Below are 72,089 nucleotides of genomic sequence, written 5' to 3' on the forward strand. Positions count from 1 at the left end.
TGGATTACCTCTCGGTCTCACACAACAAACCCTAACTACTCAAAATCGGCTAAAACAACCAAACCGGGAAACAATTGCTAACGTGTTCTAATGAAGGATCACCTCTCGGTCTCACCAACACTCGACCCTAATGGTAATGAATACTACACAACCAAGGATAGAGGAACAATTCAACTTAAACCAAAATAGATCAACTAGTCGCCCAAAACACCTAAACCTGACAAGAAACGAACTCGCTCTCGCGCAATCCTTATTCTAGCATGCAAAGGCAATGAGACAACCCTAACTTCCTATCACCTCTCAGTCTAAAGGAAGGTGTTTAACCGCTGTACTTAATCCAACTAATCATGTAACAAAACCCTACGGTGGTACCTACCGCAAACAAACCCTAAACACAAAGTCTAGAATCAAACAATGCACCGATCAATCAATACAAAACTAATCAATCAACACACGGGGTTTATGCAATGAATCACAAATTTTTCAGCCCTTAAACACAACCTATTTCATGTCTAAATCAAACTTTACAATCACAATTAAAGTCTATTAATCAAACAATCCATAAAACTCATCAAAACCTAACAATTATCATCATTCCTAGGTAGAACTAACAAGATTAGCCGAGCATAATTTTTGGACAGCAGCAAACACTTAATAAAACCATCATTAAACTCATACCAATCATCTTAACAAACATCCAATGATCAACACTAATCATAAACAATTCAATCTCTCAATCAAGTGCAAAACTAGTTAACAATTAAACAAGAGAATTAAAGTTGTTGAACAATGTTATGAAAAAAAGGATATTGGGTGTTCCGGGCTGCTGCTATTGTTGTTGTTGCTACTGTTATTGCTGTTGTTGTGCTGTTGTTGATTGTTGTGCTGCTGTTGATTGTTGTTGTGCTGCTGTTGTTGATTGTTGTGCTGCTGTTGATGCTCTTGTTGCTGCTAAATCCGATCAGCAGCTCTCTAGGCTGATTAGGGTTTTATTTTTTTTTATATAATATAATATAATACGGTCTTGGGCCTCCATGATGCATACGGGTCGGGCCTTGAGCTTTGTCTTGAACTTGTATGTGTAAAAGGCTCGTAAAAAGCTCGAAAAGTCCCGGTTTCTTCCTTTCTTTTACCCAAAACCTACAAGATTAATAAATGTATGTAAAACCTATCTAAAACGAGTAAAAACACATAAAATATAATATATTACGTAGATATAAGGTGCGGAAAATACGTGTGTTTTACAACACATCATACCATTTGAATGATGAATCAAAATCAAATAATCTCTAACAATCTCTCAACCATAATAGAGTTCCTTACCTATTTAAAGAAATTTTTCTTGAGAATCTCAAGGAGACAAGAAAAGAAGTAAGGCAGCGAGATAGGTGAAAGATTTGATGGTTAGAGTGAGAGAAGATTGTAGAAGATAAGAGAAGTTGTATTTTTCAAGATTAATGAGTGCCTTTATAGACTACCTGGTCACATCAGACCAGACCGAAAACAATGATTTGCCGAAAACATTTGGCTGAGAACTGTTCACTGAAGGCAGAGAACTCTCAAATCTGGCCGAGAACAAGAAGCAGCCGAGAACATCATCATCACAAGCAACTAGGACCAAAAATGATAGAGCCGAGAACTCAGAAATCATGTTTAACCGAGAACTCTAACCGAGAATGGTTACTCTTTTAAAAAAATATCTCAGCGCACTTTGAAAAGTATCCCGACATATGTGAAAAACGATCTCTTAAAAACTTTGTTTAGACATGAGTAAACACGAGGCAAAAATAAAATAAATGAAAGTAGATGAGAACAGAAAAATAAAATTAAAATAAACTAAAACAAAATTTACCTATCCAGTCTTTAGAAAATCAAAGTATATTGGGATCAAATTTCAGTTATTTAAAAACCACCTTGAAAAGATCCGAACATGAGATCATATTGATTAAGGTACTTTCATAATGATTCATTTTCAGCATTATTGTGACATAATGAGAAGGTTGATAGTAGGTAATTTTCATGAATTTCATTGTGATAGTAATATGATTAGATTCGATTAGGCATAAAACTTACATGGACATCACTTATGGACCTCTGATGCCCCTTATCAATTCTCAAGGCGTATTTGGCTTTCCCCAGATCACCCCAATTTGACTCCAACCCCTTAGTACTTGATCAAAGTATTTTTCTCTATACAAAATGATTTTAAGCTTTAAGGTTGAACGTTGGACTTACATGTCATCCGGACTTACAAGCCTTACATTCAAGGTGTTTAAGACTTATTTGAGTGCCCCACCCCTGTAATTCCCTGAGACCCCTTTAAGCTTTTAGAAAACAATTTAATGATAAAAAATAATTTTTTTTTTAAATATGAAATATAACCTTTTTGGCGATCAAGATACTAACGGGCTCGTGTATGACTGGGTAATTACTTTTCTGCCTATCATTCGGAGAGATGTGTCTAGGGACATGCAAATATTTTCAAATTAACTCTCCACAATAAGTTTAGCAGATTTAGTTTATATCACTTCAAACTTTTAATTATCATGAAAAGCTTCCACACACATCAATAAATAATCAAAAGCCTTTTTAGCCTAATAACTTCACACGTTAGGAACTCAAAATTAATTTATCTATCATTTCTCAAAGGTTGGATCAATTTTCATTTGAAAAACTTTAAGCAATCTGAAAAGCTTTTAGCTGAATAATAATATCACATCCTAGATGATATTCCAAAGACGATTTAAATCCAATCACCCTAGCTGCCTTCAGTTTTCAAGTAAATGGCTATCCTATGTGTCTACAGGTAGACAATAGGACCAAACACATAATAAAATGTGTCCATCAAACTTTAAGTGGCCGACATGATTTTCAGTGAAAGAACTTAAACCGATAGTTAAACCAAAAATTAACTTTTTATGTATGTTCAGTTGCCCCGGTCACTTTCAGTCCTAAGGTTAATGGCTATCCCGTGATTCAAGAATTGATGACAGAACCAAACATATGAAATATGTCCGTTGAACTTGAGTAACCAGCATGATTTTAAGCAAGAGAACAAAAGTTTTTGAATTTTTTATATTTTTTTTTAAACAAGCGCACACACACACACACGCACACTCTTTTTGTATTTTTCTTTTTCTCCCCCTAAATTTGTACAGAAATTATGACACAAAAAAAATTTATGTACACAATTTAAACCTCAAAAATACTCAGTCTTCAAAACGCAGCATCTTGAGAAACCCTACAAGCACATTGAATCTGGCTGTTCCGACCGGCTTCGTAAATAGGTCCGCCACATTATTATCAGTGTGGACCTATTCAAGATGAATTAGCTTCCAGTCGTAACAGTCACGGATAAAATGAATTTTAATGTCAATGTGCTTGGTTTTAGAATGCTGAACGGGATTCTTAACAATTGCAATGGCAGCATCATTATCACAAAAAATGGGAGTATCAAGAAATTCCAAACCGTAATCCAGCAGTTGATTTTGCATCCAGATAATCTGAGAGCAACAGGCTGATGCAGCAACATACTCCGTTTCGGCAGTCGAGGTGGACACCGTCTGTTGTTTCTTACACTGCCATGAAATGAGACGATCTCCTAAGAACTGGCATCCGGCAGATGTAGATTTCCTGTCAATATCATCTCCACCATAATTGCTATCAGCAAAAGCATAAAGATCAAGTTCTGATAGTTTGGGATACCAAAGACCTAACTTTGGATGTCCCTTTAGATATCTAAAAATACGTTTGACAGCAATCAAATGAGAGAGTTTAGGATTAGCCTGAAAACGAGCACACTGACAGACTGCAAAGATGATATCGGGTCGGCTGACGGTGAGATACATTAGAGACCCAGTCATTGATCGATAGTATGTTTGATCTACGGGACTCCCTTCCGGATCAGATGACAGCAAGGCCTTTCCGCCATGGGAGTGTTAGCACTCTTGGAGTCTTGAAATTCAAACTTTGTGAGCATATCTTCAACATACTTCCCTTGATGCAGTAAAATTCCTGCCGAGCTTTGGCGAACCTGTAATCCCAGAAATGTTGTCATTTCACCCAGCGAACTCATCTCAAAACGTTTCTTCATTACTTCTTCAAACTCCGCACACAACTCATCACTGGTGGATCCGAAGATAATGTCGTCTACATAGATCTGGACTAAGATCAAATCTTTTCCGACAGATTTGCGGAACAGAGTTTGATCAGTGGTTCCTCGCTTGTAGCCATGATCTAGAAGATGTGTTGTCAATGTAGCATACCATGCTCGAGGAGCCTGATAAAGCCCATACAATGCCTTGTCTAATTTGTAAACATGATTTGGCTTCTTTGAATCAATAAAACCCGGTGGCTGTTCCACATATATCTCTTCCTTGACCTCGCTATACAGAAATGCAGTCTTAACGTCCATTTGATACACTGTGAACCCCATAAATGAAGCGAAAGCCAGAAAAATTCTGATGGCTTCAAGTCTAGCCACCGGAGCATAAACCTCAGTGTAATCCAACCCTTCAACTTGACGAAAACCACGAACTACCAATCGAGCCTTGTTTCGAACAATAACCCCGGTGTCATCTTACTTGTTCCGGAACACCCATCTCGTATCAAGTGCTTTCTTCCCCTCCAGTAACTCAACCAATTTCCAAACTTTCAACTTGTCAAACTAATTTAACTCTTCATGCATAGCGTCTCCCCAACTGGGTTCCTGGAGGGCCATGTCTACTGTCTTTGGCTCTATCTGAGATATGAAACAGGAAAACAAACAACTGTTTATATTTCCAGTCTGACTTCTGGTGGACACGCCCATTTCAAGAGGACCTATGACCTTCTCAATTGGATAATCTTTCTGAATTCTTGAAGGAAGTAATTGATCGGAAACATCACTGGTAGAATTCAAGTTTGACAAAGTCACGTCAAATTCAGCAAGGGGGTTCTTCCATCCGGAGGTCACTGTACTATGTGAGTACGAAGTGCTGGCGACATATTCATTTGGAATGACATCGGGAAATAGTGTGCTCTCGAAAATCTGACGAATAGGACTCTCCCCCTCAACTGTCGCGATATCTTTAGGCGGACTTGGCGAACATTCATTTTTCGGAACTACTTTCGCTGAGAGACGGATGCGGGTTTGTCATCATTAACTGGTTCTGGGACATCATCATCCAGAAGTGGAGAGATGTGGGATACTGCATGTGAGTCATCTTTCTCAGCATCCACTGTAGTGCTACCTGAAGGTTCTGTGTTGATGACCGGAAACACATTGAACGGTTTGAAGAGTTCATTATAATCGAATAACCAGTCCGGACCAACACGAGCATCAGTCTCGTTTTCTTCCAACCAACGAACATCATAAGATTCTAGAATCTGTTTGGTAGACTTGTTGTAGACCCTGTAGGCAGTATGGCCTGCATAACCAACAAAGTAGCAATCATCAGCTTTGGCCCCAAATTTCAGAGTAGACTCGAGGTTTAGTAGAGTGCATGGGCAACCAAAAGCCTTGAAGTGCGCGACAGTAGGCTTATGTCCATAGACAATCTCATAAGGAGTCTTCATTTGTGAATTGTTGATTATCACCCGATTCTGAACATAACAGGGCGTGTTGATGGCTTCTGCCCAGAAGAACAAAGGCAGTTTAGAGTCACACAGCATGGTCCTTGCTGCCTCGATAAGAGTCCTGTTTCTCCTTTCACCACACCATTCTGTTGTGGAGTCCGAGCTGAACTGTACTGACGAAGCACTCCCTTCTCAGAACAAAAATGATTCAAGGATGCATTCTTGAATTCCGTACCATTGTCACAACGAATTCCTTTCATCTTCAAATTCGACTGATTTTCCATAAGCACCACGAATCTCTTGATCAACTCTGCAGTTTCACTCTTATTGGACAAGAAAAACACCCAAGTAAGACGTGAGTAATCATCAATGATAACCAAACAATAAGAACTGTGAGAGAGGCTTAAAACATGAACCGAACCAAAAAGATCCATATGCAATAGCTGAAGAACTGAGGAGATGGTGTTGATTAGTTTTGGCTTGTGAGATTTACGATGATGCTTGCCCAGAGCACAAGCCACACACTTTTCAATAGTAACAAAATCCTTAACGGGTAATCCACGTACCAAATCATTTTTAGCAACTCGGTTAAGATTTTTCATATTTGCATGACCAAGACGACGATGCCAAAGCATTGCATTATGCTCGGACACATTAGAGAACAAATAGGTTATTTCAGGAACGTTTTTGTTCATGTCGATCACGTAAGCATTATCCTTTCTCTGTGATCGAACAAGAATCCAGTCTTCTGGTATAATAATACCCGGTTTCAAAATCAAACACTCTTTTTTAGTAAAATGAGTTGTAAACCCTTTATCACAGATTTGTGACACACTCAATAAACTGTGCTTCAGTTCTGGGACAAAATTTACGTTTTCAAATTTTAGAACACCGTTACTTACAGTACCGTTCTGTGTGATTTTTCCCTTTTCTCCACCTGCAAAAGACACATACCCACCATTAAAAGTTTGAATGTCGTGTAACTGGGAAATGTCTCCTGTCATGTGCCTGGAACAGCCACTATCAACATACCAAGGTCTGATGATATTCCTCCATAGCTGCTCCTTCACAAAGTGCGGAATTTAGTTAGATTTTGGCACCCAGTCCATTGTGACACTGGGTACACCTGACTCATCTACACTAGTTACGGGCTGCCATGACATATCTTCTTAATTATATAATATGGAAGAATAAACCTTCTTTACCGGAGACTTAGGCATCCATTTATATGTACCATTGTAAGATTTACTGTTGTTTGTACGAATGGATGGTTTAGTCTCTGGTTTGCGTGTAGAGGGAACAAACGAATTTGTTCTCCTGACATGCCAAAGTTTAGAAATTGAGTTAATTTTTGAAGTAGAAACATGGTTTCCACCCCTTTTCCGAGACATGTTAGGCTTGGTCTGATGAGTACTAAACCTGCCAGATTTGTTTCGGTTCCAATCACCGTCAGAGGAATTAGCCGTATGATGCCTAAATCTTTGCCTATATGAATTTTGAGGCATATTGGGCATATTCCTCTAATAAAATCCATAATATGGAACATATGGACGATGTGGACAATTTCTGGCAATATGACCGGGAGTGCCACAGTTAAAATACGTTTGTCGCTTTATGTAAAAATGATTTTGGGCAACTCCTTGTCTGGACTGGTTGTGTGGACCAGTTTGTTTAAACTTGTGAGAACCATGTTTCACATTGTGAAACATATCACCTTGTTTGTCATTAGAGCATCCCTCTTTAACAAATTTTGGTGGTAAATACTTGTTGAATTTTTTGGGTTTTTCAATTTTATTTGAAACCACATTATCAGAATTTAAAGTTTCAACTGAATCAACCACACAAGAATCGTCGCTCTTTAAAACAGAGCCCACACAAACAGTCGGAATAACAGAATTCAAAGCAGGTAGTTTTAAAGTAACATCAGAATTAAAGTCTTTATTAAACGAAACACAAGCTTCTTCATCCTCATCAGTCCAATCCTCAACAATTACTTTCTCTGCACATGAAGTAAACACGTTAGTATCGTTCACTCCCGAGGTGGATGCACTCACATGATCAGATACGTCATGCTTATCATGTTTACCGTACTTCATGTCCTGTACCTTTTCTTCCTGTTCTTTGGTGACAGGAAGTTGGACATAGTTGTCATTGTAAGGTGGGGGTACCTTGTTGTACCCTAATCCCTCACCTTCCCTTTCCTTCCACCATAATTGATTATCAATCATTGAATTTATTACTTTACTAAAGCCCTCGAATTTTTTAAAATCAAGTTCAGCTCTTTCAAACTTAGCATTTAAGTTCAAAATTTCCAATTTGGAGGCTTCCAATTTAGCAGTTAATTCAACAATTTCCTGCTTGGCATCTAGGTAGTGACAACACTTTATACTGAATTCAGACTTAAGCTTAGAGAGATCCTTTTTATATGCTTCTATTTTATCTAAGAAGGATTTTTCATTTTTCTTAAGTTTAAAGTTTTCTGATTTTACTCTTTCCATGTCTCTGATCAAGTTATCATTATGAAGTTTATATAAGTTGATTTTATCAACACAATCTAGAGAACATGGTTGAAAGCTTACCTCAGATGAACTGGAGGGAGTGAACGCCATGAATGCGAATTGAAGTTCCTTGACTTGCTCCTCAGCAGCGTTTTCCTCTTCAATGTCTTCAACATTTGCAAAATTTGTGGTCTGATTTCCAATGTTGAGAGCAGCCATTTGATCCTCCCAAGAGAACTGTTGAGAAATCAATCCCCTTTCACCATTTCCCGAACTCTCACCAACATCTCCCCTAGAATTACTCACTGAAACCAGCGCCCTTTCTGTATTTCCTTCCTTCGCTGGGTTAGTACATTTACGAGCAAAATGACCCGGCTCGTGACAGTTATAACATCTCAGAGTTTTCTTGTTAAAGCCAACCTTCTGATTATTAGGCATGTTCCAATTGTTTCTACCAGTCCTCTTAGTGAATTTCTTGGCACGAAATACTGCCATGGCAATTTGCCAAGCAATATCCATTTCCTCAACATCATCAGGGTGAATCTGATCGAGTTCAGCAGCCACAACTGATTGAACCAAGTCTCCAGCTATAAATGCATTATAGCAGTTCATGAACCCTGCCATTAGTGCTATGTTCTCCTGAGTCTCTTTCGAAATGGAGGGAAACTGGCTTGAATTCTGACCTTGAGCAGTGCCAGCAGATGAAGGTTGTGCAGACTTGGTGAAGAAAACTAGAGCTTGTTGAGGCGGAGTAGAGGAAGACTGGCCTTGAGTGGACTTAAACATCTAAAAGTTTCCTTGGGTTGGAGGTTGCTGAGTGGCCTTGAACATAGAGAAACTATCTTGAGAAATAAGAGCATTGTTGGAAGCAACGTTGTAACCAGCTGCATTGTAAGAGTTCGCATGATTTATTGCACGTTGATGGTCGTCCATTTCACATGCCTTGATAGTAGCCATCATCTCAGAGATAGACATTCTGTTGAGATCTTTAGTCTTCTTGATAACCGCAACATTCACATCCCAGCTTTTGGGTAATGAGTTCACCAACTTGTTGTTTATTTCAGACGTTGCCAGATAAATGCTTGTGGATCTCATCTCAGTCACAAGAGCTATGAATCTTTGAAGTTGTGTCTCCAACGATTCTCCCAACACATGATTGAACATATTAAATTTCTGTCGCAACAAATCTTGGCGACTTCTCTTCATGTCTTCATTTCCTTCATACACCTCAATCAACGCCTCCCACAAATCCTTGGCAGATTGAAGTTCTTTAAAACTTAAAGCGATCTCAGGTGAGAGAGCCATAGTTAAGGTGATAGGGCCCTTTCATCCTCTTCAACTTTAGCAAAATCATCATCATACTGTGCAACAGGCTTCACAACAACCTCAGTTGAATTAAGGTAGAAATAAAATATTTTATTTGTTATGACCTTGTATAATATTAATTCCGATAAAATATAATATTATTTTTAATAAAATATAACTTTAATTATAATAAGAATTAATATTGATTATAATCGAATATAATATTCGTTACATTAAGATTTAGTATTATCGACAGTACAGTACGTACATGTATTCATACACCTTGTTCTAGGTAAGCACGTATGCATGTTACATATATATAAATACTTAATATTACCTTTTATACACATATGTTGCCAATTTTACCTATCAGTGTGTTCCGCGACTTCTCCCCGGATTCCCTCGTACAAGCAAGTCTGTTATTATGTTCCGAACCATAATAACTCACTTGCCCTTCGAATTCATCACGGCATCCATCAGTATATATAATATTAATTTATTATTTATTTTCCCAGAGTTAATCGAGCCTACGGTTATATTTTAGGTATCCTAAGGGATAACTTAATCCTTTATAACCAATGGCTCTGATACCAACTTCTGTCACACCCCGTTGAGCGATTTGCGGAAGCGTAAGACGGAAATGTAACAGACACCTCTGGTATCAACCACATTGTTTATAAAGAACAATACAAACTAGTTTACAATATTTTACATCGATCTAACTTTGTTTACAACTAGGTGATACAAACTAAATCCAGCTAATTAAGCGACTTTACTTCTTACTAGCACACTTGCATCACACCCAGCATTGATCGCAAGTCAAACACGTAGCACATTGACTTTCTAATCCAATCCAGTACCTGAAAAACATGTTAAAACGGGTCAACTACAAATAGTTGGTGAGTTTCAAGAGTTTCAAAAATCAATTGTGCGTACAACAATCACAGTTGTAAGTACGCAAGTATGTATATATGTACGTTCACAAGTACGTTTGTTTGTATGTTTATGATATAATTATGCTAAGCTACAGTGAAGCCTTGACTGTCTGTGTTGCGTGTATCCATTTCCCACGCTCAATCAACCACTGTGGCTCCCCTTCCGCCCACAAGATGCCCTGGTAACTATGTCTAACACTACATAGCATGTTTGTATAAGTATGGTCATGTGCAAACGGCGCTATGTGACACGGAAACCAGGCCGATTCCGTTTGGGTTTGTCAAACCAATAGTACTATTCACAAGCCACTGGCTCGAAGTTAATCACTGTGTTCATGGGGACTTTCGTGTGTTAGCACTTAGATAATTCCCATCATCAAACAGTACAGGGTATAAATAGATATGTATCAACATGTTTTTCACCCCAAAAGTTCGTAAAAGCAGTTTAAAAGTGGGGTCATGAAAACTCACTGTTTATTCAGTATTCAGTAGCACGTCGGTTCGAGGTTTGTTTGACTTGTAATCACGGTTTCCTATAATCAATATTATAATAATATTAATATTTTAATATTATTATAATCTCAATACTAAACTGGGCTGTATAACTAATCTGGGTATAGCTGGAACGCCCAGAAAGTGACATTAGGCTTAGGTTGTGACGTTGTTCAATGTCTAGTACTTAAAACCGAACTTGGCTCAGTTTCCCTGTTTTCCCAGCTGGCCAAGTTGTTCGTTTATGCGTTCAGAAAACACTTATTGGGAAATAATTTTGGGTAAATGTGTTGATCGATAAAATGATTAAGTTATAAAGAAAGATCATATATTGGGGTCCCGGATTAGCTACGGCGCCCGTTTCCGTTTATTCAGTTTGATTTGAGAAGAAACGCGCACAATCTATCCAAATTGTCCAGGTTTTTCATAAAAAGGTTCTTTTTTACTTAATTAATCCAAAAATATGATTTTTGTTCACTCTTGGTGTTTTGATATTCCCGCAGGTTCGTTAATCACGAACTTGCCGGTTTTTATTAAAATTAAATTTATTTAATCTTCAAATTAGCATAATTAATTAACCATTAATCATTAAATTATGAAAATTTAGCCACTTATCAAATAAAATATGTATATTTTTATAAAGATATTTCTGGAATTATTTACTGATTTATTAATTTATAAAAATTCATTTTATCAGCTATATTTCGCTTGAAAATCGTCCGTTTATCCCAAACGATTTTCAAAAATTCCAAAAAAATTCTTGAATACTCAAATTATGTCCCAAAACAACCTGTATCAATTCTAGAATGCAATAATCTTGTTCAATATTCTTTTCAGCCCAAATTCGGCTATAAAAACTCATACGAATGCACATGTACAAAACACCCTTAGATTTTCCAAATGATCCCAAATTTCATATGTGATTAAAATATGCGAAATATAAGTTCCCCACAAAATTTCATAATTTTTCAAGCATTTTAACTATTTTTCCCAAATAAGCATCCCAATTCGGTAATAAATTAGCCAACTATTCTCGGATGGTCGAAAAATTACCAAATTTGAACAGGGACTCAATGATATGGTCCCTGATGTCCCTGCAAAATTTCAAGACCTAAAAATATGCACATCATAACCGTAACCTAAACAGCCTGTAATCGAGCGATTCGGTATCAACTTTGCGGTTTTGGTTCGTTTTCGCCTTTCTAATCAAGTTTTTAAGTTCTCGTGCTTCTATACCAGCTAAATACAGGTCCTATATCACAAACCAAGCAAGTTTCATCAACACAACAGCCCCTTAACCTAGGGTTTCAGTTAGGGTATAAAACCGAACTTTTTAACCGTAAAAATGCCGTTTAAACCCTCTAATCCGTGTTTATGGCCAAAAAGGAGTATAATTCTGATTCCTAACCATGTGTATGATCAAAACATGTTTTTAGACTATTTTTAGGATTTTTACATGGTTAGGAATGATTTTTGGTAATCAAACTATGTTTATATGAAATTAAACATGTTTAAATAAAGCTTAAATGACCAAACTAAGTAAAATTACCTTAACTTCTTGTGGTGTTTTGTAAGAATAGCTTTGGAATCCAGAAATGCACAAAATTTCTGGTCACATAAATCAAGTGTGCTAGTATATAAAAAGAACATAAGACTTAGAGGGGGGGTTTCCTATTTGGCGGCCGGACTAAGGACCCCCCCCCCCCTTGGGACCCCCTTTTTTCTTATTTTTCTTGATTTACTTGCCCACACGAGACATACCGAGTCCAAATTTATTTTGGGTTCAGTTTTTGGCGCGAAAAATATATCGGGTACGACAAACAGCGTGAAAACGAGTGTTTTTCGGCTATTTTTTGTAAATTTATAAAAATATAGTATATGTTGGTAAAATTCGAAAACATTTTCACGGATCGCTTAAAACATTTCAAATAAGTGTTTGGTAAGTCTTTTTCGGCTTAACGGATGATACAATGCTTGGTTATAACTATCTTTCGCGTTTAAATCTATAGCGGGTCGTTAAACGAGCATGTTTTCGTTTAACTAGTTTAAATACAGGTCCTATATCACAAACCAAGCAAGTTTCATCAACACAACAGCCCCTTAACCTAGGGTTTCAGTTAGGGTATAAAACCGAACTTTTTAACCGTAAAAATGTCGTTTAAACCCTCAAATCCTTGTTTATGGCCAAAAAGGAGTATAATTCTGATTCCTAACCATGTGTATGATCAAAACATGTTTTTAGACTATTTTTAGGATTTTTGCATGGTTAGGAATGATTTTTGGTAATCAAACTATGTTTATATGAAATTAAACATGTTTAAATAAAGCTTAAATGACCAAACTAAGTAAAATTACCTTAGCTTCTTGTGGTGTTTTGTAAGAATAGCTTTGGAATCCAGAAATGCACGAAAGTTCTGGTCACATAAATCAAGTGTGCTAGTATATAAAAAGAACATAAGACTTACAGGGGGGGTTTCCTATTTGGCGGCCGGACTAAGGACCCCCCCCCCCCTTGGGACCCCCTTTTTTTCTTATTTTTCTTGATTTACTTGCCCACACGAGACATACCGAGTCCAAATTTATTTTGGGTTCAGTTTTTGGCGCGAAAAATATATCGGGTACGACAAACAGCGTGAAAACGAGTGTTTTTCGGCTATTTTTTGTAAATTTATAAAAATATAGTATATGTTTGTAAAATTCAAAAACATTTTCACGGATCGCTTAAAACATTTCAAATAAGTGTTTGGTAAGTCTTTTTCGGCTTAACGGATGATACAATGCTTGGTTATAACTATCTTTAGCGTTTAAATCTAATGCGGGTCGTTAAACGAGCATGTTTTCGTTTAACTAGTTTAAATACAGGTCCTATATCACAAACCAAGCAAGTTTCATCAACACAACAGCCCCTTAACCTAGGGTTTCAGTTAGGGTATAAAACCGAACTTTTTAACCGTAAAAATGTCGTTTAAACCCTCAAATCCGTGTTTATGGCCAAAAAGGAGTATAATTCTGATTCCTAACCATGTGTATGATCAAAACATGTTTTTAGACTATTTTTAGGATTTTTGCATGATTAAGAATGATTTTTGGTAATCAAACTATGTTTATATGAAATTAAACATCTTTAAATAAAGCTTAAATGACCAAACTAAGTAAAATTACCTTAGCTTCTTGTGGTGTTTTGTAAGAATAGCTTTGGAATCCAGAAATGCACGAATGTTCTGGTCACATAAATCAAGTGTGCTAGTATATAAAAAGAACATAAGACTTAGATGGGGGGTTTCCTATTTGGCGGCCGGACTAAGGACCCCCCCCCCCTGGGACCCCCTTTTTCTTATTTTTCTTGATTTACTTGCCCACATGAGACATACCGAGTCCAAATTTATTTTGGGTTCGATTTTTGGCGCGAAAAATATATCGGGTACGACAAACAGCGCGAAAACGAGTGTTTTTCAGCTATTTTTTTGTAAATTTATAAAAATATAGTATATGTTTGTAAAATTCGAAAACATTTTCACGGATCGCTTAAAACATTTCAAATAAGTGTTTGGTAAGTCTTTTTCGGCTTAACGGATGATACAATGCTTGGTTTATCTTTCACGTTTAAATCTAGCGGGTCGTTAAACGAGCATGTTTTCGTTTAACTAGTTTGCTATCGCACTAAGGCCATAATACTAGTATGTTGGCTTATATTCAACGTATATCGCTTATAGATGCCCCTCCGGGATATTCGGGTCATAACCAGACCCTTTCGGTTAATTGTTTGTTCGATACGCAATAAGCGGTTAATCGCTTATTCGGTTTGCGAGTACTGAGGTGTATCCGGTTTTTGTCACGAATGTCACAGCAGCATGGAGAAAAGATATAACATCATCAAGCTTGAAATTTGGAAAGTTCACTTTCTCCTTTGTAAACTTGCTAGCTGTATACCATTCACAGATAAAGAGGCAAGCAGTTTCTTGTTCAGCTCAAAGTCAGAAATCTGCATATCAGTGGTTTAGATTTCATTAATAATGGTCATAAATATCTTCAGCACTGACTTTAGTCTTTCACCTTCTTTAAACTTGAATCTGTCTAGCTGCTGCTTCAATCTGTCTTTCTTTATATCTCTCAGCTCAACATTTCCCTCAAACATCTCTATGACAGCATTATACATGTCTTTGGCATTTGTGTGATGATTCACACTTGTCAATATTTCCCATGAGAGGCCTAATTTCAGCATTGACAGTGCCTTGTCATCTCTTCTCTTCATTTGTCTCTCAACAGCCTGATTTTTTCCAGTTGCTTCAGAAGGAACATAGGGTCCATCTCTGATAGAAATCTAAAGTTTTGTGTCATTGTAGTTCACAGCGGCTTCAAACAGCACTTTCCATTTAATGTAATTTTCTTGACCGAGTAACCTTGGAATCTTGTTTGTAGGCACTTCTTGGTCATCCATCTTCTCAGATCTGGACTTTGACAAACGAAAACTCTGTAAAGCTTCAACCTTTATCTCAAAACCTTCAGTCCTATGGCCTTCAGCGAGCTACCAAAGCTTTAATACCACTTGTCAAGAACGGACCTGGTGCAAACCTTAGTAGGTTAACAAGAACACACAGATCTAATAAACCCAAAGGCCTCCTGAATATCCCGGCGGAATTAGTATATTCAAGGGATGGGAGTGAAGGTATGAGATATAAACGAAACAACAATAGATAATCAGTAATAGCAATAAACAAAGACAAAGATTCATTGCATTAAATATATCATTAATGTTACAGTAAAAGGAATGTCTAGGGTTTCGTGAAGGCGGTGGCGGCGGTACGAGGAGACAAAGGGAATATTCGTTAGAATGTTTGTGCTCACGTATTTTGTGCGTTATCCACGCGTGTAATAAATGGAAACTTAGGACACTATTTATAAGCCCTGACATTCCTTCTAGAATACCCTAATCATTACATAATGAGTGACAAAATAAATACAAGTGTAAGACAAGTCGTCGAGTATGATCTATCTTGTTCGAGCAGACTTGATATGCACAGTATGCTCGATGCAATTCTTCGAGCATACTTTACTTAGAATAATTTCAAAGTGAAAATATTCTCTTCCAGAACGCTCCAATCTTCTTGACCAATCCTTGCTTTGCTCGAATGAGTCCCTCGAGCAAGCATGTTCTTCTTGATATCTTCAATCCTGTCTTGGAGACTTATTTGAACAATCTTCAGCATGCTTGGATGCAAAGCTTGCTCGGGACTGAACTATGCTCGAAGTCCATACTTAGAACATTTTATATCTTCTTTATTGTATCCACGCTCAACCCACCAACGTGCTCGAATCACTTGGTTTAACCTGGATAAATCAAGTTGTTTGCTCGATTGGCAATCCATACTCGATGAAGACCACTCTTGCTTGAGGAAGTGTAGCTTGCTCGAAGCGTTCAACACTTAGAAGATTTCTCTTAATTAAGTCTTATATCCATGCTCGAGGTAGTAAAACCATGCTCGATGGTCCAAGCTTGCTCGTAGTCCATACTTAGCCGATTCTTGAGGAGGTTGAGATGATTCCAACTTCCTTTGCAAATATCAAACTCAACAAGATTCACATTATAAGATTCATTCTCTGAATCATCACCAGATCCAATATCGGTTGACTCATCTGAAATACTATCAATTGGGGATGCAGGTTTATCAATTGGTGGTGAAGGTGAAGTTTGAACAATTAGTGGTGATGAAGTGTTGACTACTGGTGGTGGAGGTGGAGTTTTGAAAATTGGTGGAGGTGGACAATTGGTAGTTAAGTTTTGAAAAATTGGTGTTGAAGTCTTAACTGGGAAGACCTGCTTTCTTGTTGTATTATTGAATGCCTACGAGGACTCAAGGTAGTTGATAGAGAAGTGGCTGCAATAACTGGGATAGCAAGAGCTTGAGGGTTAGTGGGTTGGGCTTCCATGTTAATGGGCTTGGCTTGAGGATTATTGAGCTCCGATGACTTTGGGTTACTGGTCTTGCCTGCCTTTGGTTTGGTTAACTTTTGGGTTTGAACATATATGATCAAATGTTCTGATGCACCTACCAATGAAGCCATCTCATGCACTACACTATCACTATCCAACAATTTCACACGTCCATCACCGGGTATCATGGCATACAGCCACAAATCTTCCTTCTTTTCATACAGACCATAATCCATTGCATAACCAAGTATCTCAAAAAAGGATAGCTTATCAACATCTAACTCTAATGAAGTAGTTTTACATTACCAACATACCTTAGCTTCGGAGGTTCGACCTCAAATTTCCCACCCGTCTTGAAGTCGATGATAATATTATCACCCATTAGAGATCAATGTTGCTAGAGTTTGTAGTGAAACAAACGAAAATGAAGAAATTGGGGCTTAATTGAGGTAAGAGTGAAGGCGGGCGGTCAATCGATTAAGGAGAGAATGAGGGTGACTGATCAATTGATTATGGGGAGTGATGAAATTAGGGCTTGATATATTGCATAGTCCATGTCATTATCTAGGTGGTTTAAGAAAAAAAATTTTTATAATTAATAGACCCGTCAGCTGGTTACGAGACAACTAAGCCGTCATGTCACAAAAAATAACGGATGGTTAACTGCCCGTTAATTTTTCAACCACATGCGTAGTTGAGATTATATTTTGCCATTTCGATAGTTGGGACTTATATTTACCAATCGAGCATAGTTTGGATTATATGAGGCCAAAAATGCACGTCTGACTTTGATCAACGAATTAGAAAAAGGAACTAGTTCACATTTACCATTGACGTGATTGCAAAGGTTAATTAGGACGAAAACAGAATTGAATAAAATTAAAGTTTTGCCATCATGCGTTTTTTAAAATCAAGGGTTTAAATTGACTTGTACGTAATGTACGATAAATAATGTACTTTCTCAATACAAAATATTAAGACAGAGATTATGGGTTGGTAATTTTATTTGTATTGTGTAGTTACAAGTGGATACGTAATCATAGTTTCGCATAATGTCTAAATACGTTAATCAGTGGGATAAAAATAATATAAAAGCACATCGCACGTAAAAGTTTTTAGGAATTGACATTTGAATATTGTTATACTTATTGTAGTTGTTGGTGATCATTTTATATTTACTTTTGTAAAGAGGTTATGCTTGTGAAAGTTTTATTTAGTATAGGATATAATTGTAATTTCTTATATTTTAAGTTGGAGTTGGAACCGAATGCATTAAAATATAGTTAAATATGAATTTACAGATTTTAATTTTAACTTGTTTACTTAAATGTGAGTCCATTCTAGCAAATTCAAAATCAAGTTTAGGAGAATAAATATTTTGATTTGGATCTTTTGTTGTGTTCTTACCTACAAATTTAAGATTGGGTGTTTAAATTGTTGTAAATGCAATTTAAAAATAAAATGTTGTTGCATAAGAAAAAAGAGAGAAAAAGAAGGAAAGAAAGAAAAGTAACAATAAGACTTTTTAAGTAAATCTAGGGTAACATTGAACCAAAAAGCCGAAATGAAGTTGTATCAAATGGTAAAGGATAAGAAGTCAGTAATGTAAAGAAAATAAAATAGCAACTAAGTTTACATTTTTTGAACGAAACAAACCAATAAGTATAAAGAACTGATCATAGTTGGCATATCCACTTCTAGATACCCTGCCAAAGATTAGTTTGAGGTGTAATATTTAACTCACTACGTTTTAGTTATTCTTTTTAGTTTACTTATAGCAGGAAAATTTTATTTGAGACATTACTCTTCTTTAACATTTTTTTTTTCATTTTAAAGTCTTCTTTTAAAATATCACATCAAAAACTATAAAGTTTCTTTTTTCTTTTTATCTTGTGTTTTTCTCTCTTTTTATATTTATTTTCTTAATCATAATAATACCATTTAATATTTGATGTACTAAAACAAATAATGACATAACATGTTTATAATAATAATTAAAGGTTTTGTATACTTTTATATTAACATGCCTTCAGTCCGGAAAAAAATGTCATTTGAATATTGTTAGGTTAGATACATGAGAGTAATGTCTCATGAGAAAAGAGCGAACTTGTTGATCAAATACTATATTTTTAAATCCTTTTTATGTATTAATAAAAAATTTGATTTGTTTAAAAAATAATAAAAGGTAACCTGTCTCTAAAACTTAGTTAAAAAAAAACACTCTAAAAAAATTAAAACACTTCTATAAAATACAAACGTTTTTTCTTTTAAAATGAGAAAAAAAAAAGTTGGTTTTACCTATAAGGTTTTTTTTTTTTTTTTTTGGTTATTTTTAAAAATTTTAAAAACTGTTTTATAATATAAAAGAAAGAAACATAAAATAAATTCTTTAAAAAGTGGAAACTTTATAAAAAAATAATAATTATAATAAAACATCACAAAATGACAAAAAAAAAATAAAAATGTTTATATTGTATTAATGTAAAATTTGAGGGAGATTGTAAGCTTAGTAAAAAATAAATGAGAGATGGTACATTTAACAGCACCCTAGTTTTATTGGGGTTGTATTAGAATCTTTATTTAATTGTTAAAAAACATCAGTTTTATTAGATTTATCTTTGAATTTTATTTAATTTGCATCAAATTCTTTATTTTAGTTTTATATTATTTTAATTTTAATTATTTTTGTTTTTCGTCTATGTTTGATCAAACCCAAATGGTTCAGGATATTTAATATTATAGAGTTGATGAATAGTGGGTCTCTTTAGGGAATAGCTGAGAAGAAAACATGAGAGCATTCTCATTCCACTCTCTTATCTTCAAATCAAAAATTACACCAAAATTTACTTTAGTTTCTCTTTTCATTTCAATTAAATAATACCTTTTATACCTTTTATCATTACCTTTTCTCTTTCCTTCACTCACAACCACTTTCAAAATATATTAAAAAATTATAGGGAATGAATAATAACTTTTCAAATATACAGAAAAATCACTACTTTTTATAAAATATAAAAACCCTTCACTCACAACACCCTAAATCACTCTTTAAATTATAAAAGCACCCCTCACATAATATGAGGGGTTGGATGATAATGCTCTGACTAGATATGGAGATAGAGACCTGAATGTAACTGCTCTCACTTGCTTGGGTAGTTGGGTTACATTTTCGACAAAAAAAAAATTTATATAGTTCCTAACTAGTGTTTTATCCAGAGCCGCCAAGGCAACTAGTAAAACCCCAGTATTGAAACCCGAGTGTTGTTTAAACTCTAGTGTTATGGCGATGAATCGACATGAATTCTATCAATGACGTTTACGTTCGTTATAGTATAGACACCATTGGTACAACCTGAGCGTTAAAACAAAATTAATAAATTTGTCAAATTAACATATAAAAAACTAATATATTTAAAGCAATGTTTGTTTGGCCGGTAAACCTGGACGGTGGTAAAACCAAACGTTGTTGGTCCGGGCTAGAGGAGGTAACTCGACATGAATTTTGTCGGTTTCGGTTATGCTATTTACGATACCAAAGCTAAGAAAAGAGAAAAAAATATAAAAATTGAGTTGACCAATTGGGTGGCATCGGTCGGTAAACTCGGACATCTGTAAAACCTACGCGTTGACGGCCTCGAGTGTTAAGTCAGCGAGTCTACGCGATTTTGGTCGATTTTTGTCACGTTCGTTACGATACCAGAATTAAAACAAACAAAAACAAAGAAAAAAACAAAATTGACATTCGGTCGGCTTCAGTTATGTTTCTTACGGTATTGATACTAAAACGAAAAACAAAAAAACAAAATGATACGGACAACTAAGGTGAACATAAGTTGAAGTTGCTACCTTTAATATATTTTATTTCTTTTGAACATAAGTTGAAGTTGCATAAGAATAAAAATTAATATATGCTATATAATTTTTTTATATATGCTATAAGAATTGAAAAATAATATAACGATCATCTGTAGGTCTTGGAGTTCAGTACAAAAATGTATGCAACATGCATAGAAGGAAAGCCTTTTGAAGGCATAGGGTAGGTTCAGTTCTATTACTATTATTTTCTTTTTTTTTTATGAATTGGGGTTTTTATTTGTTACATCAGGATTATGTTACTATTATTTATATTTATCTTGATTAAATGCAGAAGATGTTGAATCCTGGCTTCAGGAATATACCAGTTGTAGTTGTATTGAACCACATTCTTGAAATTTGAAAGATGATCTTTTTTGAAGTCCCTTTTTAGTACTTGAATTATTAGGTTGCAAACTAATATGGAAAAACATTATGATCATTTCTAATGTCATTTTAACGAATACGTTTTTCATTTGTGAGCACGACCGACAAAAATCCGCATTTTCATACTAAGAAGTTGACTCTTATTTGAACATGCTGTAACATTTTTAAAACAACTTTATATACTTAACATATTTATCTTTACTTATTATTTATCTTTCTTTGTGTTTGCATAATTAAATTACTTGATTGCACATATATAATTTTTTTTGAACAATAAACTTTTGTAAACAAACCTACCAACCGCCAATGACTACATCCACAACCCAGAGGCAGCCGTCATAAAAAAGAACATTACATGAACTTAAAATTACACCAATTCGACCACTCTAAGATATAACGATTCATAGATTATATTTATTAATATGTTCTAAAGATTTTGATTTTTGATAAACAAGATAATATGATCAATACAACCACAAATGTAGTGTACAAGGAATCTTTTTCTTATTTGTAAAATATTTGCGTAATGTTCCTTTTGTAATTTCTGTAATTTTAATGTAAGTTGTAATTGTATTAACAATATATGATAATTTTGTTGTTGATTGTATATTTCTTATTTTTTATAGTTAAAAATTTTTATCAATTACCCGTGTAATAAACGGATCTCAAGCTAGTTATATAATAATTGTCTTATCATAAATTGATAAAGCTACAATCTTTTCATTTAATGCTGATCTTCTGTTACAACCTCAGACAACTCTCGCAATGACTTCTTTTGTGACGATCACAGGTTGAGACATGGGAAAGTTTTATGGAAGGTTCCTCCACCGCCGACACCACCTCCGGTACCCCACCACCGTCTCCGGTATGATTGTGTCATCGCTAGTTTTTTTTATCATATCATTGGGAACATGGCCATGTGTTCGACCATGGCGGCGATTGAATCGGTAATCATGAACTCTTAGAAGTGAAGGCCACCGTGAGACGGTGAGTTCAGGGTGGTGGTAGTCGGGTGGTTGTGGGATTGGAATCTGTTGTGGCCATGGGATATGATTTCGGGGATTTGGAAGATGAATGAATAAATGAAATTTGGGGATTTGAGAGATGAATTAACGAATGTGTGAGAGTAAAGTGGTGCAGGGACTAGGTTTGGAGAGTAGGGGTAAAATAGTAATTACATATTTTGTTTAAAGTATTCACTTGACGGTGGACCCAGGTGCCTAAACTACGAAATGAACACCACGGGATTGAAGCTACGTTTTGAGTTTCACCAGAACGACACTAACTGTAATTAACTCGTAATATAAATATAACACATAAATATAGATTATAAATTAAATATAACTGAAATCTTATTATATAAAAATTTTTCATAAATTAATAAAACTACGATCTTTTCATTTAATGTTAATCTTCTGTTACAATCCCAGACAACTCTAGCAATGAATTTTTTTGCAACTCTTGACCAACACCATTATTCTCATCCTTCATCTTCACATACATCCCATACACATACGAACTGAACCCCCACAGACACATCACCGTAGCAACCACCTTCGGCCCCTTAAACTCATCACCATAAACCACCACACCACCCACCACATTAATACCCATCAACGCCGTCATACATATCCCACCAGTCAACGACGTGGTCATAAACACCATCCCAGCCGTCCCCATAAAACACACCTGCCATGTCACTATGTTAACCCCAACCACCAACCAATATTTTGTGGGCCCCAAATCAAACAACCCAACACTTTCATGTCTCATCTCCTTAAACCCCCCAGCCGCCGCCATTGCCACGGTGGCAACAAACGTGGCAACCATCTCCATCACAAATTGCATTTCCATAACCATTGCGTAACAATCCACCTTACTATAAATCTTTTCCATCACCGGGAGATAAAAAGCGAATAATAGCCCGGCCGAGGCGGTCGCAAAGAACCCGATAAAGTATTTCCGCTTGGTTAAACCTTCGGGTCGTTCGCCACTAGAACTCAACGCTAATAAAACACAGCTTAACGTAAGAAGCACGACACAATTAAGGTTAACAAACGTAATCTTTGTTTTAACGATGATGACCGACAAAAGGAGGGTGAATACTAGTTGTGAAGATAACACCAATGATGATGTGGACATTGGAAGGTACGAATTACCCCATGAGATGCAAAGATTACTCATCACCAAAATCAACCCTACACCAAAACATAACCCTAACACGTTCATATCAAACCCCGAAAAGGGTTTTCGGGGATTAACGTTTTGGAGGCAGTACGGGAGGTATATCGGGATGAGGAGAATCGGGAATCCAGCCGATTGGATCCACGTGGAGACCCATCGGCTGGATCCCTTGTGGATGAAGTAGAATTTGATGAGAAGTGAGGATGCGACTGATCCAACAAAGAGACATATGAATGTGATGATCAAAAGAAGTTTGTAGGTTTTAAAGTCGAATTTGGATTTGTTGGATGTGAACATGTTGCGGGTGGTGGTGTCTTGGTGAATGTGGTGAGATGTTCATGGAGAGGAATTAATAAATAATAGTAATTATGAGGATGGTGAGTGAGGGATTTGTGAAAATAAATATAAAGGGATTTAAAGTAGTGATTTGGGGAAAAGTGAGACAGTCAAGAGGGGTTCAAAGGCTTTATATTTCGGACATCTGTTAAGTCATGTGTACCACTTGGCACAAAAGAATGTGATAATGGATTTTATGTGGGCATAACCGACTAGAAAGTGTGATGAAATTGATTTAAATTTTAAAGTAAATTGTTTATATTCAAATTCAAAGCCCTACGCAAAACATGCTGTTTGCACTGTTGAAATTTTTATGTAGTTATTTAAAATTAATTGTTTATATTAAAATTCAAACACTTACGAAACACATGTTGTATGCCTCGTTGAAAAATTTATTTTTATATAGTAATATATGATTTATATTATAAATAGAACGCACATAATAAGAATGTATATTCTTAATGATTTAATTATTAGTGATTCATGAGGTAAAATTTTCTTTTAGATAAATTATGGATTTGCCTATGAGGTTTAGCTCAACGGTTATTGTAGAGAAAGTGAAAAGTTGAGTTGGATACTATAATGCTTCAAGTTTGAATCTGATTCTGACCGGTTTATCATAGTGGACCCTTGGACGACGGGCTTTCTTGGAATTTAAGATGGTGGGCTTGGGCTACCCAGTGCTATCTGTAATCGCAAGCGTATGAGGTCAGCTTGTGTCATTGGGGTACCCCGAATAGTCGGGCTTTATTCATTGGTCGTTAAAAGATAAATAAATAAAGGATTTATGTTTAATTGTTTATAAGTATGCTAATTTTATAATATGCCACTAATAAAATTACAGGGAAATGTTATACAAAGGAATACAAAAACTGAAAAAAAATTTGTGACCACATAAAATTCTCCTCAACAAAATATTCCAAAAAAATTAACAAAAAATCATAACTCAAAATATAAATAAACAACGTAAAAAATTTTAAAAACTCAAATGTTTCCTCCGTGATTCTCGTTCCGGAAAAAAACAACGAAAAGACACAATGTTGAGAACAAAGACACAATGACAAATGAACAAAAGACACAATAAAGACACAATAGATCGCAAAATATAACACAATGCCGAACAAAATATAACATAATGTTGAGTAATATAACAAAATATTAAGAAAAAAAGACACAATGTCAAGGAAAAAAGACACAATCAATGGCGAAAGTAAACACAAAACACAACGATAAACTAAAAGACACAATGATATTTTTCCTTCAACATTGTGTTTTTTATTTGTATTTATTAACGAGGAAGACGGTGGTGGAAACATTTTTGTTTTTTTACTTTTTTGTTTTTTTATTAAATTTTGAGTTATGATTTTTTTTATTATTTTAGGGGTTTTTTTGTTTGGCTATAAATTCTTCTCATCCTTCTTATTCTTGCCTCCCTTTCTAAAATATCTTGAATCAAATTACACTATGATGTTAATTAGAATTATACTTACCATAAAGTTTACATTATTATTTTTCAACTTTTTTCCAATTATATCATGACACTTGTTATGGGTCAAATTCTCGGTTAGGATCCTGACTGGGATCTTGAATCCTGACAATTGGGATCCTCAGCAGGTTCGGAATCCTAAGTCTTATTCTGTGTAAACTAGCTAATATACTTGCAGATTACTCTTTGATTAACGACCTGGAACAGATAGTAGACTGAGTCTTGCTAGTATTTCGGAGTTCCAGTTGAAAAGCACGTGGAAGCCAGAAGAACAAGTCTACAATGGTCATATGAGTGCAGCTCAAGTGAAGACCTAGTAAACAGGCTAGTTTTTAGGAATATTTGTTAATCTTGTTGCTATAAAAGGAGGCTGGTTGAGAACATTAGGGACAAACATCTCTCTGCACTCACAAAACTCATACTTGTACTTAGCTCTCGTTCTAATACAATTCTCGAATTGTAACCGATTTTACCTTGTTAATAAATTGAGGCATGGGATAGTTTTCCCCTCCCGAGGTTTTTTCCGAAGATTCTTATTAGGATCCTAGGCTTTTTCTTGCTATATCGTTGTGTCACCCTTTACATTTGCTGCATTTACTTGGCTTGTTATTGAGAAACACACACTACCTCACTTTACTAAGTTGTTCAATTAATACTTCGGCAATTTTTGACCAAAACAGTTTGGCGTCCATAGTGTGGAAAATGGTGTTTTTCATTCTCAAATCCTTATTCATTTTCATTCTAAACCACTATCTTGCAAAGCTATACTAAAAAATGGCCTCCCAATCAAAAGCTACATCCTCAGCCATGCTGTCCGTGATTTTCCGAACCTCTCAACCGCTTCCTCCTCTACCTGCTGCCCAAAAGAAAATGACCAATGTCGGCATTAACGTCTCAGGAACAGGAGGATTAAGCAGCATGCCACCTCCTACAAAAAGACCTTCAACGGACATGCCACTCCAAAGATCTGGGTCTCCTAGCACAAGACTCGTGCTTATGTCTAACAATGATATTTTTTATGTTTTAATGCAGATGAAGGAACATATGGAGGTTCAAAAGAAAACCAACAATTCAGTCATGAGGAGCTCTGGGATATTCGGTCACAAGGGAAGAAACCGGCGGAGGAATCCTTCACTCCATTATTACATAGGAACCTGAACTTTGAAGTATCAGGTTCCTAGGGAAATCTTTATGATGACTTCCTCCCCATGCAATCAACAAGCACGACGAATGATCTTGTCCAAGACACTAAGCCAACTCTTACTCGGGAATTTGGTGTTGTTCAAGGATCTCCAGCTAGGATTCCTAATACTGGTAATTTCAATAATGTTGTTGTACCTATAGCTAACCATGATGCTGCGCAAGATCCCGGTATTAGCCCGATGATACAGAAGGAATTGAAAAAACTCAAGGAACTCATCTCTAGTGTACCTAGGATAGTCCATCTGATTCCAAAGGTTGCACCAAGCAGTCATAGGATCTCAAGATTCGTACTCCCCATATGCGACACCGAGATCCCGAAGCGATTCCAAACTCCAAGCATGAAGTTGTATGATGGAACCACAGATCCTGAAGAGCATATTGCCCAATACCGAGAAAGAATGGAGATAAACCCTATACCTTAGAATCTCAATGAAGCCTGCTTATGCAAAGGCTTTGGCTCAACCTTAACTGGAGCTGCATTGAAATGGCTCTTAAATGTTCCTCCTTTATATATTAAATCTTTTGCTTATTTAGTTAACTTGTTTAATAACCAATTTTCTTGCAGTTGAAGTTTTGAAAGGTTAACTAGTGATTTTTATAGAGTAACACAAGGCAGAGATGAACCCTTTAGGGATTTCGTCAGCAAATTCATAAAGGAAGCCCTAGAGATCCCCAATCTTGATGTCGCAACGGCTGTGCAAGCCTTCAAAGTAGGCCTCAAGAAGGATAGCTCCTTTTATGAGGATCTCGCTATGAATCCATACAGGAACCTTGACGAAGCAAGGAACAGGGCTCTAAGGTTCATCAGGCTGGAAGAAGATGGAAGAATTCAGCAAATTCTGGATGGTTCCAAAAGCTACAACAACCCTAATAAGAAGTCGGATTCCCAATCATCTAAACCATATCAATCCAAGCTATATGCTATAAATGACAGGGTCAATGTGGTGGACGATGATGAATCTTATCCCAAAATAAATGATTATTGTTTTTCAGTTGATATTCCTGGACTAATGTGTGCTATGAAGGATCTTGGTGAAAAAGCAAGATGGCCACGAAAGAACTAGAAAAATGGTGTCTGGAAGGACAGGTCCAAATGGTGCGCTTTTTACGAAGATTTCGGTCATATGACGGAAGATTGTATTGCTCCAAGGAGAGAGATCAGTTACCTGCTTAGCAAAGGTCACTTGAACCAGTTGCTGGGAAAGAAAAATCAAAGCTGGGATCCCGAGCAGGATCCCAAAAGGGCGGAATTCCTACCTCCAGACGCTCGGATTATAAATGTTATCTTCGGAGATTTGGACATATGTGGCACATCCTACTTGGCAGCCAAAAGGAATGCTAAGATTGCTAAAGCAGAAAAAGCCAGAGGGACCAACGAAGATGATGACTTTGCCAAGGGAAGCCGGTGTCTTGTTCGATGATGAAGACCGAATAATATTCAGGATCTTCATCATGATGGCTTAGCTATAACCCTTTATATTGCTAATTGTTTTGTACGCAGGATCCTGGTGGTCAACAGAAGTTCGGTGAATATCATTCAGCGGGATACTCTGAAGAGGATGAATATCCCAAAATCCGAGATTGTGTCAAAAGCTTGGAGTTTTAGTGGGATTCAGTGGAGAAGCCAAGAGCACAGTGGGAGAGATCAAGCTTCCAGTCTATGTTGAGGGAGTAAACTCCGTCCATAAGTTCTATGTTATTGACGCGTTGACCTCTTTTAATGTTTTCTTAGGTAGAGCTTGGATCCATGAGATGAAAGCAGTCCCCTCAACTTATCATCAATGCATAAAAATGCCAACACCATGGGAGATAGTTAAAATTCAAGGATATCAATAATAAGACAAAGATTGCTATGCCTCCTCAATGAAGCCAACAACTAAACAAACTCAAGCATCGCAATCAAAGAACAAAGCACTTGATGTCCTAGAAGCAGCTGAACAAGAATTAAAGAAGTACAATTAGATGCTTAGGATCTTGACATCAAAGTGCTGATAGGAACTTGGATCCCTAAAGAAATAAAAGACCAGTTGATCAAGTTCCTCAAAAGCAGAATCTCAACCTTCTCTTGAAAACATGAGGATATGACAGGTATTTCTAAAAATATTATTACTCACAAGTTGGGATTGGATAAAAGTGTCAGGCCAATTCAACAAAAGTGAAGAAAGTTCTTACCCGAAAAAAATGTCATCATCCAAGAAGAAGTTGAGAGATTGTAGAAAGCAAAGATGATCAGGAAAGTAAAATTCCCAAGATAGTTAGCTAGAGTAGTGGTAGTCCAGAAGAAGAATGGCAAGTGGAGAGTTTGTGTTGACTACACGAACATCAACAAGGCTTACCCCAAATATCCTTTCCCATTACCACATATAGACTCCATGGTGGATGCGACTGCTGGGCATGAGATGATGATCTTTATGGATGCCTTTTAAGGATTCCAAAAAATCCAGATGGAACCCTCGAACCAAGAAGACACCGCATTCAGGTATATATTGTTACACTGCCATGCCTTTCGGTTTGAAAAATGCAGGTGCAACCTATTAGAGATTGATCAACATGATGTTCAAAGAAAAACTGGGGGACACCATGGAGGTCTACATCGATGATATGGTGGTGAAATCGAAGAAAAATTAGGGATCACCTCCGGGATCTTGAAGAAGCCTTTGATATCCTTGAAAAATAGAGCCTGAATTTAAACCCATCTAAGTGTCACTTTGGAGTGGGGGCATGTAAGTTTTTGGGGTACGTGGTTACTAAGAGAGGAATAGAAGCAAGTCCAGAACAGGTTAAAGCCATCACAAACCTGAAAGCACCTGCCAACATAAAGGATGTTCAAAGATTAATTGGCAGGATCACTGCCCTGAATAGGTTTATCTCAAGATCCTCAGAAAGGTGCAAAGAGTTCTACTAGATCCTTAAAAAGAACAAGAATTTTGAATGGGGACAGAAGCATGGGAAGGCGCTTGAAGACTTAAAGCCATAGCTTTCATCTGCACCTTTGCTCATGAAACCTGAAGATGGTGAGTCGTTATTCTTCTATTTGGCGGTATCCGAGATACAATAAATGGTGTACTAGTCAAGGATCACGAAGGAAAGCAACATCTTATCTACTATGTAAGTAAAAGTTTACTTGATGTTGAAACCAGGTATTCCCTTTAGAAAAGTTAGTTTTAACTTTAGTTATGGCATCTACCAAGTTAAGGCATTATTTTGCGGCACATACTATTTCTATTAAAACTAACTATCCTATTACAAATGTTTTGAGAAAACCTAAAATGTCTGGTAGGATGGCTAAGTGGTCTGTTAAATTGAGTGCTTATGATCTTTTCTATGAGCCTAGGACAACAATTAAATCCCAAGCTTTAGCTTACTTTGTGGCTGATTTTAGTAAGGATATCCAGCAGGAAGTTGACTGGGAAGTTCAACAACTAGACCAGGATAAGGATAAATGGATATTGTTTACTGATGGGGCCTCAAATGTCATGGGGGCAGGTTTCGAGCATGTGTGATAGATATAGGGAGGAAGTTGGGATGAATATCTCCTTCTAATGGAATTTTAATACAGCAACAGTTATCACAGAAATATTTAGGCAGCACCGTTTGAAGCATTATACAGACGTAAGTGTAGAACGCTAGTATGCTGGTTTGAAACTGGAGACAATCAATTGTCTAGACCAGAAGTAGTCTAGGAGATGACATATAAAGTGTTGCAGATTCGTGAATGACTCAAAGCAGCAATACATAGACAATAGAGTTATGCAGACATTCGTCGCAAGCCGTTAGAATTTCATGTAGGCGGAAAAGTATTATTGAAAGTATCACCATGGAAAAGTGTTGTATGATTCGACAAGAAAGGCAAACTAAGTCCTCGTTTCGTTGGACTGTTTGAAATATTGGAACGAATCTGTACAGTAGCCTATTGTTAAGGCTCAAATTTTCGGTATCCTCAACAAACATTATATTCGGGAGAACTCCAGGATGCGGTATCCTCCAAGGTAATAGGTATCCTAAATATATTATATAATGTTCGTAGTCTTTCCTTGTTTATCAGGTCAAAGAACGTTGCCTTGATCTCCAAATGACTCGCACTTTCAGTTAATAGAACGTGGCAGGAAAGGAAACGTGCTGATTAAGAGGTTTAACGGCTAATTGGACTCACTCCATAGTTTCCTAAAATATAGAAAAGTTTGTTAGACTCTTTTTTGTTATAAATAGAGCGATAAGCTTCGATCAAAACACATACTAGACACACGAGACTTACTAGTACTCGCATTCTCTGTAATCACGATCGAGTTTCAGCTCCACACTTGTAACCACTTTGTTATTAATAAATCGGTGGTGATAGTTTTCACCACCAGGGTTTTTTTCTTGTTATCCTTAGGATAACAGGTTTTTTCCTCACAACAAATCTCTGTGTTCAAGCCAATTTTACAAGAACCTAGTCCCAGTTTACTAATTTGGTTGTAAAATTATGATTGTTAATTTTGACCAAAACAATTTGGCGACCATCTTGGGGCCACGGTGCTTCAATCCTTGAAATTCGTTTATTTCATTTTCAATCACTTTCATTCTCTTGACAATGGCCTCACAACCAAAAACCATTTCAGTCTTTTCTCCGGTGGTCACTGCTGCTTCAAATGTCAACCCAGGACATCCACCACTGCTGAAGAAAAATACTCAGCCTAGAGGAGAACTTCCACCATTCGCGGGATCCTCTACACGGGTAGACCTGGTTATTTCTAACAATGATATTTTTGCTTTGATGAAACAGGTCAAAACTCACATTGAGCAACAAGAGAAGACCAACTCAAGGCTATTTAAAGAGATTGAAGGGATCAAAAAGAAACCACGGCAGGAGGCCACTTCGATCATGCCCAGGGTCCTTGATTTTGGTTCTCCAGGATCATCTATCCTTCAGAATCGCGGATCCTTGGGGACACAATCAGCAAGGATTCCGCCCCAGCAGCAGTCAGGATACTAGGAGACCTACCCTTCGGAATCCTCAGAATTATCCAGACCTACGAGGCCGGACTCCATCAACATGCGGCCTCGTTCAACCATGCCAGCCGGCATATTCTCATCAGGATCTCCCATGGTGTCCTCTGAAGTGCATATTGGAGATGACATCCCTATGCAGACGTCACCTTATCCTGAGGATACTCTCTATGGAGGAACTAGCCGTCAAGGCTCAGGATACTAGAGACCTAACCACGACCTCGGTAATAGTTACGTACCATGAACATAATCTTTATACACTAACCATGAACATGTGCAGGATAAGGGGGCATCCCTCAAGATAGCCAGGAAATTGCAGAAAATGAAGGATATGATTTCCAATATCCCAGGGATAATACGTCGCTTAGCTGAAGTTCTCGCAGGTAGCCACAGGTTATCCAGGTTCACTTGGCCTATATGTGACGTGGAGATCCCCAAGAAATTTCGGACACCCAGCATGAAGCTGTACGACGATACTACAGATCCTAAGGAACACGTAGCTCAGTACAGAGAAAGGATGGAGATCAACCTCGTCCCCACTGACATCAAAGAAGCTTGCCTATGCAAGGGATTCGGTTCAACATTGATGGGGCCAGCCCTCAAATGGTTATTGAGTATTCCTTCCAACACTATTACCTCATTTTCCTATTTGATTAACCTGTTCAATAACCAATTTTCTTGTAGTAGATCTTTTAAGAAAATGATAGGTGATTTATATAGAATTGTTCAGCATAACAATGAATCCTTAAGGGATTACATAACCAGATTTAGAAGGGAAGCTTTGAAAATCCCCAACCTTGACATGGCCGCTGCTATCGAAGCCTTCAAGATGGGACTAAGGAAGGATTCTCCTTTCTATGACGACCTTGTCATGACTCCATGCAGGAATCTTGATGAAGTCAGAAACAGGGCATTAAGTACATTCGGCTAGAGAATGACAAGAAAGTTCATGGAAGCTCGGTTACCCCGAATATGAGTCCACCAACAGAAAGTCAGACACTCCACAGAAATTCTTTAGGCCCAAGCCTTATTCCAAGCAGGATAATCCCAGGATAAATGCTGTGGAGGAAGACGAAGATGACGATGAGTATCCTAAAATATCCAAATATTGTTTTAACATTGATATTGGTGGTGTGATATGTGCCACGCAGGATTTAGGTGACAAGGCTAGATGGCCCAAGAAAAATGAAAAGCCCGGATCCATCAAAGACAAGTTCAAATGGTGTGCATTCCATGAAGACTTTGGCCATCGCACTAAAGATTGCATAGGACTTCGGAAAGAAATAGGATACCTTCTTAGCAAAGGATACCTGAAGGAACTGTTTGGAAGAAACAAGAACAAGAGTCAGGATCCTGTCAAGATACCTGAAAGGGCACCTTCTTTTCCACCCGGAGCTAAGATTGTATCCTTTATCTCGGGAGGATCCGACATCTGTGGAACCTCATATTCAGCAGCCAAGAAGCATTCAAAAGAAACAAAGATGGACAACAGAGAAAGACCTTTCCGCACTTCCACTCTGACAACTCAAAGGATCATATCCTTCGACAAGGAGGATCGATGTGATCTTGTGGATCCCAACCATGATGGTTTGGTAATCACTTTATGTATAGCTAACTGTTTTGTGCGCAGGATACTCGTTGATGGAGGAAGCTCTGTGAACATTATCCAAATGGATGCCTTGAAGAAGATGGATATCCCGGAAACGGAGATTATTCCAAAATCCTCAGTTCTCGTAGGATTTAGTGGCAAGACTAAGAACACTTTGGGAGAAATCAAACTTCCAATATATATTGAGGGAACTAACTTTCTACAAAAATTTTGTGTTATTGACTCATTGTCTTGTTGTAATGTGATATTAGGCAGGCCCTGGATCAACAGCATGAAGGCAGTACCCTCAAGTTATCACCAATGTGTAAAACTCCCAAGTCCTTGGGGAGTCATCAAAATTGAAAGTGATCAGCAAGATGCCAAGGAATGTTATGCTTCATCAATGAAGTGGACTAAAAAGCCTACTTAAGCATAGCAATTACAAAAACAGCCGGGAAAGGTCATGCAAGCAAGAGAGCAGGATGTCAAGGATGTATCTTTGGATCCTCAGGATACTGAGATCAAAGTATTATTAGGATCAAGTATTCCTAAGGATATTGAGATGGAATTGATATCCTTCCTAAAGAAAAGAGCTTCTACCTTCGCCTAGAAACATGAAAATATGACAGGTATCTCTAAATCTATAATTACTCATAAACTTGGTATAGATAAATCTTTCAGGCCGGTACATCAAAAGCGAAGGAAGTTTGCTCCTGAGAGAAACATTATCATACAAGAAGAAGTGCAGAAGCTGCTCAAGACCAAGATGATAAGAGAGGTCCAATATCCTAGATGGTTAGCCAATCTAGTTGTAGTCCAGAAGAAGAATGGAAAGTGGAGAGTATGTGTGGACTTCACAGACCTGAATAAGGCCTGTCCGAAAGATCCATTTCCACTCCCACGCATTGACTCAATGGTGGATGCAACTGTTGCCCACGAGCTGCTACCCTTCATGGATGCATGCTCAGGATTTCAATAAATTCAAATGGAACCTTCAGACCAAGAAGATACAGCCTTCATGACTCCCACAGGTATATACTGTTATACTGCAATGCCTTTTGGACTAAAAAATGCTGGTGCAACATACCAGAGGCTAGTCAACATGATGTTCAAAGACCAACTGGGGGACACGATGGAAGTCTACATAAATGACATGGTGGTAAACTCAAAAAAGGCCGAGGATCATCTCAAAGACTTGGAAACAGTATTTGATATTCTGGATGAATACAACATGAAGTTGAATCCAGCCAAGTGTCACTTTGGGGTCAAAGCAGGAAAATTCCTTGGATACATGGTCACCAAGAGAGGAATAGAAGCAAGCCCTGAGTAGATCAAAGCTATCCTGGGTATCAAATCACCAAGAAATGTCAAAGATGTACAAAGATTGGCCAGAAGAATAGCAACACTTAACAGATTCTTCTCAAGATCTTCAGAGAAGTGTAAAGACTTTTATGATATCCTGAGGAAGAATCAAAAGTTCGAATGGGGAGAAAAGCAAGAAAGGGCATTGGTATCCTTTAAGGAATACTTATCCTCAGCACCACTCCTGATGAAGCCAATTGACGGTGAAGCATTATCCTTGTACTTAGCTGTTTCCGGAAATGCAATAAGCGCCGTCTTAATCAAAGATCATGAAGGTCAACAACATCCAATATAATATGTAAGTAAAAGTCTACTAGATGCTGAATCCAGGTATTCCTATCATGAAAAGTTAATTTTAACACTTATAATGGCTTCAACTAAACTAAGTCATTACTTTGAAACTCATGCTATACACGTAAAAACTAACTATCCTATTAAAGCTGTTTTGAGAAAACCAAAAATGTAAGGTAGGATGGCAAAATGGGCTGTAAAACTTAGTGCATACGATATCTTGTATGAGCCAAGGACAGCCATCAAGTCTTAAGCACTTGCCGACTTTGTGTCTGATTTTAGCCAGGATATACTCGGAGAAGTAGAAAAAGAAGTTCAGCAATTGGAGGTCATGGAAAGTTGGACCTTGCATACGGATGGTGCCTCCAACATAAAAGGAACAGGTCTAGGTATCCTGCTAAAATCGCCACAGGGGGACATTATACCTCTATCCATATCTTGTGAATTTCAGGCTACTAATAATGAGGCTGAATATGAAGCCTTAATAGCTGGTTTGCAATTAGCTAAGCATATGAGGGTCAGGTATCTTCAATTTTATGTTGATTCTTTGTTATTAGCTAACCATTTCAATGGCTCTTATGCAGTGAATGCAGAAAACTTAGTAAAATATTTAGAAATAGTTAAGAAATTAGCTATGTGTTTCGAAACATTTGATATAATACAGGTACCAAGGGAAGAGAACACTGAAGCAGATGCTTTAGCAAATTTGGCATCAGCTCTCAAGATACCAGGAGATGTCAAGATACCTATCGTGCATATCTTGACTCCAGCAACAAAGGAGAACCACGAAGTGATGGAGACTTCAAAACCTGAAGATGATCCAGTATCCTGGACCAATCCCATAATACGGTATCTTCAGGATAACGAGATCCCAGAATGAGAAAATCCCAGAGCTTTCCGAATGAAGGTAACCCAGTCCATTATCTTAAATAATGTTTTGTATAGAAAATCACTTGCATGTCCATACTTGAGATGATTGGATTATCAAGAAACACAAGAAGTTCTCAAGGATATACATGAAGGTGATTGTGGAAACCACACTGGGGGCAGAGCCTTAGTATCCAAAATACTGAGGACAGGTTACTTCTGGCCAATAATGAAGAAGGACGCAATGAACATCTCCAGAAAATGTGATGCTTGTTAAAGACACAGCAACATCCTGCATCAACCAGCTGAACCATTATATCCTATCATATCCCTGTGGCCATTTATGAAGTGGGGAATGGATATTGTGGGAAAGCTGCCCAAGGCCCCTGGTGGAAAGGTCTTTATACTAGCCATGACAGATTACTTCTCCAAGTGGATCGAAGCAAAGGCGTTTGTCGAAGTTAAAGAAAAGGATGTGATCTCATTCATCAAACGCAACATCCTGACAAGATTTGGTATCCCAGCAGAGATTGTCTGTGACAATGGATCACAGTTCATCGGAAGTAGAACAACCAACTTTCGTGAAAGTTGGGGAATCAAGATGGTGACTTCAACTCTAGTACATCCTCAAGCTAATGGTCAAGCAGAATGCAGTAACAAGATCATCATTAACAATTTGAAGAAGAAATTGGGGTCCAAGAAGGGAAAATGGGTTGAAGAACTACCATTTGTTCTTTGGGCTGATAGGACCACTTCAAAAAATGCAACGGGACAAACACCTTTCTCCTTGGTGTTTGGGGCCGAAGTTGTTATCCCTACAGAAATGGTGATCCCCACAGCAAGAACCAACATCCAGGATATTAAGTCCAACAACCAAAGCCTTACTAAAGACCTGTATACCATTGATGAACTCAGAGATCTCGCCAAGATCAGAATGGCAGCATACCAACAAAGAATAGCCAAGTCCTACAATAAGAATATTAGGATTCTAAGATTCCAAGTAGGAGATATGGTGTTAAGAAAGGCATTTCAAAATACCACTAACCCAACGGATGGAAAGCTAACTCCAAAATGGGAAGGCCCTTATTTGATTGAAGCCGAAGCTGTAAAAGGGGCCTGCATGTTAATCAATATGGAAGGTGCTCCTACACCAAGAGCTTGGAATGTTATCCATCTTAAGGAATATTTTTGCTAGTATCCTTGACTGGTATGATCGTATCATTTCAGAATAAAGTTATGTTCCCTTGTTTATTTTTTCGTTATCACATATTTAAAATTTTATTACCTCTAAATCAAGTTTACTGACTTAAGCATCGGAGGGGTGTTAGCCAGGCTAACACCCACCCCTCATCAAGAGCTTAGTGTTTTGCAGTTATCCCAAGGATACGTTATCTTCACAACAGTCAGAGGCTGATCACCTCACACACGAATATGATATCCCTGATATCTCCCAAGGTTTAAAGGTCTTCACCTTTCCAACGAACGCCTGGAGCGCACGAATAAGATATCCTGGATATCTTCTAAGTTTTAAAGGTCTTCACCTTTCTAACGCCGCTTGGAGCGCACGATGATTCAGATATAGTTCGAGGCAAGCGGACCAGACCAGCTGATAATCCGTTTGTTGTTGGCTATATACCGGATCCTTAAGATAAGTGGCAGACGTGTCACACATATGGTTTATAACATTTTCATGTTATCTAAGGTTTATAACATTTTCATGTAATCTAAAGTCTTGGCATTATCATGCCTGTACGTTTGGGACTTTCTCCAGCTTTATCTCAAGTTTAGACATTTTCATGTTTCTCAAGAAAAGGCCATTTCGCCTGTAAAAAGGCCTTGTCGCCAGTTAAAGGGCTTCATCGCCAGATTTGTCTAACTTTGTCTTGACAGATCGAAGATCGGCCAGGTCACGAAGGGTAGAGATATTTCTAAGTTGTTTTTAACTTAGCAAAATACCCAGAAGCTTGATACTTAAAAAGATCAACAGTTGGGGACATCATATGTAAAACTTGTTAAGTTTATAAACGTCCTCTACAAAGGTACTCTTCACACTTAGTCCTTTTACGTATTTTATCTTTCAAGACATAATCTTTTGGTTTAATTATGACAATTTACACAAGACATAAGGCTTTATTTTCCTTAAAAATGTTTTATCTTAATATACAATAGGATTTCAAAACATGCTTTCTAAAGATAAAAACCCTTAAAATATCTCACTCTGAAAAAAGACAAGTTTAAGAATTCTGTTTCAAATATATTTTATAGACATGCTCTGATCAAAATATATTTAGACAAGTTATCCAAAATGACAAACAGATAGGACACAATGCTTAAAGCCAAAAGATTATGTTATTACTAATCATAAGTGCAGGAAAATAAAATGTCAACACCGGATTTCGTCTTGAAAAGTCAAGATCCCTCCACCCATGTATCCTAGTATCCTAAGCATAATATTGTTCAAAGACAGAAAAGTAAATTGTTCAACAGCCATTACAACCCAACATCAAACCATAAACAAACACATAAACCTTAAAAAATTGGGCTCAAACCTTTTCTTTACCGCTATCATCGCCCAATTGTGCTCCATCACCAACCGCCTTCACCGCATCCTTGATCGCCGCCTCCACAGCCTCCTCCGCTGACTTCTTCGCTCAACTTGGGCCAGCCTCCTCCACACTTTCACCATTAAGCTCAGCCAAAACTCTCTCCCAAGCAGCCACATCCCAAAAAGGAGTATCGACACCAGCATCCTTGGCCTCCTTAGCCATCTTGAGACGAGACTGAAAGATCGAGATAGCCGCGGATTTCTTGGCTCCCTCAGCAACCTCTTGGATCCTAATCAGAGCTCTTGCCTCCTGGTGAACCAACTCCCTCCTAGCCAATGCGAGCTCCTGCTTCAAGTCCTCATTCTCCTTGCTCATCTTGTCGAGAAGGTTGGTCTTGGCGGTTCCAATCTTTAGCATCTCGGCAATACGAGCATTAGCATTAAGGAGTTCGTGATGGAGATCACTGAATTTGGAGGATAACAATCCTAGCCCCTGATCAAGTCAAAACATCCTTAGCACACATTATCTATAGGATATAAAGATAAAACATGAAGACCAACCTGGTTGTATTCAAGATCGCATGTCGGAGAGGAGTCGGAGGTATCCCGGGTCTTCCTCTTTTTCGAACCCTTGGCACGACTGCTTTCGGGTTTTGGCTGGGGAACAGGAGCAGCTTCTTTCTTCTTAATGCTGCTGGTGGAGACCATACTGTCAACATCCTCAAGCACGAAAACGGAAGCAGATTTACCTAACAGGATACAGGTTAGTGCCTCTAATCCTTAAATTTTTATTAACATATCGAAATTTCTTACCAGACATAACGGACCCTGCTAACGGCGATGGTTTTGAGGGGCTTGACTAGAAACAAAACGTCCTCTCCTCCTCGTCGATAAGAAAAAAAGAACCGAGCTTGGCCTCAGTCTCTTTGGTAGGAGGAGCAATCTCGAAGAACTTCAAACCTGCAAAAGACAAAAAAAATCAGTTACGAATATTATCGGCATACATTTTCAAGATAAGGTATCCTACTTTTGGCGACCCAAAGATACGGAAGACTCTTAGGATGACGAAGAGAATCTATCTTAATATAGAAAAATTGTCTCTTCCACTTATCATTATTCTGGGTATTTCTCAAAACAAGCGGGGTTCAGCCGGATTTGGTTTTAAGAAGGTATCTTGAAGATCCGTGGCTGCGAAGGTCATACACAGAAGCAAGCTTGGAAAGAGTGAAATCGAGAGCATGGTCGGCGATTAATCTCTCCAGAACAAACAAGGTCTGCCAAACCATGGGCATGGTTTGGGCAAAACTAAGACCGGTTCTGGAAAGAACTCGGTAGTAAAGGCAGGGAAGGGGTAAGAAAAACCGATTTTAAACAGCAAAAACGGGAAACAGATCCAGGTTTTTGAGACAAGATCAGAAGAAAGGGCGGCGTCAAAAGGTCTAAAAACAGTTCTCAGAGGAAAACAACCCCGAAACTGAAAGTTAACAATGTCGGTATTGCCAAAAATATATATCTCACTCGCTGGACTAGCAAGGAGATTTTGTGACACAAAATCTTTGACACCAGACCTATGGAGTTTCGGACTCATGATTTGAGAAGATGAAGATCAAGAGAAATAAGAAAATATTATATTACCTATGTAGACGGTTGAATGAATTAGGAATATTTATCTTGGATAAATATAGATGCTTAAGGGTCACGGATGATTGACACATGCAACGAGATCTTCCACACATGTAGAAATTCAAAATTCAAAATTCAAAATTCAAAATTCAAAAATTTTACAGCTGTAAACCATATCTACAGCTGTTAAATTTGGGGACAATTGTTAGGGCTCGGATTTTCGGTATCCTCAGCAAACTTTATATTCAGGAGAACTCAATGATGCGGTATCCTCCAAGGTAACAGGTATCCTAAATATATTATATAACTAACAATTTGTTCATAGTCTTACCTTGTTTATCAGGTCAAAGAACGTTGCCTTGATCTCCCAAAGACTCGGACTTTCAGTTAATAAAACGTGGCAGGAAAGGAAACGTGCTGATTAAGAGGATTAACGGCTAATTGGACTCACTGCATAGTTTCCTAAAATATAGAAAAGTTTGTTAGACTCTTTTTTGTTATAAATAGAGCGATAAGCTTCAATCAAAACATATACTAGACACACGAGACTTACTAGTACTCGCATTCTCTGCAATCACGATCGAGTTTCAGCTCTACACTTGTAACCACTTTGTTATTAATAAATCGGTGGTGATAGTTTTCACCACCAGGGTTTTTTTCTTGTTATCCTAAGGATAACAGGTTTTTTCCTCACAACAAATCTCTGTGTTCAAGCCAATTTTACAAGAACCTAGTCCCAGTTTACTAATTTGGTTGTAAAATCACGATTGTTAATTTTTGACCAAAACACCTATCGCTTATGCTTACCAAAAGAGATAAATGGAATACATGATGTATTCCACGTCTCTAATCTACGTAAATGTTTTGCTAACGAAACTTTAGCTATGCCTTTAAGAGACGTCGAAATTAATGAAAATCTAAACTTTGTAGAGCAACCTCTACAGATAGAAATTTAAAGTTAAGAAATTTAAGAGGTGGAAACTATAATTAGTCAAAGTAAAGATGGAACTCCTATAGGGATCCAGCGTTTACCTAGGAGTTAGAATCTGAAATGAGAAAGAAATACCCATATCTATTTTAACGAATCTCGAGGACGACTCGAGATTCATTCCAAGGTGGGGAAGGATGTAACATCCTGAAACTTTTGGTCTAAATTTGACAATTCATAAAATATGAAGGACTAAAAATGCTCCCAAATGATTAGAAAATCAAAACCCCAGACATGTACGACAGGAACCATCACAAATGATTAGGCACTGTGACGCTACACGATGGACTCACCCTATAGACCACAGCGATACGAAAAGTCATCGTTAAGTAATCAGGAACACGTTTCAAACCACGTGTCGACACGTAGCGATTCATCAAGCCACGTGGCGATGACGCAACACCATGTAGTAGTCAACAAGTCTAGGGCGACGTGAGATACATGACAACCCCTTTTTCTCTTCATCGCAATACGCGATGGATTCCAAAATCAGCAATAAAAGAGGGAGAGCCAGGGACTTCACTTCCCATTCCAAATCAAAATCCAACACACGCACTTTACCTCGAAGTACGTGCCAAGACCCTCTTACAACGAACAGCGAGCCCGAAGTTTCGACGATTCCTTTCCCTAACACAAGACGGGTAGTAGAAATGATGCTCATTTAATCTTAAGCTTATACTCCAAGTACCCGTGTTAAGGTAGGGGTTCCCCTTAAGTTATTTCAAAACATGGCTTAGACCCTTATCAAGGGTATAGCTTAAATTGGAAAGTTTTAAATATGTATTTTTTAGCTTTTCATATTTAAATGCTATAGTTAAAATAGCATTTCTTCATGACTAATAAATACAAATTTTTTACATACAAATGTTATAGTCAAATTAACGTTTTTTTAACAAGAAACATAAAGATATTTATAATTAGACGTTTCTTCATGAAGAAGAAACGTAGCATATAATTAGTAATTAAACATAAAAACTACATGTCGAAATGTATTATTCAGACAAATGATTTAACAAGGTTTAAATCTGTGTAGGTTAGACTAAAGGTCTAAAGCTAGATCATTCGATCTAGATAGTTATAAAGTTATTTTTGTATTACGTGTTCGAGGTAACGCACAGACATATATCAGTACAAAAACTGATCAGAACAAAGGTGAATAAGCTCATACTTTTATAACTTTTTAAATCAAGTCATTAACAGTTTACATGGGACCAAGTATCCCTAAAACTATACAAAATAAAAAAATAATCGTTGGTCATTAGGCTATCGTATACGTTTGTCTAGATCCTTACATATGTGGGCGGTCGGTGGGCACACCCACCACGCGGTCATTCCTCCGCCATGACGGGCCGGGTCAAAGTTATACCCACGTGGAGAATGGTCTTGTGTATATTGGTAGTTTCTAAGTACTCGAGCGTTGCGGTGTTTGCTGAGCCGTTTTGAGTTGAGCTTATAATAGCATTTTAGAATTTCAGGACTTGATTATTTCCTTTTCGACGGATCGGGTCACAAGATACCCATAGGGAATAATTAAGTATATAAAATGTTTTAGAGTTAACGTGCTCACCAACATTTGTTGCTAACGTATTTTATAAACTGTTTTACAGGTATTCAGGAATAGACAATAGAAGATGGTGGTTTAACCATTTGACGATCTGATGGCTCAGGTATTTTGATGTAATTTAAAAAGATGTAAATTAATGTTTATCAAGTTAAACTCTTTTGTAATATCATCGAGTGGTTAAATCCCAAAATTTAGAATATAATAATATTTTAATAAAAAGACTTCCGCTTTACAACCAATACTCTGATATATTTTCAAAATAGGTATCAACATTTGATCACAGACCTAGGCCCGTGAAGACAGATGCATCACATGCATCTATTGACAATTCAATGCGAATGAAAATACAATCACATGCCTAAAGATTATACAATTACAATTCAAGTTACAAAATGGTCCAAATCATTAGTTATTCATCCGATTGTACAATTATATAAAAACAAAAACAATTCAATATCCATCAACAACTTGAGACGAGTTGACTTGAAATACAACCTACCCATATACAAATACATATAAAAAATAGCAAGCCTACAAACTTAAAAAGTATTTATATTTAACATCAAATCTCAATAACTTTCCATATAGCCACTCATTTTAACAATTTTTATTTAGTAAACATGAGATCCGTTAAAAAAAACCCTTAAAATACTCAGGTAAATCACAACTTGCAATAGAAAGATAACCTTAAAGATGTTATGATAAAAAAAAATACCAATGGAAACAGCGTCGCTTACGAAGGTGAATCATCCACTTGTCACCGCACATTTTCGTTTAATATAAACAATATTTAGAATCAGGGATGAGCCCGGGATGGTACCGGTACCGACCCCGAAAATCCGATCCCGAAATTCGAAAATAGTTGGTATTGGTACCGGTACCAAAATGTTCGGTTCGGTATCGTTTCGGTACCGGTATTTCGTGAAAAATTTGGGAAATACCGGTACCGGTACCGTACCGATACCAAAAACTCAAAATTTGGTACTAATTCGATACCGATGATACCAATCGGTGCCGAATTCGGTACGGGTACGTATCGGTACCCGTCCCACAAACGCTAATCCCTATTTAGAATCCAAGATTCCAACAAAACGTAGAAAGAGGGAAAGAAGATGGAAAGTAACAGTCAAGTAGTTGGGATTGACTCATTCCACCATCCTAACCTTCAAACACCAATCCCGCACCCGTTTCCTTTACGCCAAAACCCATAAATAACGACCATGTAAAAATTAATATTAATATAATATCAACTTATTTCCCCTCTTTCTCTTCTCTTTAAGTCTACCCTTGACTTATACTAAATCAATTTTCCACAGCCTTATACATAAACCTCTGTATCTCACTCCCCTGTTTCATAACATATTTCCAATCTCAAATAAACCAATATGGGTGTTGGAACACTAGGCTTAAGTTGGAATATTATTATTAATATTATTATTATGATATGGGTTATGAAGGAAACAGAGGGAAGATTTGTTGTAGAGAAGAGCAGCATAAGTGTTCTGTCGCCAGACAATCTTCGATCGAAACATGATGCAGCCATAGGTAACTTTGGGTTGCCGGATTACGGTGGTTCGATGGTTGGTACGGTGGTGTATCCTCGGAAACCGGCTTCGTCTTACGGTTGCTCGAAATTTGATGGTGACAGACCGTTCAAGTCGAACAGTTCTAGACCTACTATTTTGCTTCTTGATCGTGGAGGTAACTTGATGTTTGACTTTGACTTTAAGTTTAAGTTACGTGTTTGGTTCGGTGGCTTACGATGATTCCTGTAGTTTTTTATTGGTTGATATATTTTATTGTTTGTGTGATGTCATACTTTAAGTCAAACAAAAAAATAACATTTTTTAGAGGATCAAAATATTGTAAACTGAACGATTCATGCATGATGCATCTTTATAACATTTTTTTAATTGAATAAAATAGCATATTGGAGTTGATAATAAAAAGAATAATTTATAAACTGATAACACAAACTTTTGAAATGATGAGAAAATTATTTTGACACTATGAAACAATAAATAAAAATACAGAGTATTACTCTTTCAAAATATTTTTATAATTAAGTTAATATAAAAAAAACAACTTCGTTTTTTTTACACGAAATAATTTACCAATCCAATTCGTTATATGAAGCCCATGACTTGTTTAAAACACGTATTTTTGAAAATTTTAAAGAACATTGATTAGTAGCACAAAAGTACTATATATGTAGAGGCTATTTGTATAAACCTTTTGCTAATAAAAATTTTATGTAGATTCTTTGAGACGTAACATAAAGTTATGAACATTTGAATATTTGGAACACGAGCTCTTTGAATCCTGACTCGTTTAAGACAAAAGCTATTTTTCATTTAAATTTTACAAGTACTTGTATTTTAAACAAGTTCATGACTCTCATATGTCAAAATTAAGCTGAATGACTTTTACGTATAAAATGAATGATATGTTGGGTTATTTTGAATAATATTAACCTTAACAAATTAATATTATTTAATTTGGTGGTTTTGTTACCTACAATCACACAGATTGCTACTTTGCCTTAAAGGCTTGGCATGCACAGCTGGCTGGTGCGTCAGCTGTACTAGTAGTCGACGCTATAGACGAACCCCTAATAACCATGGACTCACCGGAGGCCAGCACCACCGCAGACGACTTCATAGAAAAGCTCATCATTCCATCCGCACTCATCCACATATCTTTCGGTCAATCCATAAAAGACGTCTTACAAAAAGACCAAGAAGTCCTCTTAAAACTCGACTGGTCCGAGTCCATGCCCCACCCAGACCAGCGTGTCGAGTACGAGCTATGGACCAACAGCAATGACGAGTGTGGGGCCCGCTGCGACGAACAAATGAATTTCATTAAAAACTTTAAAGGCCATGCTCAGATACTTGAAAGAGGCGGTTACACGATGTTCACACCACATTATATAACATGGTATTGTCCAAAGCCGTTTGTGTTCAGCGATCAGTGTAAGTCTCAGTGTATCAACCACGGGCGCTATTGTGCACCGGATCCCGAGCAGGATTTTGGTGAAGGGTATAATGGGAAACAGGTGGTGTTGGAGAATTTGAGGCAGCTTTGTGTTCATAGAGTTGCTAATGAGACCAATAGGTCTTGGGTATGGTGGGATTATGTGACTGATTTTCATATTAGATGTTCCATGAAAAAACAGAAATATAGTATAGGATGTGCTGAACATGTCATTAAGTCACTTGGTAAATATTATTTATATTTCATACAACAAAGGTTTTGATTCATGAAAAAACGAGCTAACCGTTTAAAAATGTTAAATGAATCACCAGGACTGCCTAATGACAAGATACAAAAATGTATGGGTGACCCTGAGGCTGATGTCGATAATGAAGTACTAAAATTTGAGCAGGATTCACAGGTTTGGTTTCCATTTTGAGTCACAATATCATTTTAAAAAGAAGACGGTAAATGACATGTTTTTGTTTTTGTTTTTGTTTTTGTTTTTGTTTTTGTTTTTGTTTTTGTTTTTGTTTATAATAAGGTTGGACGAGGATCACGCGGTGATGTAACCATCTTGCCGACACTAGTTGTCAATAATGTTCAGTACCGAGGGAAACTAGAGAGAACTGCTGTGTTACGAGCCATATGCTCGGGGTTTAAGGAGACAACTGATCCTTTTATATGCTTAAGTGGAGGTACAGTTTGATATTTTGATTCCGTCAAATGTAAAAGTCAGCATATGCATAAGCATAATCTTTATGTTCTTATACATCGTATATGTTATAGATCTCGAGACAAACGAGTGTCATGAAAACAATGGCGGTTGCTGGATCGACTCACAAAATAGCATAAGTGCTTGCAAGGACACTTTTAGGGGAAGAGTATGTGAATGTCCTACAGTGAATGGTGTGCAATATCAAGGAGATGGATACACATTCTGTAAAGGTATTCATGTCTCAAAATTTATAACTAAAACCGCAAACTTTATGTTCCATGTCTTATAACCTTGGAGTGTTCAAATGACAGCTGTTGGGCCAGGTAGATGCACGGTCGCCAATGGAGGATGTTGGTCAGATATAAGAGACGGAAGGAAGTTTTCGGCTTGCTCGGTTGAGTTTCTTTTCTACTTTTCATGAGTCTGTTACTAAAGCAGTTTATGTTTCGGGCCTTCACATTAGATTCATGGTTGTCTCGCAGGTGAACAACATGACTGGTTGCAGTTGTCCACAAGGTTTTCGTGGGGATGGTCTTACTTGTAACGGTGAGATCTTCATTTGCATTGCTTACTCGGTATCTATTAAAAGTTTTTGTTTTATAATTTTTATAAATGTTCAGATATTGACGAGTGCCAAGAAGGCTTAGCTTGTAAATGTGACGGGTGCACATGTAAGAACAATTACGGTGGATATGATTGCAAATGCAAGGGGGACAAACTTTATATAGCCGATCAAGATACATGTATCGGTAAGTAGTAAGCTATGTTTTTCCCGGTCCCATTGGTTGACAGGATATTGATGGGCCTGTTTTTTTTTTTTTTTTTTTTTTGGTTTAATATTTTTATTTGGATTATGCAGAAAGGAAGGTGTCAAAGTACACTTGGTTCATTAGCTTGTTGGTACTAGGGGTGGTGGCTAGTGCGGGGTTAGCTGGTTACATTTTCTATAGATATAGATTAAGGGTACGTGTAACGTACCGAATGTTTATACTTTATACAACTAGTTTTATAGATGATTCAATATACTGGTTAATGAAATAGGCGTACATGGACTCGGAGATCATGGCAATTATGTCTCAATACATGCCTCTCGACAACCAGAACCAAAGTCAAGTCATCGTTCACGAAAACGAACCTCTGCGTCAAACATCAACCGTGTGATGCATAAGGTAGTTTATCTCTTTATATGCTTTGTTGAATTCTGTCATGTTTTCAGTTTTTTATAGGTTTCTTCTTACAAGAGTTTCATTGTGCAGATGAAATACACGGCTCGTGGTACGATTTTCATACCCAGGACTTGAACTGTGTGTGTATAAAGTTAGATAGCGAGATGTATATATGTTGTTAAGTAGCAATATGAGTACACGCTTATACATGTTTGAAAGCATATAATATTCTACATGAATATACAATAAGTAAAAGAAAACTCTTTTTGAATACGAATATAAGCATTTTCCTAGCTTAGTAAGTTTTGAAATAATATCATATAAAACGCACAAATTATAGTTAATCTGGGAAAAAATTAGGAAAGGGGGGTTATTAAAATCGAAATCAAAAACCCTGACGTAATAATCTGAGAAATTGTTGTACAACAAGAGTAAGTACCGGTGACGGCGGTGCAATTGGTAGCGCCGGAGGCGACCATGCCCCCTTGGAAAATTAGCACTTTTGGTCCTTCGAGTATTAATTATGCTAATTTACCTTTTTCTTCGCTTTTTTTTTGTTGTTACAAGTAATATTTGTGTTTACTAGTGACGGAGTCATAAATTTTTTCGAACAAGTTCATTAAGTTTCGATATTCTAATGTCTATCAACTTGAATTTCAATCTCTTGGATTAGGTTAGGGCAGGCCGGACTTCAACAATATCTAATTCTTAAACAAACCAACGCTATTGAAAAAAAAATGTATTTAGGGCGCGTTCGTTTCACAGAATGGAATGGAATTGGAATTGGAATTTGCATAAAATTTGAAATTGGAAGTAATTGGATTTGGAATCTGAACATTCCAATAGAAATTGGAATTTAAAGGAATTGAAATCCAATTCTATTTTTGATGTGTTCTTTTGACAAATGAATTGGAATCAGTGTCTTTTTTTTAACGAGGATAAGGACAGAAACATTTTAGTTTTTTTAGGTTTTTTGTTTTTCATTTATATTTTGCGTTATGATTTTTTTTTTTGAATTTTTTAGGGGTTTCTATTAAGATAAAAACCCCTCAAAAAATATTTAAAAAAATAATAAAAAATTTATAACTCAAAATATAAATCAAAAACAAAAAAAGTAAAAAAAAAAACTAAAATGTTTTATTTGTTGTTCTTGTTAAAAAAAAGAAAAAGAAAAGAAAAAAAAAACTCAAGAAAAGATTCCAACGAATTCACTTAAAATTCTTCACATTTTGGAAGGATTTAGAATCCTTTTATTTAAATGAATTGAATTCCAATTTCAATTCCTTGATAACCGAACACACCAAAATAAAATTAAGATTCCAATTCCAACTAAACGAGCACGCCATATCATAGGATTTTAATTTCAATTGATTTGAATTCCCACGTGAAACGAACACGCCCTTGAGGGTTTTACATACTGATATAACATAGATATTGGAAAGTGCGTTATGGTTGCATTAAATATAACCATACTGAAAAAAAAAATCTTAACACACTAATCGTTTAGATACCTAAAATTATATTGTAAAAATGATATAATTTTAAAGTATGGATAAATTCATCTCGAATTGAAGTAATAGCTATAGCTATGTATAATATAATTTGAAAAGGATTCCACAGGGAATAAAAAAATTGGGAAGTAAGGAGATAAACAACATGAAAACTGAAAGATAGCCTTTTCTTTTTTTCCTTTTTGTTGCTTTTTTTTTCGCAGTTTATGTTTATGCTTAAGTCATTGAAAAGAAAGTTTGGGTTCAACCAAAAATTTTATATTATACACTATAAATTTTAAAATCATTGGTGTCACTTTAACCCGTCCCGCTTTGTATAGCTTCGTCTTTGGAATTAACGTGTTTAACTTGTTTAATTAATCAAATCAACTGTTTAATGCATTTAAATTTGAAATTTATAAGGTTGACCTACAAACCATTACAACTCTTCCAACACATTTGTTACTGCACATTTACAACTTATCAACACATTTATAGCCTATTTACAATTTGATTAGAACACAACACAACTCGTCTTCTACATTTAAAATTTGCTTGACTCATTTAGTAAGATAGGCGGTGCTTTGGTTATACGATATTACGATTGATGCCTTTATCACAAGTAAATATCATTATTTCAATATGTCCATTGACACCATTGTTACCCTAAGTAAAAAAAACACTAGTTAGGATAATGATGTAAAAAAACAAACAAACAAACCGTATCTAAGTAAAATGATCAATGTTCACACTTTATGTTACACAAGTCAAATAGTTTTAAGTTTAAATTACTGATTGCACCAATACACAACAGTAAGTCAAAATTGTACAAAAAGTAAGCAATAACATTGGAATGTGACTAATGCTCTAACTTAGTATAGTTAACTTTAAATATAATGATGCCGCTACTCGTAATTGTCCCTATATATCATATACACTTTCACTCATGCACTATCTTTTGGCATTTGGTGTGTGGCATAATTAGTTCCAAAACTTCAGATGTGGTTCTAGATCATGATTAATCGAGTGGTTTAACATTTGAGATTCAATCTTCAGAATTCCTCATTATAATTTACGGCTTTGCGACTAGAGAAAGATTCATCTAAGAAGTAAAGACGTAAAGTTTATAACAACGATTATCGGGATAAAAAGAAATTCGGTCATTTGGCAAAATCGTACTATCGTAGAAGGGTGAATATATGAGAATGTCTAAAGGGATATTTGCATTAAATAAAAAGACACTATGTCTTAATTTCTAACTGTAACAAACAAATTCCAGTCATAAATTGATTATAGTTTTCAATATAAACTTCAGTTGGTTGATAAAATTGCAAAGCCTATTTATAAGGTTAATTAGATTTGGATAAAAATAAGTTAGGCAAATTAGAAATATTAATATCACCTTTTGTGTATTACCCGATAATAATCTTACCCTTAAAAATCTCTGCAAACGGACCAACCTTTCGACTATTTTTCTTTCATTTGACCTCCGTTAAAAACACTTAATGTCGTTAAGTTTTTTTTTTCCTAATATCAAACCAATGTTTTAGGGGTTTTGATCGAAGGTGGATATGAGTCTACTGATGTAAAACTTATCTTGAAACGGTGATCCAAGCGACGAAACAGTGTTTCAATTCCAGTGTTTGAATTTCCAATTAACAAAAATCGTCATTTGAATCATTTGAGTTTCCGTTTGAATCGTCATTTCGAGATAAGCCTAAAACATTTGAAATTCAGAAAAACACTTAACGAAGTTAAATGTTTTTTAACAGGGGTCCATTGAGAGAAAAATAGTCAAAATGTTGAACCATTAGCAGAGATTTTTAAAAGTGAAATTATTATCGGTCAATATACAAAACGTTGGATTATTTATTTCCTTAGACCTTAATGAGTAAAGAATTATATAAAATATTTTTTTAATACAATTAATTTTATAAAAGGAAACTCAGGAAAATATATAGCATTAAAACGACTATTAGACTCTTCCTCCGTTCGCCGCTACTTGGTTTCATTTTTTTGTTTTTATAGTTTTTATTCTTTTTACTTTAAATTTAGGCCCAATAAGTTATTGTTGGATACTTGGATTATGGATCAAAAAATTATTTGGGTCAAGTAGTTATAAGGTTTTAAACTTTCAAGAGGACCCAATGTCTTTTTTAAGGTTTCATATATTTAATTATATAAAAAAAATTAGGCCCTCAGGAAAAGGGCCTCAATCAGGGTGCAGCTCACCCATCCTAGGGGTCGGCCTTGTAACCATGTTAGTCAATGGAGAACAAGAAGTAACCAATTCAGTCATGACCTAGCTGTCATTATCAGATCCAAAAGTGACCAATCGGGCCGACATGGTAGTATGACAACCATCATAATACTGTTTACAATGAAATCATTATGCTAATAGCAACTGATGGTTGGGTAAAAGTTAGTTAGTTTTATATATTAATTAGTTATATTTAGGTTAATAAACGAATGAACATTGATACTTCAAGCGTTGTTTACGTGTTTCGGTACTTTGGAGGCTATGGTGCTTAACAAGGATATTTACGGGCTTGGAACGGAGATCAAGAAGTGAAAGATTGGAAGTGCACGCATCACGAGGCATTCAAGAAAAGAAAATTAAAAAATCTGAAAATTTACATCTTCGCGATACGCGAAGATGCAATGAAGGGCAACTTCGCGATACGCGAAGTTGAATAATGGCGGCTGCGACTATTTTGTCCTTCGCGATACACGAAGAAGTATAACTTGGCACCTTCGCGATACGCGAAGATGCTTAATGTCGGCAAAAAGTTAGGTTTTCACTATATAAACGATTTTTCGACCCTTTTCGGCATATATTGACTTCCAGAGGCAGAAGAGGTGTTCTAGGGCGACTTTCATCCATCCCGAAGCTTCCGGTTTGTCCTACGATCGTATGTTCATCAAAATAAGTGCTTTAACGATTATGTGGATGTCCGGCTAGTCGTGTGTGTTCGTTCTAGGCTAAGGTTTTGTGTGAAATACTGTTATGATCAGATTCTTGTGCTTCATGAATATAGCTTGATTAATTTTATATGACTTATCTTGCTTAATTAGTATTTGGTTGATTAAAGCTTGAGTTTGCGATTATTGATTTGTGTAACGTTTGTTTGGTTGTCCATCAACACTTAGGGTTAAACTCTTGTGTCATTGGACTAGAATCATCAAACCTTATCATTGAGTTAATCATCTTAGACATAGAGTTGGTAATTGTGGTGTCCGGGTGCATTTGTGTCAACAATTCGGTTAGGGTATCGTTTGTCATCATAAATCAAACCATAGGACTAGCAATTATTATAAAACCAAAGACTAAAGAATCTGTGATTAACATATGGAACACATTACCCGAACCTAGAATGAATACTTTTTAAATAATATTGTTTACAAATCTTTTTAAGTAATAATTAGTTTTAATTAAATCTTTTCATAAAAACCGCTTGACATTGTCTGTCCGCTTAGATTATAATTAGTTATAAATTAAATAAACTTGCACTTTCCTTGAGTCCTTGTGGAGACGACCTTACTTACCCGTACTAGTTATAGGTATTTAAGTCTTAAAATAATTGTTTTTGAGTAGACCGCGACAGCCTACGTCAGCAACCACATCATAACTATATTCATCCATTCATTTATCACTGTCAACAGACATGATACTTATTTTTATATTGAAGGTCGGTCACAGGGTAGCCCTCTATCCTGTGGCGAGTTTACCGAAGTTGTTCGTCTTAGCAAGTCAAAGATCTCCCATCGCTATACGTCACTCCACGCTGATCCGATAGTCTTAAGACACCCCGTCTCAACAATTACTAATAGGGGTGTTCATCGAATCAGATAATAGATTATTCGGTTTATTACTTTATTCGGTTTGAATTGTTCGGATTTGAAATTTTCATAACCTTATACGAAATCCGATCCGAATTAGGGATGTTCCTATCCGAATCCGATCCAAATTGATTTAGGATGTATTCAGATTGGATTCGGATAACCTGAAATAATCCAAATAACCCGAAATTAACTATATAACAAACATTCCCACAAAGGCCTAATTAAATAAATACAAAATCAGAAAATTAAAATAAAAAATAAACAAAGAAAAGTCAACCTTCAAACAAAAGTCAAAATAAATCTATGATCTCTCATAATTCTCAAATTAAAACAGATATGAATAAAGTCAAACATCAAAATAATAAAATCACATGTTATTTATTCGGATTATTCGGAAATCCAAAATTTTTGAACTGCCCGAATTTTTTTGAAATCCCTATGCGAATCCAATCCGAGTCTGAATTAGTTATTCGTATCGGATTATTCGGGTTTTGGTTTCGGTTCGGATTTCGTTGTTTTTAGATTTCGGATTTCCCCTAGTTACTCATTTATGCTTAACCTTTCAAGTCCAACATTGCCCAAATACAAATCAAAAGTCTCAAAATCACAACCTATAAGCATCTAAGGTGCAATCTTATTACGATACATTGACCCGAACCAACCCGGACGGGTTCATGTAAAAATGGCCAGGGTTGATGTAAAAACTGGCTAGCTTCATTCTATTAGGTTCACCCGTCCCGGTTTGAACTGCCTGATCCTCGCCTCCTTGGTCCAACAATTTTTTTGTCTGACTTTCAAAGCAACGCTGTTAAGCGATTTATTCATAAGAATTTTAAATTTGTAAATGTAAATAGGTGAGCTCAAGAGCTCGGCCAAACTTAGAGCATTCACATTCAACCCATCAAAAAACGTGAGTGAAGTTTTCACAATGTAGGGAGTGGTTTAGGGTGTTATGAGTGAAGAAGAGAGAAATGCAGTGATTTTTTTGTATATTTGAAAAGTTATTATTCACATCCTGTAATTTTTTAATATATTTGAAAGTAGTTGTGAGTATGATGGTTGGGTATATTTCATGTATATTATTATATTAACTGTTTCATTTAGTTTAATTATAGTGTGAACATTGGTACTTCAAGCATGTTTACGTGTTTCAGGTCATTGGAAGCTAAGGATGCTTTTTGGAGTGATATACGAGCTTGGAATACTGACTTAGAAGAGCGGAATTGGTCGGCACACTTCACATTGCAGGATTCAAGAAAGAAGCCAAAAATATGTTGAAAAAGCCCTTCGCACTACGCGAAGGGATGAAGACTAGTTGCTTCGCTCTACGCGAAGCTGTGGAAAAGTAACCCAACTATTTTGTCCTACACGCTACGCGAATGACCAAGCCATAAGCACTTCGTGCTACGTGAAGTGGCTTAAAAACGAAAAAATAAACCTAACTTCATAAAATCAGTTTGGCAGCCTCTATTCGTGATATCCTTCATTCCAGCAGCCATAGGAGAACCCTAAGACGATTTTGCATTATCCCGGAGCTCTCGGTTCGTCAGATCATCACATGCTTCCATCCTTTCATCAGAAAAGCGAATTCTTCGTGATGCCGATGTCAGGCTAAAACCACTGTATTCACTTTAGGCTAAGGTTTTGTGTAAACTTACTTTGTTCAGATTATATGAGCTTTAATGATTAAGTACATGATTGAATTTGTTAATTGATCTTGTTTTACCTTACCAATTGATTGTTTAAATAGTTGCGTTTTTGGTTATTAAATATTGCATCAACTATCTAGTTGAGTTCATCAACATTTAGGATTAGGTTCTTGTGTCATTGACCGATAACCATTAGTCATTGCATGATAAGTGATTTTCATAACATAAAACTGGTAATTTGGTATATGGTGTTCAGTTGTGTCAACAATTCGGATACAGTTTCGTTTGTCATCACAACCAAAATACTAGATCTGGTAATTACTGCGCAATTAACTTAAATAAATTTGTGATTAGTTTGTTATCGTATTGCCTGAACCTGAAGTGAAGCATCTTTCTCATAATTGTTTACAACTTTAAAAGTAATCGTGTTGCATTCAAACCATATTTCTAAACTGCTTGATATCGACTGTCCGCCTAATAATTAATTTTAAGTAATGAGTAAAACTTAAACTTTCCATTGATTCACTATGAAGACGACCTTAATTACCCATACTAGTTGTAGGTATTTAAGCTTTTAAAATACTTGTTTTTTATTAGATCACGATATCTACATCAGAATGGAGGAAAGATAAATGGTAATGATAAAGGTATAAAAAAAATATTATTTAACTGAAAAAAAAAATAGAAAATATAGAGAGTTTTAGTGTAATTTTAAATTAAGAGATAGATGATTGAATACGAATGCTCTTATAACCCAAATTCTAGCCATATCCCATGTCTTTGGGTCTCAATAAGCTGGCTTGAATGGTCGTAGGAAAAGTGTAAAGTTGCAAAAGGGCATACCGCTCAAGGTCTTAAAAGAAAGTCAACAAAAATAATGGGGAAACTTGAAAAGGTAAAACAAGCTTTTACAAATACCCCCAAAGCCATACTCAAAGTTTTCAGGGCATTATGAAGAATTATTATGAATATTGTCGGCAGCATTACTATAATGCAAAAGGTTGAAAAAAAAATCGTCCCTTTTCCATTTCATGCATAAATTAGGAATATTTTAACGAATAATAAAGAAATCAATGTTATTGAAATTGTTTTAATAAATTAAGACTAGAAAAAAAAAGGACTAGAAAACTCATTGATCATAGACAACTCATAAATATCTCGTAAAGATTTCACATGAACAAATTAAAATAAAATAAAAAACTAAAAAAGAGGGGCTTCTAACATATGGTGGGGTCAAAATGCTAAAGAGGTAAGGCTTTAACATGATAGCGGGGCTTTAAACCGTAACATGACGTTAAAGGCTAAGGCTTTAACTTGACGTGACGCTTTAACTTGAGGTTTAAAATCCTTTCATAACAACCAGCCTAACAAAAATAGTGATCATATCAGTAATTATTATGTATTATGATTAAGAAAAAAAGGAGAAAAACTTTAGTTGTAATGATTATAAGTATTTATTTCATAGTTCTCTATTTCAAACATATAAAAGCAAAATGGTATATTTATCTGTGTTGCCATTAGGCTGAGGGGTGTGGGGCTTCAGCGGGGGCGCGAGAGCCCCTCCGCTCGCGCCCCATCTGTGTTGCCATTAGGCTGAGGGGTGTGGGGCTTCAGCGGGGGCGCGAGAGCCCCTCCGCTCGCGCCCCGGGGCGCGAGCACCACACCACCGAGGCGCGAGAGGGGCGCGAGCGCGGAATTCAAAGCAGGCGCAAGGCCGGTAGCGGGAGAAAGGGGGCGTAAAGGTGGCTTGGGAATGCGTGAAAGAGCTGTTGGACCATTTAACATAGCCGTTGGGCTCATAATTTAATAAAAAAAAAAGTTTTTTCTTCCTATATATAACCAATTTCATATAAATCAATTACCACAACTTCAAAAAAAAACCCAAATCAACCCATCTTCATAAAGGGAGGATTTAGCAGGCAATTGTTCTTGCGTATAGCAAGTGATTTAGAGGCACGGTATCCCTTTTTTCAACAAAGGGAGGATGCTAGGGGTCTCCCCGGTTTTACCCCTCTTCAAAAATGCACGGCTGCCATCCGTCAATTAGCGTACGGCATCTCGTCGGACGCTTTGGATGAGTATTTACAGATGTCGAAAAGGGTTGCACGTGAATCCCTTCATTTTTTCTGCCAAGGTAAAAAACATTAATTTTACTTTTTATTAAATATTTATTACATTTTGTAATGTATATTGTACGTAGGAGTCATATCGACTTACGCTCGGAGATATCTGCGTAAACCTACAATGTATGACATCCAACGCATATATGAGGTGCACGCAGAAAAACATGGTTTTCCTGGGATGCTAGGTAGCATCGATTGTACGCATGTTGGATGGGTTATGTGTCCAACGGCCTGGCGAGGTCAGTTCCACCGTGGTGATCATGAAGGGCCGACCCTTATACTTGAGGCGGCGGTGTCACAGGATCTTTGGTTTTGGCATGCTTTTTTTGGTGTTGCTGGGTCAAATAACGATCTTAATGTTATCGATCAGTCAAATTTGATCAACGACCTTATCGACGGGGTTGAACCACCTCAATCTTTTGTTGCAAATGGAGAACTCTTCAAGTACGGGTACTATCTGGTCGATGGTATTTACAACGAATGGGCTTTGTTAGTTCAAGCTTTTACAGATCCAATCGCCGACAAACGGAAGTATTTTACGAAGAAGCAAGAGTCTGCTAGAAAAGATATTGAAAGAGCTTTTGGAGCTATAAAAAAACAATATTATGTTCTGGCGAACCCGATACGTTATTGGACTCGGGAGAGGATAACGGACGTCGTCTACACGTGTCTGATCCTACACAACATGACGTTAGAAGACGAGGGCAAAGCTATCTGCCAAAACTACCAAGGTGACATTCCGCCACAACCGTCCACAATCAGTGATCAACAAAAACTTCACAACATAGCAAATATCAAGAGCCGTGAGATACACGGGGAGCTTCGACATGAGTTGGTTGAACATTTGTGGGAGAGGCGACCCGATGATCTTGTATTAGATTAGTAGAATTATTAAGTATTATTGTTTGTTTAATTTTTAGTATGTTTTTTTTGTAATTTGAATTTTAAAAAAAATGTGTGTTTTTTTAAATAATTTATGAGTTTTTTTTAATAATACGTTTTTTGAATATAATTATTAAAAAATAAAAAAAAAATCCGCTGGAGCCCCTGCTCGCGCCCCTCCACACCAGGGCCAGGGGCTCCAGCGGGGGCTCCAACACCCATCTTATCCAGTTTCTCTCTCTGCCACACGTCACAATATTATTGGCTAGAGCCCCCACTCGCGCCCCCGTTAGAGCCCCCCACACCCCTCAGCCTTAGGTTTCTCATGATTTTCAGTAATAATAACTATAAAAGTGGTTTCAGCTCCTAAAAAGTCAAGATTATCAACGGTCTTCAATGAAGTAATAAAAGTCACGTTTTAGATTTCTAAATAATTTTCATACATTGTTCTTTTCTCAACTTTGTGCTTCTGCTCATGTGCTTCCTTCAATTGTGAACATGTACCACTTTATCATATTAAATTATTAACAATGCATAAATCCCCAGGGAGCTACATCTCTCATAGTCATTGTAGTTGGTTGTTAGATTTAAGAGAATTGACTCATGTTTTCTTGTTTGAAAGAGAAGTGTACGCCTAATCGAAAACCCAAGTCCTTATATGCCTAAGGAGACAGGTACGAGAGAGATATAAGTAAACGAAGCGAGTAATCAATCACATAGATGGAATGATTATAAATTTTCAAGCGTTTTCTTTTTATTTTCATGTTTTATGCGCATCATAATAAACCGAAAACGATACCGGTCACGTCCTTGCCGTAATGCGTGGGTTAAACACCACTACCTCTAGCTTTCATACGTGCTCAAGTAACGTAAACTCGCCACGAAGTGTTAACCAATTTCTTAGTTATTGTTAAGCGTTGGATAATGTAGTACGCTTTTGATAATTTGAAACAATAAAAAGTAAATGGTGCCTTCTATTGAATATAAGAAAAGTAAATTAATTATATAAAATACTTTTTTAATCGTACGATGAAATGGGGCATATTCCCGAAGAAAAGTAATTCCTTCCCTGTAGAGATGGCCAAAAAAACCGGTTGGGGAACCGGTAAACCGGTTTAAACCGGAAACCGGTTTTTACGAAAACCGGTTTTTTAAAAACCGGTTTGACCGGTTTACAAACCGCCGGTTCGTCTTTCGGTTACAAGTTCTAGATCCAAAACCGGTTAACGAACCGGTTAATGGAAAAACCGGTTTTTTTTATTAACCGGTTATGGAAAAACCGGTTAACCGGTTTATAAAAAAACCGGTTTTTGACCGTTGTGGAAAAACCGGTTAACCGGTTTCTCCATAACCGGTTAACCGGTTAAAAACCGGTTTTTGAACGTTGTATAACGGCTATATGCCCGTTTTTTTTTGTTTTTTGACCGTTTTTTTTTTTACCATTTTACCCCCACAAACATCTATATATAGTTTAGGTTGGGTATTTGTTAGATCACACTCGATTATACAACTCCAAACGCTCTAAACGTTTATTTCATACGCGATTATTTTGTTATCTCACGCTCAATTATACCACATTACCACTCCATACGCTCTTATTTCGTAGTCGTTTATTTCATAATCGAGTATACCACTCTTATTTCGTAGTCGATTATCATGGCCTCCCAAAGTGCTGCTTCATCCGTCAACATGGGTGCCTCGAACACGGGAGAAACGGTCGTTCGGGTCATCCCCACGAAACGAAACCATGATGTTTGTATTTTTAATGTAAAAACTATAAATGAAAGTTATGTTTTTTTAATCTTTGGTTTGTTTATACTGTGAAAAAATAATGGTCTTCATTAAGTACAAAATATAAAAAACAAATATTCGTATTTGAAACCGCGAAATTTAAAAAAAAAAAAAAAAAAAAAAAACCGGTTAACCTAAAAACCGGTTATTAAAAAACCGGTTAATAAAAAAACCGGTTTATTAACCGGTTTCTAAACCGGTCCTAACCGGTTAGACCGGTTAGAGTTTTGACAGAAAAAAACCGGTTATTAACCGGTCCGGTTATTAACCGAACCGGTTTTTTTCCGGGCCAAAAAAAACCGGTCCGGTTAATAACCGAACCGTTTTTTTTTTAAAAACCGGTTTGTGCACCTCTACTTCCCTGTAGTTGGATTTTTATACTGTAGGAAGGGGTGTTTGTTTTCCAATCAACAGAAATTTCAAAACATAAACAAAATCAAGTTTTGTTCTCAAAAGGAAAAAAACTCCAATTGTCATGAGTCAAACTGATATGCTCTAGCGTCCAACATAAATTAAGATGACATGACATTTTAAATATAGATTAAACCATTCTTTACTTTTGTTAAATTTGTTAAAAAAATGTCATGAATTATACATTTCACGGGTTAAAAGGCAAAGAATAATATATTAAATTAAAAATTAATAGAAGTGAGATGAAGTTAATGGATTAAACAATTTCTTTTGGGTGAGATGGAGCGAAAGAGAGAAAAATGAATTACTTGATGTCTATGTGAAGTTAAGAGAGGTTAGATTATAGCTCATGTCCTAATATGTGTGTTTTTGTTAACTTTACACAAGTGGAACGACAACAAATCAACCAAGAACACCTGGCTTGCCATAAATAGTCGAGCGACAAAGGAAACTTACAAAGATTAATCAAACAACTATCGGGTTTATATACTACCCATAAAGAGACTCTTAATCAAATACTAATTTGAAAAATTAAACAAAAAAGATAATTAAGAGATAATGGATCAACCAACAACAAACTTAACCAATAATTATAATAATTGATTTCCATTATTCTTGATCTCTTTTAAGTCACCCTATAGGATCTTAACCGTGTAAGAATCAAATATATGTATTTATATATTTATTTATATGGCCATCATTAATATTTATATAATAATAGATTAAAATAATTAGATTATACTTTATTATTATATTAGCTATATAATTGTTAATGGACCATATTACCATTTCTTGCTAATCAAGGGTTTCCCTTGGGTGTATATTAATATATGAAAAAATTAATTAACATCATCACATAACCCTAAACACACACAAGAATTTTCGTAACTCTCTCCCTCTCCATGTATTCGGTTTTCTCAAGAACCATAATACCCTTCATTAATATACATCCTAAATGGGAACTCGACAAAGCTGACAATCATGTCGTCTAGATCATTCTCATCATCCGTAGCTACTATTTCTGTTGTTACAGGTATGTTTTAGTTATAAGTTTATCGTATTATTCATGTTTTCCATTACCAACATAAAGAATTGTTCAACATGTGGTATCATAGCATTGTTGATTGATCTTCATGTTTTCCATAAAATTAGGATCTAATTAGGAAGACATGAACTAAAACCTGATAAACCCTAAAATATTCGTTTTTCATTATTAAACTCGTTTTATGTTGAAAATCGATTATAAGTTTTAGAATCACTAAAAATCGTATCTAAAAAACCCTAAGAATTTTCGAAATTTGTTAAATTCAATGATGTTCTTCATGTTCATCACAATTTTCAAAATCACATATATTCCAGTTCAGAATCTGGATTGTGATAATGTTTTTCCTATTATTTTTTGTTAAACTTTGTCCCCAATACTATTTCAAAATCTGAAAACTTAATAAAAGAATTACTTTAAAAAATAAATCAAATATTGGATATGCAAACGATCCCTAACAATATGGATATAACCTTTCCATGTAACCGTTCATGGTCTCATGGGTGTATCAGTTTCCAGAAACACTAAGTTCCCGAAATCACCTAGTTTTCGAAAACACTAAGTTCTCGAAAACACATAAAACCCGAAAACCATTATTCCCGAGAACTTAAAATTTCCAAGAAAAGAAAAATTGTGAACAGTTTACTTTGATCTGCGCTAACAGTTGGTTTGCTATTAAGTAATTAAATGTTCTGTAAACACTTCAAAAATTAATTTTACAAAACATAGAAAAGCTTAACTTGAATGAATTTTTTGATGTACACTTCTGCTCAAAGGTGATATGCTACATATAACCTATCATTCAAGTTTAAATACAAGCATTGTTAGTTTAGCCTAACATAATTATAATGTATCACTTCTGCCCAAAGGTGATGCGTTACATTTATATCACGGAAAACTAACTCATGCATAATTAAAATGGTTCTCATATATGCCCAAAGGTGATGTATTACAATTGTTTTGCACGATACTTAAATAAAATTTAATTATGCCCAAAACTGATTTTATTTTTTATTTAAGTAGAAATTTTGATTAATGTAGTCTATTATTTTAATGTTAATAATAGACATTTATTATCACAGCTTCATAAATTAAAATGTTTTTAGCTTTGCTAGTCTTAGTTTAATTTGCCCTAGATCACTCTAAGTTTCTTCTAGTTTAATATCTTAAAATTATCATATAATTTCCATTAATAGCTTCTAATGGTGGAATCACACCATTAATTGGAGATAACTTTGCTGCTTGGAAGGAATCTCTTATGCTTAATCTCGCCTTCCTAGATTTCGACTATATTGTAATTGAGGATGAATCTCCAGTAGTAACAGCTAAAATCACTCTTGCTCAACACTTACTCTTTGAAAAATGGAAGAGATGTAACCGTATGTCTCTAATGCTTATGAAAAACTTCGTTAGCATGAAAATAAGAGGATCCATTCCATATTTTGAAAAATGCTAAAACTGTGGAGGAGCAATTCAAAGGAACATCTAAGTCACATGATGGTACTCTTATTCTCAAGTTGGTGACTACTAAGTATGATGGAAGAAGTGGCATTTGTGGGACATTATGATGATGAACAACATGGTCCATAAGCTGAATGGATTAGACATGGATATCAGTGATGGTTTTCTGGTGCACTTTATCATGACTTCTCTTGTAGCAGCCTATGAAGCTTTCAAGATCAATTACAACGCTCAGCATGAGAAACGGACTATGAATGAGCTGATTGCTATTTTCATGCAAGAGGAAGAGCGTATGAAGTTGGATATACTTGAAGTTGTCTACTTTGCTACCAGTTCCAAGAAGAGGAAGAACACTCATCCAAGAAAGGAGTTTGCAAAAGTTCAGAAGACTAATACATGTGCTTCATCCAGCTCTTACCTTTTTGCAAGTTCTACAAGAAGTACATTCATAATCAAAAAGACTGCTCAGAATTTAAGGAGTGGCTGGCTAAGAAAGGTAATGATCTCTTTATGATACTTGAGTCCTATAATTTAACTTTTCCAGCTAATACATGGTGGCTTGATTCTGGTTCTATAGTTCATGTGACCAATTCTACTCAGGGATTCCTTTCAACTGAAAGTTGGAAAGAAACCAAAGAACACTAAGACTGGTGAACGATAAAGTAATTGAAGTCAAGGTTGTGGGACTTTTTAAAGTTAATAATGAAAATTGGTTTATACACTAAACTATACGATACCTTATATATTCCTGAAATTACTTGAAATCTTGTATCAGGACCAAAGTTAGACATGGATGGTTTTGATGTCATAGTCATGACAAACTTACTATTTCTTTTAATTCTCAAGTGTTTGGTTATAGCTTTTTGGATGGTGGCGTTTATAGATTAGAATAAGATGATAATTTTTCTAAATCTTTGTTGTCATATAATATTAATGAATCACTCATAAAGATTAAAGAGAAACGAGACTTAGAGACTTCATCTATGTTGTGGCATCAATGTTTAGGTCACATCTCACGAGACCGGTTAGTTTGACTCGTGAAAAATGAAGTCTTACCACATATCTATTTCATCGATTACGAAACATGTGTCAAATGCCTTAAAGGCAAAATGACATCAGCAAATAAGAAATGTGTCACTAGGAGCTCTAATTTATTAGAACTCATTCATACTGATATTAGTGGTCCTTACCCCATTGCTGGCATAATTGGACATACTTCATTTATCATTTTTATTGATGATTATTCTCGCTATATGTACCTATATTTCATTAAGGAAAAATCTGAATCTGTTACAACTTTTATAGATTATAATACTGAAATTGAAAAATAATTAGATTGTTAAATAAAATTTATTAGGTCAGATTGAGGAGGTGAATATTATGGAAGACATACCAATTTTATGAGTTTTATAAGGGCCATAGGATCGTGAACCAATATACCATGCTAGGTACTCCTCAGCAAAATGGTGCCGCTGAACGGATAAATCAAACTCTTATGGGTATGGCACGCAGTATGTTAGCCAACACTAATTTACCTATATTCCTCATGACTGAAGCCTTAAAATCAACCGCTCATATACTCAGTAGAGTTCCTTCTAAGTTTGTCCATAAAATCCTTATGAACACTGAACAGGTTGGAAACTGAGTCTTAAATATATGAAAGTATGGGGCTGTATTGCGGAAGTAAAACTTTATAAGCCTTTCCTAAGGAAACTTGACCCTAAAACTGTTATTGCTTCTTTATCGGGTATCCTGAAAATTCAAAGGGTTATCGTTTCTATTGTCTTTCCCATGTCATTCGTATTGTAGAAACAAAGTGTGCGTGCTCCTGGAGAATTACAAGATTAGTGGGAGAAGTACTAACCCTTGTGAAGAATTGCAAGAAATACAAGACGCGGGGGAGACTTATCGATTATTGTAACTCCGGTTATTCCTCTTGTACACAATGCAATTAAACTTGCTGCACCAACTCTCCACATTTAGAACCCGTTATAACATAAACTAAAGGGACATAAAACACTCAAAACCAAGACAACATTGAATCCGCTAATCAACTTAGGAGGTCATCTAGGTCCAGAAGACCTACTAACTTTGATGATTATGTCACCTACCTGACTGAAGAATACGTCGGAAAGCTTAATAATATTCTCTAATAATGAAGCCATAAGCAGTGATCAGTCTTCTGAATGGAATAAACCGATGATTGATGAGCTTGACTCCATGAAGAAAAATAACGTTTGGGATTTGGTAGAATTGCCCAGCTTTGTCAAACAGACGTAAATGGGTGCTCAAAACAAAACTTGATCAAAATGGGAGCGTTGAACGTTATAAAGTGAGATTTTTTGCAAAGGGCTACACTCAGAAATAGGGAATTGACTATCAAGAGACCTTTTCACCTGTCTCTCGAAAAGATTCATTAAGAATCATTATGGCCCTATTAGCTCATTTTGATTTAAAGCTTCATCAAATGGACGTAATAAACGGCTTTCCTTAATGACAATTTAGACGAAGAGGTGTACATGAAACAACCTGAAGGTTTTAAACCTGAAGGTCAAGAATATCTAGTCTGTAAACTGAATAAGTCGATATATGGGTTGAAACAAGCATCACGTCAATGATACCTAAAGTTTGATGAAGTCATGAAGAAACAATGTTTTGCAAAGAATCAAGTGGATCAATGCACCTACCTCAAGATGAGTGGGAGTAACTTTAATATACTTGTCCTTTACGTAGATTAGATTTTATTGGCAAGTCATAATTTAGACATGTTTCATGAGTCGAAGTGATTACTCTAGCATAACTTCGACTTGAAGGATCTCGGAGACACTTCTTATGTTATTGGCATAGAAATTCACCAAAACAGACACAAAGGGATCTTAGGATTATCTCAAAGGGCCGACATTGATTGTGTCCTTACTCGTTATAACATGCAGTATTATAAGCCAACTACAGCTCCAGTAGTTAAAGGAGACGCTTTCGGTTCAGTCCAATGTCCGAAAATAGAGGTTGAGAATGAGCAAATGAGAATGATACCTTATGCATCAGCAGTCGTACGCCTTATGTATTATCAAGTCTGTACTCGCCCAGATATTGCTTATATTCCTGGAATGTTAGGCCGTTATCAGACTAATCCTGGCCTGAACACTGAAAGTAGCTAAGTAGGTGCTTCGATATCTGCAAAGGATGAAAGACTGCAAACTGACTTATAGAAAAAGTGATAATTTAGAAGCGTAGGTTATTCTAATTTTTACTTTGCTAAATGCAAAGATGATAAGAAGTCCATTTCATGGCATATCTTTTTGTTAGCAGTTAGGCCCATCTCATGGAGGAGTCATTAACAACAATTAACAACAACTTCCACTGTGATGGCAGAATATATAGTTGTTTATATTGCAACTTGTCATGGAATGCTGCTTAAAAATACGATCTCTAGACTCAAAATAGTCAATTCCATTTCTAGACCATTTAAGATTTATTGTGATAATTCAGCTGCTGTTAGTTTCTCGAGTAGTAACAGTTCGACTGGAGCTGGTTTATATCTTGATACAAAGTATTTGTTCATGCATGAACGAGTTGAGGAAAATAAACTTTGAATTGAGTATATCAGAACTAACAATATGCTTGCAGATCCAATGACTAAAAGTCTCCCACCTAAAGTTTTGAAGAACATGGTTCTAATATGGGATAATTTACTGAAGACCTTATTTAATTGAATATTTTACTTATTTACATTTTATTTAATAAAATTTCCTCAATTTAGATTTTGTATGTCTCTTAATATGTTCTGCATGCGTAATGACATTTATACAAATTATTATACAACTCAAATATTTGAAGGGCTTACTTATAAATTTTGATAATAACTACTTACATTTTAAACAATGACTACAGTATGATTAATAGGTGCCTTGAGCTGATGTTCAATTCAATGACTGTATTTCTCTGCTCCAATTTGAGTTTAAAGCTAAAATGACTGTTAAAATCTGCAGACTAATCTAATGCTCATAATAAATTATTATTCGGCAAAGTGGGTGAATGTAAAAATAAATATATGTATTTATATATGACCATCATTATCATTTATATAACAAAAGATCAAAATAATTAAATTATACCTTATTATTATATTTGCTAACTAATTGTTGATGGACCATATTACCCATTCTTGCTAATCAAGGGTTTCCCCTTGGGTGTATATAAATATATGGAGATTAATTAACATCATAACTAACCTAAACACACATAAGAATTTTTGTAACTCTCTCCCACTACATATATTTGGTTTTCTCAAGGACCATAATCCCCATCATTAATATACATCATAAAGGGGAACTCGGTAAAGCTAATAATCATGTCGTCTGGATCATTTTCATTAGCAGTAGCTACTCTCTCTGTTCTAACAAGTATAATTTAGTTATAGGTTTATCATATTATTCTTGTTTTCCATTACCAACGTGAAGAAATGATCAACAAACCAAGCCACGACATATTGAAGTGTTGCTTCGTTTTGTTGGTCTCTCACATGTTTATTTTTATATGTGTAGAAGTTTAATATATAATGAGAGCCATTACTAGTTGGGTTGAAGTTTATTTATTTTTTACTTTGCTTATCTGGAGGATTTGGTTTCCTTTTTTTCTTTTCTTTCTTTTTTTTTTGCTAGATACGAGTATAGTTTTAAAAAGCTAGAAGAAGGGCTTTGGGAACTATTATTATGACTACTGGGTGGGTTCTTTGAGGTAAAAGACGAAAGCATGTTTGGAATTGGGTCGAAGAAATTTGATTGTATGTTTGATGATATAGTTAATTACTCTTTTTTTATGGTTTCAGAAGTTATTTTAATTGTTACAATTGGTTTTGTTGATTGGTTAAAAACCATTTATGCATCATGTAATTTTTTGTTTTTTTCCGCTTTAGCTTCTTGCTAAGGGTTTCTTTTACGAAGTTAATGTATAAAAAAAGAAATAAAAAATTTTAATGTTTAATAAGTGAAGTTTAGGCAACAACTATAATAAATTCATATGTTTTCGAGTGGAATAACTGGATTCCTATGAAGGTGGGGTTTGTTGCGTGGCGAGCCGTTCTTAAACGGTTGCCATTACATGTTGTTTTGGCAAGAAGGAACATTATGGTGAGGTCTACAACTTGTTTGGTTTGCGATAGGGAGGACGAATCCGCCGATCTCGTCTTTATTTCGTGTGGGGTTGCACAATCAATGTGGAGCTTCATCTCTCAATGGTGTAAGATTCTCTCGATCTTTGCCTTTAGATTCTGAGATCTGATTGAACCACACAGGTTTTCGAGCTTTCCGAAAGATAAGGTGAAAGTTTTCCACCCGGTATACTTAATCACAATGTGATGTCTGTGAAAAAAAAACGCAATGCACTAGTACATGGTTGGTCTCCGGTCCACCTTCGTAGCTTGGTGGAATAAATAAAATTACTTAGCTACCCACGAATAAGTAATAGGTCTAAGAAATTTGGTTCATCATGGGAGGATTGGCGTAGGTTCCGTTTTTAAAGCGGACATAATGTAACTTTCTTTTTTGAGTGTTGGGGATCAGGCGGTCTCAGCATGTTGTATTTTTCAATGTTGTATTTGGGTCATTTTAGAAATATTTTGATTTGCTTTGGCTTGGGGCAATTAAAAAGGGATCAGTTTAATTTGGTCAACGAGTCAATATAAAAAGCTATTGATTTCGTTCGGGTTTCAACGAGTCTTTTTAAAATCCTATTGATTTGGTTCAGGTCATAACGGGTCAATTTTTATTAGAAGATATTGATTTGGTTCGAGTCAAAATGGGTCATACTCAAAGCGTAACGATTTCATTCTGGTCAAAACATTTCATTTTAAAAGGGTTTTGATTTGGTTATGTTCTTAAATGCGCTTTGGGCGTGCTACAATTGATTAGGGTGCAAGACTTTTCACATGAAATGTAAAAACAGTTGTCATAGTCATTTAGTCACTATGCTTGTTAGATTGGTGTATGAATTTTTATGTCATCAACTGTGTTCCCAGTCCAGGAAGAAAAGAAGCTCGAATCATTTTTGGATGCTTATCTGGAATCTTTCATGGATATGAATTTTCTGATTTGCTTGTGTTCTAGACTAATGCTAGTGAAGCTTGTTTGTTTTCTGTTAATATTGATTTTTAAAGTTTATAAGGTTTATGTTTTAAAGTTTTAAATTTTCTTTGTAAACATTAATTAACTATGTAAAGTTATTGTTTTTAAGTTTATATATTTGAATAGTTTGTTTGTATATGAAAATGAATTGCAATTAGAAATCATGTTGTTGTCTCAAAAATATATTAAAAAATAACTTGTTTGAAATTATATACGTGTTTACTTGACTATTTATATATTTCCGCTCATGTCGCATGCGGGTCAATAACTGTTAGGTCCCTTTTTATTTATTTAGTCTTTTGTATTGAACTTTTGTATGTATTGGGCTTTAGTTGTTTATCTTGTATGTATTTATGGCCCAAGGGAAATAATGTAATCAAGCCCATTGGGCATTTGATAATGACACATTTCTCATACATGATTCCTTATAAATAAGAAGCATGGCATAAAAGAAAAGAACCTTTTGCCAATTTCTCCAACTTCTCATACCTTTACTTTCTTTTTAGTACTTTCCTCTCTCTCTCTCTCACACTCTTCCTCTCTAAACCCGAAATAACTTCTCAAGATCCGAGACCACTTAGGTGACTTGGTGTGATTTCCGCAACACTAAGTTTGTTGGATCCAAAGATTGTTGTTAGATCCACCCGTCTCGGGACCTACAATTGGTATCAGAGCTTCGGCTCACTAGTTGAGGGTTTTTGGATCACAACCTTGGGTTTTGATCTTGAGAAGAAGAAAGACAAGCTTCTTGCTAAGAAAAACCACAAAAACAAAAAAAAACTACAAAAATACAAAAATAATCGGTCTCAAGTTGATAATCATGTCTTAAAGTGTGTTCTTGGTGAAAATAACAAGCATACTAACTTTAGATCTTAAAGATTTGGGTTTAAGAGTGTTAAAATCAAGGATTCGGGTTTTTTAAATTGTTAAAATCTGACAAGTTAAAAATTCGCATCGCATAGCATGAAAATCAGTGTACCTATTTTTGACCAGAATTGACAGATTAGGTGAACGGATCCAAAGAAATATTGTTTCTGGAAGGTTTGAACTTTTTCGCTTCGCTTAACAATTTCGCTTCGCGTGGTGTTTTCGCTTCGCGTGGTACTTTCGCTTCGCTTTGCATTTCGCTTCGCATCACTATTTTGCTTCGCATAAGAATTTCTCTTCGCTTCACTGTTCATCAGAAACTGTTTCGCTTCGCTTGAAATATTTTTTCGCTTCACTTGAAAAACCATTTCGCGCGAAAAACTTGTTATTCTTAGAATTTGAACTGTTTAAAGACTGTTTGTGTTTAAGATTGTGATTACCATGGCTAGTACTGATTCTGAGTTAATGAAGGGGTATTTTTTGTTAGAGAACCAAGTGGGAACACCTACAAAGCCTCCAAGGTATATGACCCTAGATGATAACTTTGCTGATTTCAAATTGAGGTTTATGAATTTTATCTCGTTGACTGACTCTGACTTAATGAGATGCTTTGAACAAGGTCCTCATGTTCCCATGACTGTCACTCAAGCTGGGGAACAACTAAAGACTCCTGAAAACTATGATGATAATGATAGATCCTTGTTAGAACAAGACAAGAAAGCATATCTCACTTTAACCGTGTGTCTTTCAAATGAGATCACCGAGACTCTACGTGAACACATAAGTGCAAAGGGTTTGTGGGATGCACTTGTTGAGAAGGTTGAGGGCAATGCTGAAATCAGGGAGGACAAGAAAGCCCAATTGAAAGAAGAGTTCAATATGCTCAACTATCGTCAAGGTGAAGCTATGTTGGACTTGGTAAAGAGGTTTGAAAAGATGATGGTTAGAATGAGAGCTGCCAGTGTCAATATCACCAACTCTGAAGTCAACCACAAGTTGATGAATTCTTTGCCGTATAGTTGGAGTACTAACACAATCACGATCAAGAGAACTACCAATTTGAATGCTATGACAAACACTGATTTGATTTCAACGATCAAGTCATTAGAAATGGATGAGCAAATGAGAGTGAACAATCATTTGAGTTCTCTTAATCAAGCAGGGATGAGTACTGCATCAACAATGCCAAATACCTTTATAAGAAAAACCCAGCAGAATGTGTACCCAGTGACCACTCCAAAGTACTCCTCAAGTATGCCTTCACAGACTATAGCATTTACCTCAACGGGAAGTCAGTCTGGGTCATCTGAGTCTAGCTCGTTTCAGAAATCAGTTGATAGTGCAATTGAACAAGCGTTGAAGGCCCAAGGAATTTCATCTTCGTTAAAGAATCAGCCAAGCAAAAGTTCAAGCTACTGTGAAGCCCTTCCAATGCTGAACGATACAAATGTAATTCTGGTTCATGCATTTCTTTCAAGTCATGAAGAATTGATGCAAGGAAAGTTGTTGCCGCCTCAATTTGAGACTGGAGATTTAAAAGACATTAATCAAAAGGATCTTGAGAAAATGGACATCAAGTACCAGATGGCCATGGCTATGCACAGAGCCACCAACTTCATGAAAACATTTGGGAAAGACAGTTTCAAGGATTCTGATAGAAAGAGAACTGGTTTTGATAAGGATAAGCTACGGTGCTGAACTGTGGTGAGATGGGTCACTTTGCGAGGGAGTCCACTAATCCTCCCAAACCAGCAAACGACATTCGTGTGACTGAGGTGACCAATGAAGAGAACAGTAAGTCAGTTGGGAAGAAGCATGAAGTGCACAAGCCAAGCAGCTCTGCTCCAAGAATTGGAGGTCATCCATACAAGGGCAACTCAAGCTCAACCTCAAGAGCCCTTGTCACTCAAGAGAAGGTCCAGACTGTGGATTGGGATGATCAATTTCAGGAGATAAACAATCCTCTCAACATGGCTGGCATAGCTTTCTCTTCCAATAATGAAGCCTCTTCATCTTCATCTTCAGCTACAAGTTTTGATGCATCACCACTCGATAAAATAAATCAAAATCTCTGTTCTCAGGCCTGCATTGATAAGGTTACATATTATAGATATCATCAAAACGAAGTTTTGAAAGGAAATGCAAAACTTCGACAATTAAATGCTGAATATGTAAAGGCTGACAAGATTTACGTTGAGAAGATTGATACTCATCATAATGATGTGGCAAATCTTAAACTTAAAATTTTTAAAAAGGAGCATGATGTTATATATTATAAAACATAGTTAATGAATTAAAAGATGAAATTGAAAAATTGAAACTTGATGCTTCTGATAAAAAGGAAAAAAGAAAAACAAGTTGAAAGATTTGAAACATCTTCTGAGAAATTGGATGATCTTATTGGAGCCCAAAGAAGTACTAAAGTTAAAGCGGGGCTAGGATATGATTATTCAGCGGTACCTCCACCGATGAACGATAATTATACTAGCTTGCCCCACTTTAGCTACAATACTTCTCCCGAGGAAGAAAAGGCATATGGAATTGGTAGAATACCAAAACCAGTGAATTTTGTTCCTGCAACATCAAAAACTGCTGCTCCAATTCAATCATTTGATAAGTCTAACATGAATGTGTCTTGTGGAGCTGTTGGTACATGTGTGTCAGTAGTTCATAGTCTAGCATTTGTAATCGAGTCTGTAATGCAATTATGTTTTGATTATGTTCATATTTGTAACACGCGAAGTTGTCAACAAGTTCGCTCTGGCGAACTTGTTGAACCAGCGAAGTTATTGACAACTTCGCCTATGGCGAAGTTGTCGTGTATATAAACTGTTTCAGCCGAAACAGTTTGTGTTGGTCGTTTAGGGTTTCGTTTCACTTGTTCACTTCGTGTGTTACGTGTCATTGTCTGTAATAGTGACCTCGGGTCACGTGTTTGTTATCAATATAACGTGTTTGGTTTATTGCTTGTGTGTTCGATCTCTACATACTCTACACTCGTATCTACCTACGCAGGGATTTCGCACCTGCGTTGTTAGCGACATCCCGTGTACGATCCGTCCAGGAACCTACAATTGGTATCAGAGCCATCGGCTCGATTGTGAGGTTCGGGATTTCACGCGGGTGTAGAAAACGTCTCGTTTGACCTATTCGCGGGACGTGTTTTTGTTGGGATTGTGTTTTGCTCGTGCTTGACAGTCATTTTCAAGCCATTGCATTGATCGGAAACTGCTGGATTGACGAAATCAGATCTGAACAGTTTCCTTGTTCGTCGGGCGAAGTTACCGTTCTTCGGGCGAAGTTACCATTCTTCAGGCGAAGTTGCCGTCACTGGAATTAGGGTTTCGGCGAAGATATAAGGATTAGCGAAGTTAACCACAACTTCGCTTACCTCATAAGTTCGCCTTAGCGAAGTTATCCGCAACTTCGCTTTCCACCCAAGTTCGCTTACCTCCTAAGTTCGCTCATTCTAAGCGAAGTTATTTTTAACTTCGCCAAGTCAAGCGAATTTACGACCCAGCGAAGTTCTCTTTTCAGCGAAGTTAACTTTCAAGCGAAGTTATTC

At 36.3% G+C, this 72,089-nt stretch overlaps 2 protein-coding genes across 2 annotated transcripts; one reads left to right on the forward strand and one right to left on the reverse strand.

Moving 5' to 3' along the window:
• Positions 1 to 22,364: 22,364 nt before the first annotated feature.
• On the reverse strand, positions 22,365 to 24,200 carry LOC143541878 (putative purine permease 4). The gene is made up of 2 exons (XM_077034575.1): positions 24,155 to 24,200; positions 22,365 to 23,455 (listed from the first exon to the last, which is right to left on the reverse strand). The coding sequence occupies exons 1-2, from the start codon at positions 24,198 to 24,200 to the stop codon at positions 22,365 to 22,367; spliced, it is 1,137 nt and encodes a 378-aa protein (XP_076890690.1).
• Positions 24,201 to 43,326: 19,126 nt separating this feature from the next.
• Positions 43,327 to 47,044, forward strand: LOC143541883 (vacuolar-sorting receptor 7-like). Its single transcript, XM_077034580.1, has 11 exons — positions 43,327 to 43,684; positions 44,512 to 45,204; positions 45,292 to 45,380; positions 45,504 to 45,657; positions 45,749 to 45,907; positions 45,989 to 46,071; positions 46,160 to 46,223; positions 46,298 to 46,426; positions 46,537 to 46,640; positions 46,719 to 46,846; positions 46,934 to 47,044. Exons 1-10 carry the CDS (start codon positions 43,369 to 43,371, stop codon positions 46,836 to 46,838), a joined length of 1,911 nt encoding a protein of 636 aa, XP_076890695.1. The 5' UTR covers positions 43,327 to 43,368; the 3' UTR covers positions 46,839 to 46,846; positions 46,934 to 47,044.
• Positions 47,045 to 72,089: the final 25,045 nt, after the last annotated feature.

This window comes from Bidens hawaiensis, unplaced genomic scaffold (genome assembly GCF_021521415.1).
Source record: "Bidens hawaiensis isolate Kalapana, Puna unplaced genomic scaffold, B.hawaiensis_p1.1 tig00012719_1, whole genome shotgun sequence".
NCBI lineage: Eukaryota > Viridiplantae > Streptophyta > Magnoliopsida > Asterales > Asteraceae > Bidens > Bidens hawaiensis.

What these genes read in the sequence shown, in the direction of transcription:
- LOC143541878 (XM_077034575.1), bottom strand. Translation starts at nt 24,200, where the DNA reads ATGACACAAGCTGACCTCATACGCTTGCGATTACAGATAGCACTGG. An exon ending in GCGATTACAGATAGCACTGG is followed by an intron (nt 23,456 to 24,154) that starts GTAGCCCAAGCC and finishes ACATTCACCAAG; the next exon opens with ACACCACCACCCGCAACATG.
- LOC143541883 (XM_077034580.1), top strand. Translation starts at nt 43,369, where the DNA reads ATGGGTGTTGGAACACTAGGCTTAAGTTGGAATATTATTATTAATATT. An exon ending in TTTTATATGCTTAAGTGGAG is followed by an intron (nt 45,658 to 45,748) that starts GTACAGTTTGAT and finishes TATATGTTATAG; the next exon opens with ATCTCGAGACAAACGAGTGT. An exon ending in TCTATAGATATAGATTAAGG is followed by an intron (nt 46,641 to 46,718) that starts GTACGTGTAACG and finishes TTAATGAAATAG; the next exon opens with GCGTACATGGACTCGGAGAT.